The sequence below is a fragment of the Sturnira hondurensis genome, unplaced genomic scaffold (assembly GCF_014824575.4).
Source record: "Sturnira hondurensis isolate 20B ecotype Veracruz unplaced genomic scaffold, ASM1482457v3 Scaffold0004152, whole genome shotgun sequence".
NCBI classification, from domain to species: Eukaryota; Metazoa; Chordata; class Mammalia; order Chiroptera; family Phyllostomidae; genus Sturnira; species Sturnira hondurensis.
Window position 1 is genome coordinate 6,333,164 of NW_028076783.1, and position 69,212 is coordinate 6,402,375.

General features: G+C 53.4%; 2 protein-coding genes across 7 annotated transcripts; one reads left to right on the forward strand and one right to left on the reverse strand.

The window, feature by feature from the left end:
• The first annotated feature begins 2,707 nt into the window (after positions 1-2,707).
• CD74 (CD74 molecule) lies at positions 2,708-11,393 on the forward strand. Of its 4 annotated transcripts, none has more exons than XM_037044902.1 (9): positions 2,708-2,987; positions 6,526-6,698; positions 6,911-6,990; positions 7,522-7,584; positions 8,293-8,388; positions 8,715-8,799; positions 9,795-9,992; positions 10,511-10,573; positions 10,794-11,393. In XM_037044902.1, the coding sequence occupies exons 1-9, from the start codon at positions 2,911-2,913 to the stop codon at positions 10,802-10,804; spliced, it is 846 nt and encodes a 281-aa protein (XP_036900797.1). In that variant the 5' UTR covers positions 2,708-2,910; the 3' UTR covers positions 10,805-11,393. The 4 variants fall into 4 exon arrangements, with proteins under 4 accessions (XP_036900797.1, XP_036900796.1, XP_036900799.1 ...); XM_037044901.1 differs by having other exon boundaries at positions 2,709-2,987; positions 6,523-6,698; XM_037044904.1 differs by lacking the exon at positions 9,795-9,992 and having other exon boundaries at positions 2,716-2,987.
• A 1,453-nt stretch (positions 11,394-12,846) lies between these two features.
• On the reverse strand, positions 12,847-50,637 carry TCOF1 (treacle ribosome biogenesis factor 1). Of its 3 annotated transcripts, none has more exons than XM_037044907.1 (27): positions 50,473-50,637; positions 48,057-48,112; positions 45,255-45,403; positions 44,657-44,706; positions 43,500-43,680; positions 42,904-42,977; positions 40,803-41,033; positions 38,872-39,081; positions 38,411-38,635; positions 38,027-38,233; positions 37,681-37,863; positions 37,301-37,525; positions 37,016-37,210; positions 31,444-31,581; positions 31,119-31,247; positions 30,777-30,980; positions 26,372-26,482; positions 22,024-22,186; positions 20,793-20,926; positions 19,397-19,501; positions 18,860-19,088; positions 18,295-18,377; positions 17,614-17,794; positions 15,403-15,942; positions 14,686-14,783; positions 14,002-14,045; positions 12,847-13,251 (listed from the first exon to the last, which is right to left on the reverse strand). In XM_037044907.1, the coding sequence occupies exons 1-26, from the start codon at positions 50,578-50,580 to the stop codon at positions 14,019-14,021; spliced, it is 4,236 nt and encodes a 1,411-aa protein (XP_036900802.1). In that variant the 5' UTR covers positions 50,581-50,637; the 3' UTR covers positions 12,847-13,251; positions 14,002-14,018. The 3 variants fall into 3 exon arrangements, with proteins under 3 accessions (XP_036900802.1, XP_036900800.1, XP_036900801.1); XM_037044905.1 differs by having other exon boundaries at positions 18,295-18,380; XM_037044906.1 differs by lacking the exons at positions 20,793-20,926; positions 22,024-22,186 and having other exon boundaries at positions 50,473-50,601.
• Between the last annotated feature and the right edge of the window lie 18,575 nt (positions 50,638-69,212).

Here is a 69,212-nt window from a genome sequence, read left to right on the forward strand (position 1 = left end):
TGACGCACACTAGTCAAGGCAAAAACATTTTTTATTGAGATAGTAACTCCTCTTTATGGCTAAATAATATTCTATTGTACAGATATACCACATTCTGTTTACTCACTTATCAGTTGATGGATATTTGATTTGTTTCACTTTGGGGCTATTATGAATATTGGTGTTGTGAATATTTGTGTACAAGTTTTGGGGTGATGTTTTCATTTCTTTGTGTAAATATCTAGGAGTGGAATTATTACTGGGTCATATGTAACTCTGTTCAACTTTATGAAAAATTGCCAAATTGTTTTCTAAAGTGCTGCACCAGCCCTGGCTGGTATAGCTCAGTGGATTGAGCGCAGACCTGTGAACCAAAGGGTCGAGGTTCGATTCCCAGGCACGGCACATATCTGGATTGCAGGCCAGGTACCCAGTACGGGGCACACGAAAGGCAACCATACATAGAATATTAAATAAGTAAATAAGTAAAGTGCTGCACCATTTCATATCCCTCTCAGCAATGTGTGAGGGTTTCAATTTCTTCATATTCTTGTCCACACTTATTTTTATCTGTCTTTTTGATTATAGCCATCATAGTGGGTATGAAGTGGTACCTCATTGTAGCTTTGATTTGTTTCTCTGATGGTTAGTGATATTGAGCATCTTTTCATATGCCTCTTGGCCATCTGTGTGTCTTCTTTAGAGAAATGTCTCTTCATTTTTTTATCAGATTGTCCATTTAAAAAAATTGAGTTGTATGAGTTCCTTATATATTTTGGATATCATTTGTGAATAGATTCTCCCACTCAGTAGGTTGCCCTTTCATTTTGTTGATGGTTTCATTCACTGTGAAGAAGCTTTTTAGTTTGATGAATTCCCATTTGCTTATTTGGTTTGTTTCCCTTGCTTGAGTAAACATATCCAAAAAAGATATTATAAGACTAATGTGAAATAGTTTACTATCTATGTCTTCTTCTAGGAGTTTTATAGTTTCAGGTCTTGCATTTAAGTCTTTAATCCATTTAGAGTTTATTTATTTATTTTTTTTAAAATATTTATTTTATTTAAAAAAATATTTAATTAGTTTTTCAAAAAATATTTATTTAGCTTTTTTAGAGAGGGGAAATGATGGAGAAAGAAAGGGAGAGAAACACCAATGTGTGGTTGCTTCTTTCATGCCCCCTACTGGGGACCTGGCCTAGAACTGAGGCATGTGCCCTGACTGGGAATCGAACCAATGACCCTTTGATTCTCAGGCCAGCGCTCAATCCACTGAGCCACGCCAGCCAGGGCTAGAGTTTATTTTTGTATATGGTGTAAGAGAGTGGCCCAGTTTCACTTTTTGCATGTATCTGTCCAGTTTTCCCGAAATCCCTTGTTGAAGAGAGACTGTCATTTCTCCACTGTGTATTTTTGCCTCCTTTGTTGCAGGTTAACTGACCATATCAGTGAGGATTTACTTCTGGGCTCTGTACTCTGTTTCACTGATTTATATGTCTGTTTTTATGTCAGTACCATGCTGTTTTGATTATTATAAAATCATAGTATTATTTGAAATCATGGTGGAAAAATATCTTAATAGTAAATATTTGAATAATAACAGTTTTTTTCCCTTGAGAATCTCCTATTGTACCAGCCTCTGTGCCAAATGCTTATTTCATCTAACAACTCTGCAAGTTTAGTGTTGATAGTAATGTCCTTACTTTACAAAGGAGAAAAACGGCACACAAAGGTTGGGGGACTGGCCCTAGTCACACAGCTAGGGTGTCTGTGACTTGGGATTTGAACTCAGTCTGGCTGCATCAGAGGCCATGTCTGCTCTTCTCCCTCCCCTGCCACACACACGTGTGTGTGTGTGTGTGTGCTGTCTCCCTGACTCTTCAATTTAAGATTTACTGAATCTTAGAATGACAAAGTCTTTAAATTTAAAAAAATTTAAAAATACACAAAAGAGAAAAGATTAACAAAATGAACATGGCATCTAAGCCATAGAAAATAAGAAATCAAACCTTGCCAACAAAGGTAAATCTCCCTTGGGTACCCTTTCTCCCTCTCTTTTGTTTTCTCCTTCCTCCCCACTCCTGAATTTGAGCCACCCAATCTGAGCATTAGTAGGGAGAAGGGGACAGTGGTTAAAACATGGGCTGCACTAATTCCTGGCTGCGTGATCCTGGGCAAGCACGTAGCCCTTCAAAGCCTCCAGGTCTCTATCTGTAAATGGAGATAATAAAATAGTCCTCAAAGGGTCACTATAAAGATTAAGTGGAACAAAGTGTGTAAACCAGCCAGCACAGGGCCTGGCACAAAGGTGGGTTTAGTGCATGGTGGTGGGTATTAGTACCAGAGCCTTAAAGCTATGGACTCAGGTTCATCAACTGCTTGCGTTAGATGGGAGTGGAGGAAACACTGAGTCCAGCTCTCCTTTCCTGGTTATGGGATGACATTGCGGAGGCCAGGGAGATGGAGAGGGACTTTGCTGAGCTCACAGAGGGTGAGCAGCCCCTTTCTGTACCTGCATATCTATGGGTGAGAAGGGGAGACAAAGGCATTTTCTGCTTCAAAATGATTTCCTGTCTAGAGAGTGATGTTTTTAGAAACATCCAAAGAACCTTATGAATCCAAAGGTCTGCTCAGAAACAAGTGATGAGGGCCCTCAACAGCCAATGGGAGTGCACTGGCCTTTCCACCTACCTGAGGAGCTTCCCCCCCTGATCCTGCCCCAACACAGATCTGCTCAAGTCAGGGTATTTCCAGCTTTGTGGCTTTCACTTCCACTTTGCCAGGTGGGTGGAGTGGCCTCCTGTGGACGAATCAGATCTCTCCTCAGCCCAAACTTCAAGAGGTGAGCCAGGAGTTCAGGGTCTCAGACACACAGGCAGAGCAGCAGCAGCAGAGCAGCAAGAGGCTTGGATTAGACCAGAGGCCAGAACTATGGACGACCAGCGTGACCTCATCTCCAACCACGAGCAGCTGCCCATGTTGAGCCAGCGCCCTGGAGCCCCGGAGAGGTATGTGGGAGCAGCAGAAGAGTCACCCCTGACGCCCCCCCCCCGCCCCCAGGTCGCACAGGCGTGCGGAGGTGCTGGGGAAGGGGCACTAGACCGGAGTCACAGGAGGCACGGAATTAGGCTGTGGCCCTAACAATGTTTGGGTAGTTTTGAGCACATCTCTGGCCTGCCCAGGGCTTCAGTTCTCCCTCCTGTAACATGCGGGAGCTCCTCTAGGGCAGGGGTTTGAACTTTACATCACGAGCTTCCCTTCCAAAAATTGGAAGAGAGCTCCATACTCTTCCCGGAGTTTCCCACAGTATTAGGGGCTTCCTGTGAGGCTGGGACATGAACCCTAGGTTAGAAATCTTGGACTAGATTTTGAGAATGTTACATGTACTAGATGGAGAAACAAAGTTCCTAAAAGAACGATGGGGGCAGTTCATCGCAGGAGTTCCCTCCAAATAACCGTGGGTGGGCACGTGTGTTCGAACCAAGGGGGTTGTATTGCAGGTGTCTGTAGAGCAGACGAGACATCAGCCAGCACAGGAGGGGCTGGAAGATGTTGGAAGGGGGTCAAAAAAGGGTAAGGGGGGCCCTGGCTGGTGTAGCTCAGTGGATTGAGTGTGGGCCTGCAAACTACACGGTTGCCGTTCGATTCCCAGTCAGGGCACATGCCTGGGTTGCAGGCCAGTTCCCAGCAGGGGACGACGCATGAGAAGCAACCATACACTGATATTTCTCTCCTTCTCTCTTCCCTTCCCTTCCTCTCTAAAGATAAATAAATAAAATCTTTTAAAAAAAGGGCAAGGGGGGCTCTAGCTAAATTTCTAGAGAGGTCTGAGGGTTGATGTAGATTGTGTTCGGCCTGTGCCCTCTCCCTTGCTGCAAGGGGCCATTTAGAGGACCCCCATTCCCCTCTCCTAGCCTCAAGATGGCCTCACCAATGTGTTTTTCTGAAGGGGGAGGGGCTAGATTACCCCAGTGTGGTTACCCCAATGTCCCCGCTCTCCCCATCTGCAAAAAGTAATTTGTGAAACATTGGGTCACACAGCTAGTTGTGATGATGTCAGCTGTTGCCAGGCAGAAAGAGGTTTGAGAGAGGCACTCAGAGATGTCATGAGGATCTGCCTTCTGGGACACAGACCATTAGAGCAATGACCTGTGAAAATCCTGGGGAATCCTGTGAGTAGGAGGGCCACCCAGCTCTCTTGTGATGGCTGGATTCTGGTCCAGGTTCTGTACTGTCACATGTGACTTGGATAAATCACTGCTTCTTTCTGGGTCTCAGTAATAATGACAATAGTTATAATAGTTCCTGTTCACCGAGTACTTGCTACCAGTTCTCAGCTACTGTTGGTAATTTCAGACACGACTAAATGCTACACTCAATGCTGATTCTCACAGTAACCCTACGAGTCAAGTGCTTTTATTATCCCATTCTTTACGTGAGAAAATTGAGGCTCAATTTGATATGTGATTTACCTACATTATCACAGCTAGTGAATATTGGAGCCAGAATCAGAACCCAGGACTAGTCTGGTTTCAAATTTTGAACTGACTATCATCTGGCCCGTTTTTAGAGGAACAGTTTGCAGGGAGGGGAGGTGGGACCCTTCTGAGCTCAGGCCACCCAGTGAGTTGCAGACCCAGCATAGGCTCAGTGTACGGAGAGGGTGCCCCCTTGTCAAGTCTATGTCTGGTTTTCCTTTTAGTTCAGCTACTGCTTCTAAAACTGGCTTGGCCCTGTGTGCTCAGGCTACGCTAGACTTGAGCCAGTTTCAGACCCTTTTGTGAACACTTCTGCCTGGCAACATTATTGTCATCATCCCTGCAAGTTCTGGTTGGCTCCTGACTCTGACCAACTTATTACTGAAGGAAGCTGTGGAAGGAGGAAATAAAGAGAGGGGTGGTGAGTTGGCCCTGGTCCAGAACCCAGAGGACAGGCATTGAAGATATCTAAAGAGGAAGGAAGCCAGAAGTTAAAGTTCACTATTAACTCCCTTGAGAATAGCAGTCCGAGTTACCTGTGGAGTACTATCTGTAATAATGGAGGGGAGCGCTCTCCCCCCCCCCCCCGTGATCTTATTCAATATAACAACCTTTTGAGGAGATGTTCTTACCTCGGCTCACTCAGAGAGGCTGACTTACCCTGGGCCCCTGAGCTAATGGAGTGGCAGAGGTTCATCTCCAATACAGCTCTCAGGATCTTAGGCCTTGTGAGAAACTGAGGTTCAGAGAAGGGAAGGGACTTCCTTGCGTCCACACGGGGAGAGGCAGAGCTGGGACTAGCCGACGCGCGGCTGCTGAAGGGCAGGGCAGGGTGATGATGAGCTGGAGATGCTGGACTCCAGCAGGACCCAGGCTTCGGTGGGCCTTTCACCGACTTTGGAGGCTAGGCCACCCCTGTTCTTAGGAAAGGTCGAGAAATGGGACTTGTTTTCGCTTCCTGATGGGTCTCCTCCTTATTCCCACATGGGTGTTTGCTTTCTCTATCAAGAGTAGCAACACCTCAGGTGGGGTTCCGGCCCAGGAAGTGCAGAAGGCCAGAGGGCAGGCAGCCAGTGGGAATGGGTGTGTCTGTGGTGCCATGAAAGGCTGGGCAGAGGAGGGTCCTTGCGATTCCTAGCCCCTCTGGCTGGTTGCGGGAGTGAACAGGGTACAGCTTCGTCCTGACTGTTTCCAGTGGGTTTACTGGGAGTCCCACCCCCAGGGTGAGGTCAGGGACTCTCGTCATGGGGTAGGATCCCTGCTTCCTCTGTGCTGTAACTTGTGCACGTGCCCTACAAATGACATCCAAGACCAGCAGCTGGTAGGCCCCGAGATCTGAGGTCTGGCCAGCCTCCCCTGTGCAACTGGCCAGTGCAGAGAACATGAGGCCCAGGCCCCACATTCCTGCAGAAGTCCCTCCTGGGTGGAGGTCACCACGTGAAATACTTCTGTGCCCATGTGGCAGGCCCAGAGAATGGCAGAGACTTGCTCAAAGACAAGGGGAGTCAGGGCCAGTGGGGGTAAATGTCCAATGCCCCCAGCCTACTCTTAAAATGTGATGGCCTCACTTCTCTTTTCAGGTGGGCCTGCAAGCTCTGCAGTCCAGGTCCCACTTCCTTCCCTTTTCTGATTTCACTGCAGAGGTGGGGCGGGTAGGAGGGCAAAAATCCCCTTCCCCTCCAGGGCAGCCCGGATCCTCAGGAAACCCCCTGGCAGAGGGAACCTGGGGAGACCCTCCTCTTCAACCCCTTACTGCGCAGGTGGAACAGAGGCTGAGAGAGGACCCGGCACTGGTCCCTGGCTCTTCCCCCCTCAGCCTAGGCCCAGGGGCAGCTCCAGCACTTCAGTTTGGGAGGGCTGTACGGCCAGCAATGTTTGGAAGTAAGGGCCAGGGAAATTTCTTCAAGCTGCATGTCCATAGGCACTTGTTTATGCTTAAAGTGTGTGTTTGTCAGGGAGGTGGGTAGCTGGTGGAAATGGGGGGACACCTTCCCCCACTCCCAGCCAGTTCCTGGGGCAGCCACCTTCATGGACTCGGATCTGATGTACCCTCCCTTCCCTACAGCAGCAAGTGCAGCCGTGGAGCCCTGTACACAGGCTTTTCTGTCCTGGTGGCTCTGCTCCTGGCTGGTCAGGCCACCACCGCCTACTTCCTGTACCAGCAGCAGGGCCGGCTGGACAAGCTGACGGTCACCTCGCAGAACCTGCAGCTGGAGAACCTGCGCATGAAGCTTCCCAAGGGTACGTGCCCCACCTCCACCTTGACACCCCCCACCCCCACCACCCCTCACCTCAGACCCCATTCCTGCACCTAGCTGGGCCCACTGTCTTCTCCTTCTGGTCTGGAGTTCTAGTCCCTCCTCAACCAGGTCTGAGGCCTGAGTCCCCATATCTGAGTACTCTCTTCCCTGGGCACTGGGGCCACACTCATGCGGTGCCTCCTGACCCCACAGCTGCCAAGCCTTTGAGCCAGATGCGGGTGGCCACGCCCATGCTGATGCACGCGCTGCCCATGGAAGGAGTGCTCCAGGGGGTGAGGACAATCCCAGGGCAGTGCGGGGGTGGGGGTGGGGGTGGGGCGGGGAAGTGTTATCTAGCCTGGATGGAGGGCAGGTGTCAGGGGATGGGGGAGACCAGCTGACCTGGAAAAAAGCCCAGCTGGGGAGGGTGTCCCGACTGCTGGGGGAGGACAGGGCCCCCCTCGGGGAGAAGAGGAATCCCAGGACAGAGGGAGAGTCTCTTGGGGCAATCCCTGACAGGGGGGCCCTGCCCTCTACAGTTTACAAGGTGTTTCTCCTGTCCCATAGCATCTCACAGTCCCCTCCTATTCTCAAAGGCCTTATATACGGATAAGGTTGCTTCTCACAAACAACCTGCTGCCCACAAAGCCCTGGGTGGGAAAATGTATAGGGACCTGCTTGAGCTCTCACACTTGGAGGCAGCAGAGATGGTCCTGTGGAGCATCTGGGACTCTAGACTCTTACCCAGACCCCAGCTGCTGCCTCCATGCAGGGCCCCTCCTCGGGGGGCCAGTGCTGATAACCCCCACTCCTTCTTCCCACAGCCCATGCAGAATGCCACCAAGTACGGCAACACCACACTGGACCATGTGATGCACCTGCTTCTGGTGAGTGGGACCTGGCCGGGGCCCTGTCTGCCTACACAAGCCCCAGTCAACGCCACTCTCCAAGTCCCGCACCTTGCCTGGCTTGTAGCAGATATTCAGTATGGGCCAGCTGAGTCAGGGAGGGAGCGGCAGGAGCAGCCCTTAATAGTGTGTGTATTCCGGTCCTGCCATGCCCCTGCTTTTTGAGTGGTTGGATGGAGAAACCTAGGCGCCCACTTTTTCCTCCCCAAGTTTTTATTGCATGGCTATTCTGTGCCAAGCACAATGCAAGGCTCTAGACCCACAGTGGGGAGCAGTCAGACCCAAGTCCCAATCCCATGGGGACCCCAGCGTAGCATGGACGATAGGCAAGTGACCAGGAGATGAGGAATGTGCAGGGGCCTTTGTGAGGAAAGTTGTAGGAGACAGAGCCTAGCTGGGGGTAGGTCCACAATCTTTCTGGAGGAGGTGGGACCTGAAAGATGAATGGGCATCTGCAGATAGAAGACTGGGATTCCTGGTATATCGACCTGGAAGCTGGGTCTCCTGCCTTCCAGCCTTGGAGTCTTATAGCTGTGCATTCAGCCTGCCTTTACTGCCTGTCCACCCCCACAGCCCCATCACGGGTTCACCCCTCGGAAGGGAAGACCAGGGGGACATGGGTTGCACATTTCACCTTTCCTTCCAGGAGCTCTTTGTAACCTTCCTTCCTACTCTGCTACCCTGCAGAAAGCTGACCCCCTGAAGGTGTACCCACAGCTGAAGGGGACCTTCCCAGAGAACCTGAAGAAACTTAAGAGAACCATGGAGGGCCTGGACTGGAAGGTCAGCATTTCCTCATGCTCATGCCCCCTCTCCCGATGGCTAGGGCAGGGCTGGGGAGAGGAGAGGTGAAGGGTAGGCCAGGGAGGCCATGCTCAGGAAGCTGGAGGAAGCTTACAAGAATGTAAAAAGCTGCAAACATGGAAAGGTACTTGGAGTCGAGGAAGCAACTTGACCAAGCCCTGTGAGTCTCTAAGGGGGAACCAGGCTGCAGCTGGACCCAGGGGTGCAGGGACCCTGCCTGGCCCTCCCTGCCTCTGCCCCTAGGGGCAGATCCAGGCAGGGCTGGAGAGGGCTATTGAACCTGACCCCTACCTCTGTCCCATTAGGTCTTTGAGAGCTGGATGCATCAGTGGCTGTTGTTTGAAATGAGCAAGAACTCTCTGGAGAAGCTCACTGAAGGTTCACCAAAAGGTATAGGGAGTTGGGAGCCGTGGGTTCTGGGGCCCCTGGTCCTCCCTCAGGGCACTCCCAGAGCTGCAGGTGTTAGAGCCTGGAGTGTCCCTGACCCCGCTGGCCTCCCCGGCCTCTCCACTCTCATTCCTGTCACTCTCGTCTCTCCTGCTCTTCCTTCCGGGCTTGGCTGCCCCCAGCCCCCAGCCCGTCCAAGGGCCCACTGGGCACAGAGGTCCGGAGGTGACCTTGCTGTGGAGGATGGTGCTGGGCGAGTGGGCCCTGTGCAGAATCCACCAGAACATCCTAGGAGTCACTGCAGTGACCTTCCCCAGCGCTCAGAGGGCACCCCCTGAGGTCATGGCGGGTGCCAGACATGAGAGCTTTGGGGGTTTTCCATCTTATGGACAGTGTTTACCAGGATCTTCAGCTCTGAAGCTTTGAAGAAGATTATGTGTTAGCTCTGGTGATCGTCTGCCATGCAAGTTCGGGCATCTCTTCCCTCTGGGCTTGTTTCAGAAGTAGAACATCAGTGGCCCACAGCATGTGGGCTGCAGGTTTCTTCACCATAGACTCACAGAAGGCAGCTTAGATGCCATCTTGACTGCCCCCAAGCTGATGTTTGAATCCTTTCTACGATACCCACAAACCAACCCCCATTTCTGCTTGGATACCCTCAGTAACAGAAGATCACACTTACCAAGGTGACCACTGCTTTCCCCTAGAAATCAGAATCACCAGTGCAATTCCAAACTTGAACAGGCATGGAGTACAGTATTGGAAGAAACCCTCAAATTCTAGGATGAATTAGCCACACAGCCCTCCACTTCCTCTTTGATCTTGGGCCTCGTTGGCCCAGTTCTCGGTTTCCCCATCTCTGCAGTGGGTAGAGCAAGTACAGTCACTTGGGCAGAAGGCATCAGGCCCACAGCAGTGGTGTGTGGATCTCTGGTTCTGCTGAGACCCTGGCTCAGAGTCCACCCACTCACTGTACTTCACCATGCCTGTCGCTTCAGTACTGACCAAGTGCCTGGAAGAGGCCAGCCGCATCCCTGCCGTCCACCCAGGCAGGTTCAAGCCCCAGTGCGACGAGAACGGCAACTATTTGCCGCTCCAGTGCTATGGGAGCATTGGCTACTGTTGGTGTGTCTACCCCAACGGCACCGAGGTCCCCCACACCAGAAGTCGTGGGCACCTGCACCATAACTGCAGTGGTAAGCAGTGACTACTGTGCCAGGGAGTGTCAAAGGAGCAGGAAGGACCAGGAAGGCTGAGGGACAAGAGGTCGCTCCTGGTGCACATGCAGCCAGGACACTCAAGGTGTAAGCTCCCGGGGGGCAGCCACTCAGCCACGCAGCCACCCCTTTGTCCATCTACCTGCCTGCGCATTCTTCATGTTTGTCTCTCACTTCTGTCCTCACATCCACACTCACCTGTTGACTCATTTATCCTTTGGTTCTTTTGCTGTGACTTGCACCCGCCCATACACTCTCCACTCACGCATCCTGAAGTCCTACAGATGCGCCCCTCTCATTTCATCACCGCCTTCCTGGCCCTTCTCTCAGTTCCCAACGACACTCATCACCGCTGTCCAGCATGTGTCCTTCCATGTGGCACCTGCCCTCCCAGGGTGGGCCTGGGGCCAGGTTGGGAAGAAACCATCCCAGGCCCCTCACCAGTGGCTACAGTAGCTGGACTACAACTAACACATGGCCTTACCGCTCCTTTGCAGACCCACTGGACATGGAGGACCTGTCATCTGGGCTGGGCGTGACTAAGCCAGAGCTGGCCCAAGGTAACAGCCCCTCCAAGGGGATCCAGTCCCCAGCTGGGCCAACTCCCAAATCTTTCTCATGGGTGGATGCCCAGCTCGGCACGACCCTGGTCCATCCTCCCTTCCCGAGACGCCCACTTCAGAGATGAAGAACTGGGTTGTGGGTGGCTGTGTTGATAGTCATTACTTGTACCTGAGCCAACAGGTGACTGGAACCTTAACCTGCTGCTTCTTTTTGTAGCTATAGTGTGAGAACAGCAACCAAGGACAACAGCCCCCTGCCAACCCTGCATGGCCACAGCTTCCTTGCCGTCTTCTGCCCCCAGCCCTAGCCCCATACTCCTCCCCTTCCACTCCCACCCTGCACCTCGTCCCATGAGACTCTGGCGCCTGGCTCTCCATCTTCCTCGGGCACAACAGATCACATCGGAACAGCACAGATCAATGACCCAGCAGGGCCCTGCTGCGCACGTGCCACCCAGCAGCAGAGACACATGGCCCAAGGAGGTGGACCGGGAGCTCAGCTGACTCCCATGGGCTCCAACACCTAGACCCATGGATGAGGGCAGGTGCAGGGAGAGGAATGATACTCCCCTAAGCCCCAAGAAAGGACACGCTGCTGTCCCTCCCCGTCTGGCTTTAGCCTTGGCTTTCCAGCCTATGGGACGGGGGGCATGAGCCACCATTCCCGTCTCCAGCAAGTCACCAAGAACCAGCCTTTCCACCACAACCCCTCCTCCCTCTCTGCTGAGCCCCCCTGCTGTCCCCTCTGTGCAGCAAGCTTGTCATCAGCCCTCGGGACCATAGCTCGTGTGAGAATAAAATATAGTCAGTAGACAGACCACTTTCAGCTCCTGGCTGTTCTGTTGGGATCTGATTGATTTACCCTTAAGAGGTGACTGCGGGGCTTGAGTCCAGTGGTCTGGGGGGCGCGGTGCAGCCTGGGGAGCCCAAATGTAGAAGCTGTGGGGCCAGGCAGCGCTGGGCTGCTGTACTTTTTGTACACACTCGGTCTCCTGTTTAACCAGAGGCATGAATACTCTGCTTCCAAAAGGTAGGCTCTTGTCCAAAGTTCTTCGGGCACAAGCTCCTCCTGGTCCAGCTTCCATTTTCCCATCCCCCGATTTTCACTGCTATTACTAAGACCACCGACGGGATGACAAACGGCAACAGCACGAGGACCCCAGTCGGCTGTTGCCAGGAGGGAGTGGAGGCCCCACGTTGCTGAATTTCTTACCTCTTTGAGAGGAGACCAAAATCAAGACATTCGATGTGACATCTTTGTTTCTTTTCTTTAAAAAATATTTTATTTATTTTTTAGAGAGGAAAAAGGAGAAAGAGAGGGAGAGAAACATCAATGTATGGTTGCCTCTCGTGTGCCCCCTTATCCCTCTGGGGACCTGGCCCGCAACACAGGCACATGCCCTGGCTGGGAATCGAACTGGCAACCCTTTGTTTCACAGGCCGACGCTCAACCACAGAGCCACACCAGTCAGGACTATAATGTTTTTATTTCAACGAAGCCCAACAGGAAACCCCTCTGTGGCCCCAGCTGTAGACCAACACCCTACGGGGGGCAAGAAGCTATGAGGGCCTTGCCCACAGGCCTGGGTTAAGGGTACAGCCAGATGCCAAACTCGTCTCCAGGGCCTCCCCTGCTCAGGGCTCCCTTTCCCTGCACAGCCTCTTGCTGTCTCTGGCAGGAGGCCAGAACACCTTTGAGTAAAAGCTCCCCACTGCTCTGGGCCCCGGGAAGTGGGCCTTTGCATCGCTGGCCATCACTGTGTCCCGTTGCTGTCGCTCTGACACATCTCTTGCCTTCATCATTTCAGAAGCTGTTACCTGGCCACAAGGGCAACTCAGTCCTAACTGGTTTCCTGCTCTTCCTGTGCTTGCCATGGCTGTGCTCCCCCAGGTGCCTCAAAAAAGCCTATCCCCAGCTCCACTCCTACCTTCAGACATCAACAGGTGGTTTAGAAGGCACCCCCTTCTATTTCTTGCCTCTGGGTATTTGCCTGGCTCACCCGTGGACCTGGCAACCAACCATGATCCTGCTGGAGCTCTCTACCTTAGCGACGATGCCACCTCCTCCAGGAAGCCTTCCCCACCCCAATCCAGCACCAGACACTTCACTGAGGCAAACTGTCCCACTCAGCACAGCACCCCAGAGCCTAGATATGCAGTTAGGAGCAGACCCGAGTGACGGCTTGCTCCCCTCCAGTGTCAGCCAGGCACCCCCTCCACGAATAAGTGGACTGCAGAACATCTGCCCTGGGTGCACTGGAACTTTCACCTTCCCTTTAGGTCTTTTATTTTATGAGTTCTTACAAAAGCACAAAACAGGAACAAAACTGACAAAAGGACAAATTCTCAGCATCAGCTGGGGCCCAGGGACATGGAAGGAGCAGCAGGCTGGGCTCTGTAGGGGAAAGAGGTGGAAGGTCCCGAGGCCTCTGGGTATGTCGGGTCAGAGGTGGGAGGGGCAGGTCACTTACAAAAATATATATGGATATATGTATATATATATACTGTACACATCTGTACGAAGTGTCCTGTACCAGGACAGAAGTCAGTGCAGGGTCAGTGAGTGGAGGTCATGGAACCCGGTGCACTCCCTCCTCCTCCTCCTCCTCCTCCTCGGACCAGCCTCTGCAGGGCTCAGGGGCTGGGCCAGCACAAACACTGTGGCGGGCGGTCTTCTGGGGAGGAAGGGGAAATTGAAAGTTCAATTCCAACCTGTGGTGGGCAGAGTCACTGGGCACCACTCGGTTAAGAAATTCCTGGGGAAAGGAAACACATCTATCTAGAGGAAAGATTTACCAACTTTGGTCTGCATCAAGGAAAATGAAATCAAATCCACCCTGGCAATGTGGACGCAGGAGACGGGCATTAGCTAACCACAGCGGACCCTGTAGCACTGGTCATGCCCCGGGAGGTGGGCTGAACGCTTGCCTAGCTTCACCTGGTCCTGCCACCAGCCCAGGCAGGCTCTGCATGGCCCCACAGCGCGGAGCACTTCACCCCTCCACCACCTCTGGGGAAGCACGGGTCCACTGAAATGGCTTGTCTTGGGCAAACCATCTTCTTTCCCAGGAGCAAATGCCCTCAAGGGAACGAGCATAAGGAAAAGGAACTAGACAGCAGTGAGGGAGAGACGGAGCTCAGGCTCATCCTCATGCACAAAGGGGTGCCATCCCAGGGCCCCCGCTAAGGCATGTGCAGTGCTGCCCCCAGGGAGTGCCGGCCATCGCCACAGCTGTCCTGTAGCTCCAGCTCCTGGCTTGGCCCCGTTGACCCTGAGGGACAGAACCTCCTTCTCCACCCCCCTTTCCCTTGGGGCCCACCTCCAGGTCCTGCCTGGCTCCCTGGGACCACGGCAGTGCTAGAGCTGCCCGCCCGCCCTCACCAGGGGTCACAGTCAGCGGGGGTCCCTGGGTCGGGAAGCATACCTGCCCCCTTGTGCCCCTCAGAGAGTCTGCTGTGCCGTCTTACTCTGTGAGGAGAGAAGTGGGAGAGGCTGTAGTACCCGAAGCGTCCCCCACCCACACTGCCCCCACCAGGAGGGCACGGGAGGTACCCTCCTGAGGACTCGAGGACCCCTAGAACAGATGTTGAGTGTGCAGAGATCCCCAGGGGCAGGGCGGTGCCGCGAGTGCCCTCCAGGAAGGAACCGGGGCCACGCAGTGGGGATGTTCAGCTTTTCGGAGCAGAGCTGAGGCCCTGTGGGCGGGGAGAGCCTTGTCTCTGCAGGTGCTGAGTGTCCCCCTCCCCCACTGCGCTCCTCTGCAGGTGAGCAGCCTCGATCACCCATGAGGCAGATAACTGTGAGCTTCCTGTAGAGGGGTCCTTGCTGGCTGGGGCACACAGGTCCCAGCCTCCCTGAATCCTGGGGCTCCTCTCCCTCCCCCTGCCCTGGGAACCCCGCAGACAAGGCAGGGCCACTTTCAATTCTTCTGCACACACAGACCTTGTCTCTCTTTGAGGTGGCTCTTTTCTAGTATCATGACTCGCCGCCCCCACCCCCAACTCTGGCTCCCGCCCTCCTGACATGTGCAGGACAGGCTGGTCACAGTCACCGTGGGACTGGGTTGGGTCCCTGTTCTGGCGTGAAACCCCTCAGGAACTCACTTTACCTTTTTCTTCTTTTTCTTCTGTAACTGTGAGTCAGGGTCTTTGGTTGAGGCCTTTTTGGCTTTCTTCTTCTTTTCCTTTTTTTCCTTGTCTTTCTTTTCTGAGGAAAGAAAGTGAACTTCCTAAACAACACATGTTCAGCCTAAGCATTGGGGTCAATGTCGGAAGACATGCAGGGCGGCTCTCCAGGTCTCCCCACACCCCGGGGAGCCATAAAAACAGGCCCATGGACCTGTGACCACCCGCCCTGGCCTCATAATTTCTGCCCCATCCACGGGCCACCTGGAGCATCGCTATTCTTCTTCAACTCACTTTTAAACACTTGTACATGTTGTTTAAGACACTCTCTACCTGTGAAGTGGGAATGAAATATCACTGAGCACACAGGTTAAACGAGGCTCCACTGCACACAGCCTAGCACAGAGGTCAGTGAGGGGCAACTTTACCTGGGGGGGCGGGGGTAGCGCAATGCTGTGTAGGAGTGTGTGCCCTGTGGGGAGCAGGCCAGGCCCTGGAGCCCTGGGGTCTCCCTGGCAGTGCGGGCCCAGGGGCTCTGGGGTCCAGCTCCAGCTTTGCCAATAACTGCCCGCCATGACCCTGGACAAACCATTTCCCAGCCTCCCCCTTCAGTGCCAATCCAGGGCCCGTCCCGCCACGTGGTGACGGACAGCACTGAGTAGGGCCAGGGGAAGTGCTCCGGGCGGCAGTAGGCCACTTACTCTTGTCAGATTTTTTTTTCTCCTTCTTGTTCTTTGGGTTGGCCTGGTCTCCGCCCTCAACCGTCACCATCTCTGGCTCCCCTTCTGCCTTGTTCTTGGCCCTTGGGGAGCCAAGAGCCTCCTTTTCCTTCTGCTCCTTACTGTCACCACTTGCTGTGTGTCTCTTAGCTTTCCCCTTGGTGGTCCTGGGGGCCTTTTCTGAGCAAACAGCGCCCTCCCTGCCTTCCCCGGCCACCAGCAGTTTTTTCTTCTTGCTCTTGGGGGTGCTGGTAGCTGCCTGGTCTCCTGACACCTTTCGCTTGTGGCTCTTCTTGCTGCTCTCCTTGGTGGCATCAGTGGCCTTCTTCCTCTCCTGCTCCAGAAGCTCTGCCAGGACCTTCGCCACCGAGGCCTGGACCTGGGCCTCGCTCAGGGGCAAGGGCTCACTCAGGAGGCGCCGGGTGATGTCGTTTTGCAGTGCTAGCATTGAGGCTCCGAGGCCCCCGGCTCCCTTCCCGGGCTTCTGGGGCTTCAGAGGTGTGGTGCCAGGCTCTCTTCTGCCTGCAGAGAGAGGGCTGTGAAGTGGATGTGGGAGACGGGAACCAGACCTCTCGTGGTACAAGAGCCAAGGGGACCCAAGGACAGGACTGGCTTCCTTGGATAACCGTCACTCTTCCCCACCTGGGTCACCTAGCTCACATCTTTCTACCACCTTTTAACTTAAGTTCTTTGCTCTGTCTCCTCACACTAAAATCTCAAGTTTGGGCTGAGAATGGAATATGACTCTGGAGCGTTAAGGAAAGGACCTGAAATCCATCAACACAATGGAAGGTCAGACAGGAGGGAGACGTATCGTCTAGTTGGGGGTCTAGAGCCAGGAAGCAGGAGGCCTGGGTTCTAGGTCTGCCTTCCACTAACTTGCTCGAGGACCCTGCTCCTCCCACGGCCTGTTTCCCTGCTTGTAAAAATGAGGGGTCAGATGGACAGGGAGGCCTCTATTCTATACAGTAGCCACAGAAACGTGACCGCCATGCAACTCACGTCCGTCCACACACAGCGGGCCCTGGCCCTTGCTGCCCAGGAGTCCAGGCGGCTCGGGGCTGCTGGGTGCAGTGCGCGCACGTGGCCGCTGACTGAGCAGGTTTACTGCCTGCCAGAGTGATTTCTGGTGCAGCCTTTGTTTAGAATCTTCCACGCCTCTGCTCTCTTCTGATAACTGTGCTGACTACATGTGTGAAAACACCCTCCACAGCCGCCTCTAAAATGTCGGCCCGTCGCCGCCACCTCTCACAGAGAGGACGCTGAGGACACGAGCGAGCAAAGGCCCCTCTGTGGATCCGGCACCACCCGAACTCCCCGAGACTGGCAGGCCCCGCTCCCCGCGGGCCTGAGGGCACAGCCCTTGTGTGTGCTGGGCCCTGAGAGGTGCTCGGGGGTCTGGCCCACAGGGCACGGCGAGCAGAGGGTGCCCAGGACAGACAGAGCTCCAATTCACTCCTTCAGTGCTTCCTCGTAAGGGCAGGAGTCAGGGGGCGGGGACACTGAAGCAGGCACGGTGGCTCTGACCACCTTTTTCCCCACAGCCCACGCCTCTGCTTCCTGTTTATAAACACCCACAAGGCCAAGGCTGGGGACCCCTAGAGCAGTCCCAGGTGCGCTCACCTGAGAGGCCTACCCCTTGGCTCTGGCAGTCAGAGTGGTGGACGCCCCAGGCCAATGCCCCAGGCATTCCTACTTCCTGTGTGTGACACTCCCGGACACAGAGGGAACACAGCACCCCTGCCTTGTGTGGTCATGACCCAGAGGCTGCCGGCAGCCGCCAGCAGCCTGTTTGTGTGAGGCTTTAGAGAAAGTCAGCCCACGGCCTGGGGCCTTCGCCACGTGCTAGAGACTTCTCTGGCGTGGCTGCTGTCCGTTGTCTGCACTCCCTGACCCCCCAGCCCCCAGGCCATGAGCCCACGCGTTAGGGAGGCAGGTCAACAGGGTCAGCCAGAGAGAGCCAAGGCCTGTACTCCACAAGTCGAGGTGCACTTCGCTTTGGCGGGGTCTCCCTACAGGGTGCACCAGCGGCCCCTGGGCTCCTGGGTGGCCCCAAACCAGAGGACCCAGGCTTCACCTGGAGAAGCCCTGGTGATAGACATGACATGATCACATTGGTGGGACTGTTTCTGAGGGAGGGAAATAAGGAGGCCACTGCTTTGTCCCCGTGTCCTGCTGAGCCCCCCAACTTACCTGTTTTAGGGGATATGGTGTCTGCTGCTTGTTGCGGCCCCACTTCCTGCTTGCCGTCTGGGGCATCACTGGGGGCCGGAGAAGAGGAAACCGAGGGATTGCAGTCTGGCTTGGGAGGGGCCTTTGCAGCCTGGGAATTGGCTGGGGTCAGTCCAGGGGTCACATTACCTGAGAGGAGAGACTGAAGCAGCCCACTGTGAAAGAGGCTAGGACCCCACCCCACCAGCCTGAGTGCGGCCTGCTGTGAAGCAACCGGCCCCACGACCCGAGCTTGGGGCTGGCCCCGTCGGCCTGGGTTGTGGGGACACTCGCTCTTCGTATGCACCTCCTGTGTTATTTTAATGAGTACAGACTTTAGACGGGCACATTTAAAACGGAAATATTCTTATTACTAATGCAAATGGAAAATCACTGGTGCTGCCATGTGCAGAGGATAACCTTAAAAGAGATCCCATCTGTTAAGGGCTGTTTTTATCTGGGAATCACCTCACGTCAGGGTACAGACTCCTGGAGTCAGCTACTCATGGCTTTATGCTGAAACGGAGCCTTGAGGGAGGAGACAGCCTGGCTCCACACAGACAGGATCCTGCTCGGGGTCCCTGAGAGAAGGGCCCAGACCTCTCACCCAAGGACCCTGGCCCAGGACCCCCAAGGTTGCCAGCCCTCCCCCTTGCAGTTTACCTGGGAGGGCGCCACCACCTCCTCCTCGCTGGACTCCGCTGTGGTCTCCTCCACCAAGGTCTCATTCCTGGGGGGCACCGGACCTACTGGGGGAGCACAGGTGTCCTGTTGGGAGCCGTAGGTGTCCCCTGCCAGCTGGGTCAGGTAGAGCCCTTGGGGTGGCCGGGCCCTGTATGTGCCTTAACCTCCCGTCCATGGTCACAGCATTCCAGGTGAAATACCTGAATGCCACAGCCTTCCGTTCTGTTTGCTGAAGCCCACTTCCCCTTCTCTGCTTTTCTAGGGTAGAGGGTGGGCTGGCCCTGCATTTTGGTGGGGTCCGGTATAGAAGCCTGACTGCAGAGTTGGGAGTGGTCAAACAGAAACACCAGAGGGTCTCTGACCAAGTCTGGACTACCTTCCTCAAGGGGCTGTCACAGACGGGGAAACTACGGCCCGGTGTGGGAAGACTAGGCCGAGGGGGCAGAACTAGTGGAGACGCAGAGCAGAGGCCTGAGCCCAGACCTCCGCCAGGCTACCACTCCCCTCCTAGGCCCACCCAGCCTTTTCCTCCTGAGACCCTCACCCAGCCTGTGGGTCAACAGGGCCACCTGGGGCCCCTCAGCATCCTCCTCGCTCCCTGAAGAGCTACTGTCGCTGTCATCTGAGGTCTCAGAGGCCTTGGCTTTGGGGTGTCCCAAGGGAGGGGCTGCGGCTGGCTGGACGGCAGGAACCTTGGGTTTTCTTAGTTTGCTGGCTTTCGCAGTGGTGCTCTGGGGACCCGCCACAGGGACTGCTGCCAGAACACTGTCAACCTAATTCAGTGAAAGAAGAAAGTGGAAGGAAAAACTACAGAAAATGAGATCTGATGCTTACTGAACACCTCGGTTAAGGGCCAGACACCAGGCGGGCTGGGGCACATACAGGCCTCACTTCACCCTCCCACACCTCTCTCGGACGGCAGCCGCGGCCTGGGGATGCGAGAGCACGCGTGTGCTAAGGTTGCGGGGCAGGTCAGTACTGATGCTGGAACTCGGGCCCCTGCCTGGGACTTCCTTCCACCCTGTGTCTCTGATTCCTGTCCCCCCAGGGTAGGGCCTGGACCCGGGGCTCCTCAGCTTACCCCACTTGAAGATGGGGCTTTGGTTGGGGCCCCACTGGCTTTCTGCGCAAGGACCTTCAGGGCGGCCTGGGTCAGTGGGAGGTTAGCCAAGTTCCTCTTTGTCACCTGTGGAAGGCCAAAGGCAGCCCTGAGACTCCTGGGTTCTCAGGTGTCAGTTCTGCCCCTCCCTGGTCAGAGCTCTCCTTGCTGGGGTGGGAGGGGACCTATATCTGCAAGGAGCCATGGGGCTGGAGTGAGGACTGAGGAGGCAGGAGTCAAAGGGGCCATGCCACCATCTGGGCAGGAAATGGTGCCAGGCTTTGGGTGATGAGCTCATCACACCATTCTCAGAGGCTCCGAGTCTCTAGCCTGGTGGCTGCAGCAGCCTCCCCAAGTCTCCCTCATGCCACTCCTGCTTCCCACACTCACTAGCAATTAGGGAGAGAGGGCTGGGTGTGCCTCAACGTAAAGCTCCTGGCCCCCAACTGCTTTCTCTAGCTCTCCAACCCCCGTACCCTTCTCCAGAGGGCCCCTGCGCCTGGGTTCCCCGCCTGGAGCACTCCCTAGCCTGCTGGCCTGGCTGCTGCTCCTGCTTTCCCATCACCTCCTCGGGGAGGCCTTCCCAGCCCATCTGTTATGCACTCGCTCGCCCTGCATCGCTCTCCAGCTAACACTGCTTCCTTCCAATCTCCCACCAGTTAGTGAGCACTTGGTTTTTGGTTTCCTCCTTTTGTAGCCACCACTGGGCCTCACGTGGGAACTCCACAGGAATGGTGACCTCCCTGTCTTGTTCCTGCCACGTCCCAGTGGCCAGCATGGACAGAGGCTCAGCACCATCTGCTGGCCGAGTGGATACAGTGCCCACAGCCCAGATATCCACTCAGATGTGAGGAGCCCCTGTGAGCTGGGGGTGCCCCCTTCCTGCTTGGCCTCCCCCACACTCTCTTGTTCTCTCCAAGAGACAGGGTGAGGAAACAGGTAAACAGACTGGTACGGCCCAAAGAGAAAGAGAATGGGAACCATCAGCTTTCCCTGCCTGTTTTTAGATTCAGGCAAGGACCAAAGAAAGTGCACTGCAAATGATGAAGGCTGAGAAGTTAAGTCACTACCATGAACAATGACAAAGGACCACTTTTATCCTCGGCATCTCAAGACGGGGAGAAAAAACCCACCATCACCAAACGAAAGTCCAACCATGTTGGAAAGGCTGGTGAGGGACTCACGGGCGGCAGTGGCGCTGCCTGGTGCCATGTCCCCAGACTGCCATTCCTGACCACTCCAAGGTCACCTGGGAGCTTGGTTGGTGCAGCCAGAGGGTGGGAGGGCTCTGGCTTCGAGGAACAGCTACCTCTTCAGTGGCACTGGGTGTGGAAACGTAGGGGGACAAGGTCAGGGCGCCCCCTCACCTGCCACATACCTGAGTGGCAGGTGCCTTCTGTTTCTTGCCTTCTGTCACCTGACCGGACACCTCACTGCTGCCAGCCCCAGAACTGGCTCTGAGGGTTGCCCTTGGGTGGGCCGTAGGCATGGTCACCATGTGGGTTCTACCAGCTGAAATGGAGTGGGATAGGGTGCCCATCAGGACACAGAGCCCATGGCCTCCCAAGCTGGGGCAACACCCAATCTACCAGCCCTCCCGGGGCCCGGTGCGTTGCTCAGGGCTCATGCATGAGAAGCCTGTATGTTGTCCTCCCCAAGACCTCCAAGCAGGAGCTGGCATATCTCCATGTCAGAAGGCCTAGGGAGGTCACATGGCTGCTGGGGCAGTGACCCAGGCTTTCTCCTTATCCCTTCCCCACACTTCAGTTCTCCACACTGACCCCCTTGGCTGGCCTGGCTGCTGAGACTGTCCGCGTAGTTCAAATGGTCTCTCATGAGGATTGCTGTGGCCACCTGCGAAGGCTCAATTACACACTGCTCGCTGTTGCACTACATACAAAAGTGAAAGCATGGCCCGGACAGAACCTTCAGCTCCCTCCGACACGGCCTGGCAGAAACCACGGCACACCCAGGCGAGGACACTTTGTAGCCGGACACAAGGTGTAAGTGTGTAATGCCACAGTGTTGCCAAGTACCGAGTATTGAGCATGTGCAGAGCAGTCTCATTAAAAACATGTAGGTACAACTTAGGTTTTTGTAAAGTTATCAGTTGTAAAATGTTAACAGTAATTATTCCAGTGGGATTATAGGTAATGTTTTTTCTTTTGCACTAGTCTGTATTTCTAAATTAGCCTACCAAAGCTAGATATTAATATCCTCATTAAAGGATGTCATAAATCCCCTTACATGCCACCAGGAATGGGAGGCTTACCACCACCTCACAGCCCTCTCCATGTTCAGGCAGGCAGGCATAACAAAGCTTATCCTTTGACCTGGTCCCTACCACATGTCGCCTCTGGTCTGGGTTCTGCCTGTTGAAGCTGGTACAGAGAAGCCTTGGCAAATATTTCTACTGAGCCAGCCCCTCACTGCATGAACCAACACAGGGCCCAGAGACCCTGTCCTAAGCCCCTCCTGACCAGCTTGCTCAGTGACCCTGCCAGCAACCTCGGCCTTTGGGGTGCAGGCAGCCCCTCCCAGCTGAGCCAGGAGGCTGCAGCAGGGGACTCAGGCCTTGGTGGTGGGCCCATGCACAGCCCCACGCTCACCAGGAGTCAGGCACTGCGTGGCGGGGATCACGTCCTCGTCCTCGCTCTCGGAGGAGGAGCTCCTGGCCATGCTCTCCGAGGCCCGGGCCTTCCTCAGGGCACCTGCAGCCTGGCCAGCTGGACTACGATTAGGGTCGACAAAAATCAGAGGGGTTTTAATCACCTTGAAAAACAAAAACAAAAAACACCCCCGCAGTGATTAAAGGCTGGGCCAGGGGGAGGGGAAGTGGGGCAGAGAAGGGCTTTATAAGGCAGGGGGTCCTGAAAGCTTGGGGTGGCTGAAAACAGGCTGCTCCAGGCTCGCTGCCCCGGAGCCCGTCTGACCCTCACCACACCGCCCCCCTGAGGTGTGCAGGTGGGAAAACCACGTATCTGCTGAGGGAAAGGGCTGCCCGAGGCCACACAGCTGACCTCAGAGACAGATGCCTGCTGCACGGTGATACATGTGCCCCCAGGGAGTTGTCAGGCCTCACTGTCCCACCCCAGATTCTGACACAGCCTACTGAGTTGCGGCCTAGGACGCAGCAACCTGGCCGCGCTGACCCCATGGCTTCGACAGATCGACTGCCCAGGGAAAACTGGTGGGTTAGTGCCGAGAGGCCCCGGTGCAGCGCGCCTGCATCTGAACACACGCACAAAACAAAAAGCATCCGCCACCAGGGAAGTGCGGACAAGTCTGATGGGGTGGTCAACTCTTCAGGTGTGCTACTGCGCTACTGTCCTGCTTTAAAAGGGGGACTGAGTGGAGAGTGTGGGTGGAAGGGCCAGTCCCGAGTTCAGGACTGCCAGGGCGCGTGGGGGTTCTTTGTCTGTCTGCGGGCGCGCTTGATACATTTTCCAGTAGGACAGCCAAAGCGGGGAGGCAGTAGCTGCTCCCTGGCATTCTGCAGACCAGCCTGGGGACCACACCCCAGAGTGCAACCACGGCCTGTGCTGCACACACAGCCACGAGCCCGGGTGGGAGCCTGCCTTCCGTTCCCCAAAGGTCAGGCCTGGGCCGAGTTCTGCCACCCAGGTCTCCTCCAAGACACTAGCCTGCCCCGCTCCCGGAGCCTGACTCCACACCTTGCCCCCAGGGTGCTAGGGAGAGAAGTGAAAAGTAAAACAGAGAAGTGCTGCCCGAGGGTGGAAGCTCTGCTGGGCTCAGACCCTTCCTACCCCTGCCAAACAGCCTCCCCCACGGCTGCTCAGATCTGCCGCTTCCAGAGCCTTCCTGCCCACGTGATGAAACAGAGAAGGCTGGAAAGTGGGAGAAGGCTTACAGCTGAGGGAGGGGGAATCTATATATATGCAAGAAGACAGAGGAACAGATTGCCGGGGATGAGGAGAGGCAACGAACCCACCAAGGCAAACAATAGCGTCTGGGATGTTAAAAGCAGCTCAGCAGCAAAAACTGCCTCCTCTTCATCCCACCGGCCCATGCCGCCCACGCGGCCTCCAGGCTCCATGGGGCAGGCAGGGGGTGTGCAGCAGCACAGGGGACCCCGCCTCTGCCAGGACCTCACTGTGCACTGTGTGGTCAAGCCCCGGCACTTTGTGCCTCAGCTTCCCACCTGTTAGTAGCATCAGCCTGCACTCACTCCCCAGAGGGGCTCAGATGCTTTAGAAACTGCAAAGCACGGTGCACCTGTGGGGGGGTGGGGGTGGTGATGAGGGCCCTCCTGCCGGGGTGGTTGAAAGGCTCATGGGAAGGCGAGGCAGCCTGAACACTGAGCTGTGCTTTGTGTGGGCAGCTGGGCAGTGAGGAACCAGAGGGAGCCAGGGACTTTCTTCCTGCTGCGGGTCTGATGGCTGCAGCACCAAACCGAGGGGTGGGGGGTGGGGGGCAGTGCTCACCTCCTTGGGTCAGGCCGAGCCCCTCAAAGCCGTGCCCTCACTCGGGTCTGCGGCAGAGTGGGGGTAGTGAGTTGAGGAGCCTGGGCTGCTAACCCCAGGTGGGGGACACAGCCATGAAGGCACCTGGTGGGGAGGGCAGAGCTGTGGAGGGCGGCCCTTCTCCGAAAGGCTCTCTTGAAGCCATCTGGGGGCTGGCTCATAGGCCTGGGCCAGCCCACCCCAGGGCACTGGGAAACCCCACTCACTGGGACTCTCACCTCCGGAGGCAAGGGCACTGAGGCTCAGACAGGGTGGGTGGCCTGCCCCAGGGTGACCTAGGAACTGGTGCCAGAGTCAGGACTGGAAGTCAGCTCTGCGGGTACCAGACAAGAGCTCCTTCCAGGGCCAACCATGCTAAGCCTCCGATTGAATACCCTAATCTGGCTTCTTTCAGGCCTTTCTTCTTTTTTCTTTTAAAAAGATTTTTCATTTATTTTTAGAGAGAGGAGGAGGGAGGAAAAAAGAGAGGAATCTGAGAAACACTTATCGGTTGCTTCTGGCATGTCCCCAACTGGGGACCTGGCCTGCATTTGACACGTGCCCTGAACGCTCAGCCCACTGAGCCACGTGGGTCAGGCAAGGTTTTCCTTTTCTCTGCACTCGATCTAAAGCTTTGAGGGCAGGGCCAATGCCAGCACCATGGGCTGAGCCACAGACCACCCCCCTGAAGTCTCTCTCAAAGTAAGAGGGTGGGTTCCACCCCCTACAGGTGGGGAGACTGAGGCACAGTGAGGAGGCCTGGGAATGAAGCCAGAATCTCCTATCCGCCTCTCAGCCGGGGGCTCTGCCCACCACGCTAGCATCGATCTCTCTGCCCCACCAATAGGCTAATAATAAAAACAGAGCAAAACGTGTCCATAGAAAAGTGCTTGATAGAAGCACAATAACGATAATAATCATAATTAGTAAGCAGGGCATTAAGGACATACAAACCCCCAGTTCAGGGGAGGCAGCAGGTTCCCCAGGCTGTGCCTGTCCCTGAATCCTCTGGGGGAACGCACAAACTGCGGGCTTTTTCGTTCTTTTTAAATAGGGACTCCAGAATCTTCGGGACCAACGTACCAATTAAATGTTTCAGTTTAAGCATGATGTTCATTTTAATTGTGTTAGTCCGCCCCTGCAGAGAAGGGGAAGTGGCCCTCTCCCTCCCAGCTGTTCAGCTCCTGGAGAAGGAAGGAGGCAGCCTCTGCTGGGGGCAGTGCCCCTGCCCCCTCAGCTCCTTCCCCGGAGAGTTGAGTGCTGCTGTAGGGCCAGGGAGGGGTTGGAGTGCGGTGGCCTGGGTTCCAACCCTAGGCGTGTCCACTTGTTAGCGCCATGTCACACTGGGGAGCTCACTTGCCCTCCCTGAGCCTCATTCCTTCCTCCTTAAAGTGGGAATAATGGAAGGAGCTATCCTCCTCAATGGCTTGTGGTGGGGACTAAACAGTAATGCGAGTTGGGGCCTTAGCACAAAGCCTGGCACACAGGAAGTGGTTGGTAATGTTACTTGGTTTGGCTCATGGTCATTTTTGCAACCTGTGCTGTTAAGAGCAAGGCCATGAGCAGCCCACCACTGGGTGCGCGAGCAGCACCTGACCTCGCTGATGTGTGGTTAGCACGTGGTGTGACCTGAGGGGAGAGGGAGAGAGACCCGACTGTCTGGCAATTGCAGGACTCCAGCATCCCTGAGGGATTGGGCAGAAGCTTCCAGGAGCTTGGGGTTAGAGGGCAAAGGGCAGAGCTCTCTGTCCCAAAGCCATGGAAGCCTGGACACCAGCCCAAGGGACACGGGCCTATGATCTGGGGAGACAGGTGGGCTGGGTCCCTCCCTCGAAGCACAATCTGGGGAGGATGACTGGAGCAGCAGAGCATGTGAGGACAGACCACAGGTGCCCGAGTGGCTCAGGCCAGGCCCACGGATAACAATGAGCCCTGCAGAGAGGACTCTGAGTCCCAAACAGAAAGTAGGGACACATGGGGATAGGGCGGCCTGAGGACCAGTGTTTGCCCCTTCCCTAGCTTCTTGTGGGACATGAGGGTTCCAGGAAATCCCTTTACTTTGGAGGACCTTGATTCCTGATGGCAAACAGGCAATGCCAGGCACCCCCGCAGGCGTGGGCTCCTGCTTTCCGGCGGTGCACTGTGGGCCTGCGCCAGTGCATGAACTCAGGTGTGAGGGCTGGTGACAGTTCACAGCCGAGCCCCCCTGGCCTCAGCATGGTTAGACCCTGTGCCCAGGGTCACAGGGCTGGTGGCAGGAGAGCCTACCACCAGCTCTGACCCTACGTCGACTGGCTCTGAAGCCTGGGTGTTCAGTGGCACTCTGCTGCCCGCCCCAACGGGTTATTGTGATGCCCGATGTGGCAGAACAGGGGGAAGAGCTCTGCAGACTGTGCAGTGCTGTTTAAACGAGAACACCCTGCCCTTGACCCTCACCGGCTGCCAGTGCCCAGCTCTCAGCCCGCGGTGCTGTTAGAGAGAAGGTTCGGCCCACCTGGCTCACCGGCAGCTCCTCATCACTGCTCTCCGAGGGCCCCCCTGGGCTCTCCTCTGGGGGTGCTGGGGCCAGCGCCTTGCTTCTGGCAGTTTTGGAGTTACTCTCCTTCTGAGGGGACAAGTACACGGTGGGGGAGAGGGAGTCAGCCGAGGCAGAGCATAACCAGGGACAGGCACCCGGTGAGCAGAGACCCAGGGAAGGCAGTGTGGCTCCTTCCTACAGGCACATGGCTAGTGGGGGGTGGGGGAAGGACACGGGGTCAATGAATGGACACGAAGACTACTGGACCAGTGTGGCCCACAGCCACTGGACACACAGGCCTTCACTTGCTCATCTTCCTGCCAGAACTGACTCTGAACTTGAAAGGGATGTATAAGTAAGACAAAACCTGGGGACTAAGTGCTGTTGGCTGGACATCTGCACGAGGTGACAGCCACTGGGAGGGGCTGGGGAGAGGTTGCAGGGATGAGCCAGTGACCACAGCACAGCTCACACCTAGCTGTAATGCCCTCAGGTAAAAGCGGGAGCTAGAGCTGGCTAAGGCTGCTGCCTCTGCCTGCTGGGCTGGCACAAGTGTGTGGGGCAGGTGAGGTGGACTCTGTGGTCAGGGGCCAGAGAGGGAGGGTGAGGTCAGCTCCACGCTTTTTAAACACCACTGAGGCCCCAGCATTCACTACTCAGCCCAGCCAGCAAAGTGGGGCCTAGGAGGCCAGTTTCTCAAGAGGAGCTACAAGAGCCTGATTTCTATGTGTCACTTCCCAAGTTTAAAATGGGTCAACTGAAACGCACACGGCAACCACCGTGCTGGTGTCTTCCCTGCTAACAGAACCGCAGCTCTGTTCTGGTGGTTTCCACCCCAGAGCAGCCTGATCTCCCAGCCAATCCTGGGAACCGCAGGCCCTTCATCAGTGATAGGTGAGTGGCTTTGGGAGGGAGGAGGGTGAAGCGAACTCGTGCCTTAGATCAAGGAGACAAGGAGAGGGGAAGTGGGCTGGGAGCTTTCCTAGCTCTTTAGGAGGCACTGCAGCCCTGCTGTGACATTGAGGCAGATGAAGCAGAGCCAGAGGAAATCTGGGTCACCAGCGATGCTGTGGTGAAGGAGCCACATGTGCAGCAGCCTCACCCTGGGACACCAGGAGATAACCGATGCCCTGACCGCCCAAGCTCTTGTGAACTAGGTTTGCTTCTACAGATTAGGACATCCTGGCAGATACAGCAACTCATTTAAAACTTTAAAAAGAGGACTTCCGGCCAAGATGGAGGTGGAGAAGACACACTGTGCCTTCTCGCACAACCAAAAGAAGGACAATAACAATTTAAAAACAAAAACCAACCAGTACTGACAGAAAATTGAGCTGTATGGAAGTTCGACAACCAAGGAGTTAAGGAGGACACATTCACCCAGACCAGTAGGAGGGGTGGAGACAGGCAGCCTGGTGGAGAAGACTTTTGGCAAGGTAGCAGCTGGTGGACCCTGTGAGGCGACTAGTGGACTGGGTGGTCCCACATTCGCATGCAGATAAACTGGGGAAAGAGACTGCGTAGCCCAGGGCTCCAGCGTGGGAAAATAAAGCCTCAAACCACCAATTGACAACATCTGTGGGGTTGAGGAGCCAGGAGAAACGCCCAGCCTCACAGGAGATTTCGTCGGAGAGACCCACAGGGTCCTAGAACATACACAAGCCCATCCACATGGGGACCAGCACCAGAGGGTCCAATCTGCTTGTGGGTAGAGGGGAAAGTGACTGAAAAGTGGCTGAGAATGGAGCAAGTGCATTGTTCCCTCTCAAACCCTTCCCCCACATACAGCTGTAACCCCTCCCAGGTGAGCAGCTAAGGCTCTGCCCCTCATACATAACAGGCGTGCCAAGACAAAAAAAAAGGCCCAAATGAAAAAACAGATCAAAGCTTCAGAAAAAAATACAACTAAGCGACAAAGAAATAGCCAACCTACCAGATGCACAGTTCAAAACACTGATGATCAGGATGCTCACAGAATTGGTTGAATTTGGTTGCAAATTAGATGAAAAAATGAAGGCTACGCTAAGTGAAAGGAAGGAAAATGTACAGGGAACCAATAGTGATGGAAAAGAACTGGAACTCAAATCAACGATGTGGACAAGAAGGAAGAAAGAAACATCCAACCAGAAAAGAATGAAGAAAGAAGAATTTAAAAAAATGAGGAGAGACTTAGGAACTTCCAGGACATCTTTAAACATTCCAACATCTGAATTATAGGGGTACCAGAAGGGGAAGAGGAACAGCAACAAATGGAAAACTTATTTGAACAAATAATGAAAGAGAACTTCCCCAATCTGGCAAAGGAAATAGACTTCCAGGAAATCCAGGAAGCTTAGAGAGTCCCGAAGAAGTTGGACCCAATGAGGAAGACACCAAAACACATCGTAATTATATTACTCCAGATTAAAAATAAGGAAAGAATCTTAGAAGCAGCAAGAGAAAAGGAGACAGTCACCTACAAAGGAGTTCCCATCAGACTGTTAGTTGATTTCTCAAGAGAGACCTTACAGGCAAGAAGGGGCTGGAAAGAAGTATTCCGAGTCATGAAAGGCAAAGACCTACATCCAAGATTGCTCTATCCAGCAAAGCTTTCATTTAGAATGGAAGGGCAGATAAAGTACTTCTCAGATAAGGTCAAGTTAAAGGAGTTCATCAAAAGAAGATAAAAAACATGTACAGTAAAAAGAAAGTAAACTCACAATTATTAACCTCACTGAAAAGAAACACAAACACAAAAACAAACTAAGGAAACAACTAGAACAGGACCAGAACCACAGAAATGAAGATTATATGGAGGGTTAGCAACAGGGGAGAGGGAGGGAGGGGGAGGGGGGGAGAAGGTGCAGAGAATAAGTAGCATAGATGGTAGGTAGAAAATAGACAGGAAGAGGGTAAGAATAGTATGGGAAATGTAGAAGCCAAAGAACGTATATGGACAACACATGGACATGAACTAAAGGTGGGGGGGATGTGGGTAGGGGTGTGTGTGCAGGGTGGAGAGGAATAAAGGGGGAAAAATGGGATAACTGTAATAGCATAATCAATAGAATATATTTAAAAAGTAAAATAAGTCAAAAAAAAGAAGTTAAAAAGGAAGCTGCACAAGCCAAAATATGGCCAGGGCAACGAGGCCTCTAGAACGGCACTGGGAATAAGCCACTGGCAGTTCCTGCTGCCCGACAGCGGCCTTTGCTGACCCCAACTGACCTCGCGCACCGCCCCACCCCCGGCACACACTCGCACCCTTCGCCCCCGCCTGGCAACTGGAGTGCCTGTCTTCACTCTTGGGTCTGGTGGGCTCCAGGTCTCCCTTCCAGCTCCGCACTATCATTTCCTCTTCCAGCCTCTGAGACCTGTTCTCCCAGGTTCATTAGACAGACCCTACCAGAACATTCTCCGGAAATCCAGTCACCTTGCCCTACAGACTGTAAGCTCCTTGGGGTCAGGGCCACCATCTTTGGTCCTTCTATCTCTATCAGCAAGAGAGAGGGCTCAACAGTTGGCCGATGCACGGCCTCGGAGAGTAGTGCTAAGAACACTTCCTAGCTCCTTGGTGCCTGTTTTGCTCATAGAGAACGAATCTACAGGGGGTGGAGCTTGGCCTGGCATACGGACGTCCAGCTTTCCTCCGGGAATGGAAGATCCAGCTGCACAGAGGGCACATTTCTACAAGGTCACAAGTGGCTGGAGTGGACAGCGACTGCCTCTTGAATGGGGAAGGGCTCTCCAGTTTGCCCTGGCTGCCACCACTCCCTCCTGTCTCTCCTGACACCATGGCTCAAGGCCCATTGCCACCTGTCCCCTCTACCAGGCCTGTGCCAGTCATTCCCATTACACACCTGAGCCCGGTGAGTCCTGGAGTTTGTTACTGTGAACTCCAGCAGGACATGGGCCCCCTGCTGCCTTCTGCAGGCAGGCAGGGAGAATCACCCCGATAAAAGCCACGTCTTCATTCCCTCTCCCTGAACCCCAGGCTTCACACTAAGCTAGACAAGCTCTCCCTGGGGAGATGCACAAGCTGATGTGAGGTCCCAGGCCCAGAAAAGGGAGGTAACTTCCTCCAGCTCCCCAGGGTCTTGTGGCGCCTGCACCACCATCCAAGCCTCCCCACGACCCTCTGACTGTGACATCTTTGCATTCTTGGCTTCATGTGCCTTGGTAGGAGTTTCTGGCTGAGCCTTCCTTGGGGCTGGTGTCCACTCAAACGGTGGAGGCCTTGGTTTAGAGAAGTCTGACAGCAGGTTTCACTGAAGGGAGACACTGAAGCCTTCCTGGAGTCAGAGCCTTACTCTGGCCTTCCTTACCCAGGTGGCCCTGGGCCCAAGTTCTGACTGAGGTGGCAGTGGCTCGGCACTGCAGCTGCTTCCTCATCAAGTCTCACCTGAGCCGGTGTCACAGCTGCCAGCGCCTCCCTGTCGCTGTCAGACCCCTCGCTGCTGCTGCTGCTGCTCTCCTCTTCCTTCCTGGCCTGGGCAGCTGTGGGTCCTGTCTTCCCAGGGGGTATTGGGTCAGCCCCTTTCCTGGGGGACTGCTTGGTGGGGGTTAAGGTGGTCCTGACCTGGGTGGTCTTCCCTGAGGGCTTTGCCTGGGGTGACAGAAACAGAATCAGGGAAGGGAACGCAAAGGGACACAGCAGATGGATGGAGCTTGTGGGGTTGTGCTGTGTGGGGCTCCAGATACAGAGGGGAGGTACAGGGGTGCTTTCCACCCTCCCGAGCCTCACCTGAGTGGGCGCCAGCCCCTCGCTGTCTGTCTCTTCCTCACTGCTCGCTGAGTCATCTTCCACCGGCCCCAGGGCCTGGCCCCGTGCCAAGATGGCACTGCTCTGGGGTGTTCTCGCCGGCAGCTTTACCTGCATTCCGAGGAGGTAACAGTATTGGGGAAAGATGTGGAGAGCAAAGTTCTTTTCTGGTTAAGCCCCACCCACGATGCGATGGTGGTGACGCTGCGCCCACCTATGCAGGGCCCTTGTCCAGGCTGGGGCCACAGCTTGGCCCTTCTTTCCACCCCAACCCCTGGCACTTTCTGTGGCTTCTGGTCCCACTTGCCTTGGCTGGGGACCCCTGTGTGGCTTGAGCAGCCTCAGTGACTGCCTTCCCGGAAGTTGATGCTGCCCCTTTGGCTGAAGCCACTCTGGCGGAAGTTGGGCTGGCTTTGGTCTGAGAGGCTTTCACGGAGGCCTCCACCTGGAAGGAAAGGGAATAATTATGGAAGGTGGAAGGTGAGATGCAGTGGGACAGTTAGCCCTGGACCCTGATTTTGGAGCCAGATGCCCGAGTCTGGGTTCCAGTGCCACCATACGACCACTGCATGAGCCTGGGCAGACCATCTGATGTCATGGGTCTCAGTTCCTACTCCGTAAAGCAGGGATAATAATAAGGCCCACCCGCAGGGTTGTTGTGAGGGTTAAGTGAGAGTTTCGAAGGATTTCACAGTTCAGGTATGTGCTAAGCACTGAAACTCATTACTGTGAGCACTTTTCTTAGTGTTAATCACAAGACTACTCAGAGCAAAGGTTTGCTAGGCTCCCTTTTGCTAGGTGGCCATGTGACTAAGTTCTAGCTAATGGAATATAAGTTGAGCACACATTTGACTTTCTTACACATGTAGAAAACATGTGTCTTCTTCCTTCTGGCTGGCTGGGATAGTGAGGTAGTAGCTGGAGCATAAGCAGCCAACTTAGTCTGTGAAGTGAGAGCCAGGGACTGAGGATGGCAGAACACGACACCAAAATGCTGTTGTGAGTTTTTCTTCAGCTTCACTTGGTGCTCACTGAGTCTAGGGAATCCCCAAATGCCTGCAGGGTCCCCAGCAAGTACAGACCCTGAGATGAGAGCAATAAAGAGCAAACTCCTTGACAGGCATGGGAAGCAAGCCCTGCTGATGTGAAGCAGAATGAGCAAACTGGCAGTGCTACAAGGCCCTGCCTCCATCAGAGATGTCATTGGATCGGGCACAGAAGTCCTGCATACCGCCCTGGCTGGTGTAGCTCAGTGGATTGAGTGCGGGCCTGCGAACCACATGATCGCGGTACGATTCCCAGTCAGGGCACATGCCTGGGTTGCAGGCCACTTCCCAGCAGGGGACTCATGAGAGACAACCATACATTGATATTTCTCTCCTTCCCTTCCTCTCTAAAGATAAATAAATAAAATCTTAAAAAAAAAAAAAAAGAAGTCCTGCATACCCCAGACGCCCTCACCCACCTGGGAGTAAATGAAGTGAAAAGTCAGAACTTAAAGAAAGACAAGCCCCTAAAGCACAGTCTGCGTGTGACTCAAGGCCAAGGTGCCCATCAGCACAGCTCTCAAGCCATCCGCAGGCGAGCAGTGTCTTTTATGAAGACAGAACAAAGACTACCCTGACCTCACAGATCTTAATGAACTTACAGAGACTGAAATCATACAAGACACTTCATACAATCCTGTGCTTCAGCTACCACAGGATTAAATTGGAAATGAGCGACATAAAGAAATCTGTATAATCCCAGATATTTGAAAATTACCCGATTTTGAAAACCACGACTCAAAGAATAAAAATAAAAACGAAATCACTTTAAAATCCATGGGATAGAGGACTTCTGCCAAGATGGAGGCGTAGGTGGAAACACTGTGATTCCTCTCACAAACAAGTTTAAAGTCAACAAAGTTTCAGTAACAAAAACGTAGCCAAAACACAGAAAATTGAACTATGCAGAAGTACTACAACAACAAACTATTCTACTGGACCAGTAAGAGGGGCGGAGCCAGCAGCAGAGCAGGGTCGGGCAGGAAAGAACCTCCGACCCAGGTGTGCAGGCAGCTGTGGGCGGATCCCAGGTGTGGGGTAGCAACAGGTGGACCCAGTAAGGGCTCAAGGTGCTGGGCTGACCGCAGTCACACATTTGCATGCAGATAAAACAGCGAAGGAGTGAGCAGTGAGACAGACCGCACAGGCCCCAGCAGCGGAAAGCAGCAGAGAGGACCACCATTGCCCCTCTCTGACCCCACTCCCACATACAACGTCACAACCCAGCAACTGAGTTGCCCTGCCCTGGTGAACACCTAGGGCTCTGCTCCTCATACAGAACAGGTGGGAAGAGACCAAAACATTATGGCTCGAGAAGAACTCAAAGCTCTGGAGCCGATAACTGTAAGCGACCAAGAAATAGCCAACCTATCAGATGCACAGTTCAAAACACTGGTGATCACGATGCTCACAGAACTGGTTGATTTTAGTCACAAATTAGAGGAACAAATGAAGGCTAAACTAATTGAAATGAAGGGAAATGCACAGGAAACCAACAGTGATGGAAAGGAAACTGGGACTCAAATCAAGGGAGTGGATCAGAAGGAAGAAAAAAATGACCAAAGAGAAAAATATGAAGAAACAAGAATTCCAAAAAAATGAGGAGAGGCTTAGGAACCTCCAGGACATCTTTAAATGTTCCAACATCTGAATTATAAGGGTACCAGAAGGGGAAGAGGAAGAGCAACAAGTGGAAAACTTATTTGAACAAATAATAAAGGAGAACTTCCCAGTCTGGCAAAGGAACTAGACTTCCAGGAAATCCAGGAAGCTCAGAGTCCTAAAGAAGTTGGACCCAAGGAAGAACACATCAAGGCACATCATAATTACATTAGCCAAGATTCAAATGAAGGAGAGAATTCTAGAAGCAGCAAGAGATAAGGAGACAGTCACCTATAAAGGAGTTCCCATCAGACTGTCAGTGGATTTCTCAAAAGAGACCTTCCAGGCAAGAAGGGGCTGGAAAGAAGTATTCCAAGTCATGAAATCCAAAGACCTACATCCAAGACTGCTTTATCCAGCAAAGCTTTCATTTAGAATGGAAGGACAGATAAAGTGCTTCTCGGGTAAGGTCAAATTCAAGGAGTTCATCATCAGCAAGCCCTTATTCTATGAAATGTTAAAGGGACTTATCTAAGAAAAATAAGATAAAAAATATGAGCAGTGAAAGGACAGCAAACTCACAGTTATTAACAACCACACCTAAAACAAAAGCAAACTAAGAGGACAGCTAGATCAGGAGTGGAACCATAGGAATAAAGATCACATGGAGGGTTAGCAACAGGGGAGTGGGAGGAGGAGAAGGGGGGAGAGGGTACAGAAAATAGCATAGACAGTAGGTAGAAAATAGACAGGGGGAGGGCAAGAATAGTAGGGGAAATATAGAATCTAAAGAACTTGAGACAATGGACATAAACTAAAGGTGGGGGAATGGTGGGGGAGGGGTGTGCAGGGTGGAGGGGAATGAAGGGGGGAATTAGAACAACTGTAATGGCACAATCAATAAAATATATATAATATATATATATTAAAGATTTTATTTATTTATCTTTAGAGGAGAAGGGAAGGAAAGAGGGAGAGAAATATCAATGTATGGTTGCTTCTGCCGATACACACAATGTATAGTGTGTCCCCTGCCAGGAACTGGCCTGCAACCCAAGCATGTGCCCTGACTGGGAATCGAACTGCGATCCTCTGGTTCACAATCCACCCGCGCTCAATCCACTGAGCTACACCAGCCACTGCTAATAAAATATATTTTTAAAAAATCCATGGGAAAAGCTAACATAGTCCTTAGAGGGAAATTTGTGGCTTTACGTACTTACATCAGAAAGAACTAAAACAAAAAATTTAAAGCCCTGGCTGGTGTAGCTCAGTGGATTGAGCACAGGCCTGCAAACCAGAGGATCGTAGTTCAATTCCCAGTCAGGGCACATGCCTGGGTTGCAGGCTGGTTCCGCAGGTCAGTTCCCAGCAGGGGACACATGAAAGGCAACTATACATTGATGTTTCTCTCCCTCTCTCCTCCCCCTTTAAAAGATAAATAAATAAAATCTTAAAAAATAAAAAAATAAAAATTTAAATGCCACCTTAAGAAGCTTAGAAAAAGAACAAATCAAAACCAAAGCAACCCCAGCCAGTGTGGCTCAGTGGATTGGAGTGTTGTCCTATAAACAGAACGGTTGTGAGTTCGATTCCCTGTCAGGGTATATGCCTAGGCTGCAGGTTCGATCCCTGGTCGGGGCATGTATAAGAGGCAACCAATTGATGTTTATCTCTCACGATCATTTCTGTGGCCAGAAAAGTTTTAGCCAAGATGTGGCAGAAGAGCGCTGGCTGGTGTGGCTCAGTGGGCTAAGTGCCTGCCTGCGATCCAAAGGGTCGCTGGTTTGATTCCCAGTCAGGGCACATGCCTGGGTTATGGGCCAGGTCCCCAGTAGGGGGTGCATGAGAGGCAACCACACACTGATATTTCTCTCCCTCTCTTTTTCCCTCCCTTCTCCTCTCTCTAAAAATAAATAATAAATAAAATCTTTAAAAAAAGATGTGGCTGAAGAAAGTGAGAAAGGCAAAAGGCTTCTGAGACAGGCACTGTGGGGCTGAGGCTCAGCTCTGACCCTCCCTGGGTGGCTCAGCTGGAGCATATTACCAAACAATCCCTTCAAACTCCAATTTCTGTCTCAGGAAACCAATGCAAATGAACACCTATCTCACAGTAGAGGGGGAGGCTCAGACAGGAAGAGACGGCACACTGAACCTTGCTCTACACTGTGTCTGCAGCTTGGAGAAAGGAGATAGGAAGGAGCCTGTTGGGCTGAGCCTCTGGGAGGGCGCATGCGCAGATTAAAACCTCGGTAGAGAGATCATAAGAACTTGGGTTCCACAAGGGAATAGTAAAGGGGAACCAAAAAAGTCCATAGAAACATGTGCTCTGGTACAGGGAAAAAAGAAACGACTCATTTCTGAGTGGTTATTGGGGGAAAGAACAGCAGCAATTAAAAATAATGAATGGTGGGTGGGTGAGCACAGGGAGGGAACGGTCTTTACCTTGCCCAGTTCTCCCAGGCTGGGAGTCACCTGGATTCTGGGGCACGGCAGCCTGGTTGCCCTCACGGGGATGAGCCCTTGCTGGGTGTGGCAGGAGAGACCTTGCTAAATTCTCAACCCTGCGAGGGTTCAACTCACAGAAGAGAAAACAGAGGCTCTGATGGATTACATTGCTTTGCAGGGCCTTAAACCCAAGCACCAATCTCCGCTGTTTGCTGCTGCCACACTGTCTGCATGGTGATCCCACCAGAACACTGTGCCTGGGGCAACCCACTCAAACCAGGCGCTCTCCCACCCTGGGCCCTTCACAGGCTGGGGTTGCTCTGAATATCCATGTCACGGGGCCAACTCAGACCACAGTTTAAATGCCACTTCCTCCAAGTGGCCTCACCTCCTAAAAAGCCTCTAGATGCAGTCCCTGGGTTCTGAGACCCCAGGCAGGTGTCCTCTCTCTCACCCTGTCACACCATGCTGGGATAATCTGTGTCCATGCCCACCCCACCCTTCTAGCCTGGGAACTCTGAGGGCTGGGCCACAGGTGCCCCGGGCAGGAGAGCACCTGGCAGATGGGGTTCCCAACAGAGCCTATGAAATGCACAAGGAACCACCTCAGGGGGCGCTCGAAGGCCACACAGGAGACAGAGTGAAAAACAGGGAACAGGGCTGCACTGAGGCTGCAGGAGACTTCTGCACACTGGGGACAAGAGCAGAGCCCAGACCAGCCCTTCCTCCCGCTGTCCCAGGCACTGACGTGGGTGGGGTGGGCTGGCTTCTCCTAGGTCTCACCTGTGCTGGAGCCAAGGAAGCCTCCTCACTGTCTGATTCCTCACTGCTCTCCGAGTCCTCATGCATCTTGGCATTGACCTGGGCCACTGTAGATCCTGTCTTCCCAGGGAGTATCTGGGCAGTCCCTGTCCCTGAGGGCCCTTTGGTGGACACTGAGACAGCTTTCGCCGGGAGGCTTTTCCCCACAGGCTTGGCCTAGCACAGCAGGGAAAAGAGCCATGACATGGGGACCCTGAGGACCATGAGCGGGCTGGCCCCGAGTCAGCCAAGCACACTTGGTCTCACCTGTCCCTCAGCTGTGACAGGTGCTGTCTCTTCCTCATTCTCTGATTCCTCACTGCTTGAAGAGTCCTCCTCTGGCCTCTGGGTGCCCCTGGCCACAGCTGCGGACGGTGTGACGGCTGGTGAAGTCACTGTTCCTGCTTTCTGGGGGGTGCTGGCCACTGCAGGGGTAACAGGTGTTCCCTTCCTTGGGGGAGCCTTGGTGTGAGTTTTCATAGCTGGTTTTGCCTGAGGGGGACATAGAAGTTAGAAGCCAGAGAAGGATCCTGGATTTCGAGCCTCCACCTGTCCAAAGGTGAAGCTCACTGCCATCCTTTCCCCACAGCTCCCTGTGGAACCAGCCAGTGGGGGCCACTCAGGGTCCAGCTAGGTTGTGGCCTCACCTGGGCCGGAGTCATGGCTGCAGACACCTCCTCCTCACTGTCTGATTCTTCCTTGATGCTCTTCAAGTCTTCCTTGGCCTTTTTGACCTTGACCTGAGTGGCTTCAGGCCCTGCTTTCTGAGGAGGCCCCTTGGTGGGACCTGAGGCAGGTATGACCTGGAGAAGTTTCCCAGATGATTTTGCCTGGAATGAGACATACGGGATCAGGGGAGGGAGCCCAAAGCATGCCTGCGTGCAGATGCAAGAGACTGAGAGGGCAAACCATAACAGTGTGTACAGGACAGGGTGGGGATGGCTCCGGCACTGGGAGCCGCAGAGTGAGGAGCCTTATAGGCAGGGGCCTCACCTGGGCCGAGGCCACAGCTGCTGGGGCCTCCCCGTCGCTGTCCGACTCCTCCTCACTGCTGCTCTCTGAGTCTGGCTCCCGCTTCCAGGCCTGGGCCGAGGTGGCTGCAGGCCCTGCCTTCCCAGGGGCAACTGGGGCAGCACCTTTTCCGGGGGGTCCCATGGCTGAGGTGGCTTTGCCCTGTGCGTTTTTCCCTGGGTGCTTTGCCTGTGAGTGACAGAGGACAGGATTATGGCAGGAGGCCCACAGAGGCAATGTGTGTTAATTGGACACAGGTGAGAAGGGCAAATTAGGGTCCAAGGCTCCAGGTGCAGGGGGGAGGAGAAGCCCATGGGTGGCTCTGCAGGCAGGGTACCAACCATGCAGAGTGTCCTCCAGCCTCACCTGAGCCAGGTTTGAGGTTATAGGCACCGCCACTGCTGGTGCCTCCCCCTCGCTGTCTGACTCCTCACTGCTGCTCTCCGAGTCCTCCTCTGGTCTCCCTGCCTTGGCCTGCGCAGCTGCAGGCCTTGCCTTCTCGGGGGGTGCAGGGGCAGCCACCTTCCTGGGGGAGTCCTTGGTGGGGGCTGAGGCAGCTCTGATCTGGGGTGTTTTCCCTGAGGGCTTAGCCTGGAGCCAGAGAAGCAGAATCAGGGGAGGTAGTGCAAAGGGTGGAGGTGAGGAGAGACAGGAGGCCACGCAGGCCAGTGATCCCCCATCACATCCTTCTGTGTGACAGGCAGGTTGGGGCAGGGCTTGGGGCAGGGCTGAGCAGGCCTGGGGCTCTTTCGGGGTGGGAGACCAAGTCCTCAGAAGGCCTTCTGGGGGTGGGCACAGGCTGTGGGCCCTCCTTTCCTGGGCCTCACCTGAAGAGGAGTCTTGGCAGCTGGCGCCTCCCCCTCGCTGCCTGACTCCTCACTGCTGCTCTCTGAGTCCTCCTCTGGCCTCCCTGCCTTGGCCTGTGCAGCTGCAGGCCCTGCCTTCTCAGGGGGTGCTGGGGTGGCCCCTTTCCCAAGGGTCCCCTTGGCAGGAGCTAAGGCAGCTCTGACCTGGACAATTTTTTCCGAGGCCTTCACCTAGTAAAAGAGAAAGAACAATTGGTTCCTTTCCTCCTGAAAACCCTCTGATAACACCTTCAGGATAAAGCAGAGGGCTTTGTGGGGCTCTTGGGACCCCCTGCTTCTCTCCTCACTCTCTACCTCGGCTCATGCTGTGACTTAGCCTATCAGCTCCACACTCTTTAATCCCTGAGGCCCATTTCACCAGGTCACCTCAGCCTCATCCTCTGGGGCTAGACAGACACCAATTCCTTATGGCGCTTGTCCCTGATGCTCCTGTACCACCCCACGGTTGTCCTGCACACCGGGTGGTCCCGTCAATGGGAAGGCTCTGTGGGCACAGGAACTTTGCCCGGCTGACCAAGTGAGGCCCGCCCTGAGCCTTCTGCACACGGACAGCAGGCAGACCCTGGGCAAGGCTGTCCTAGCTTCGTGGGGCAGGGCACCCAGGGTCTGGGCCTCCTCCCCACTGACCCGCTGACTGACTCCTTGCTGGTCTGAGGCTCTGCTCGTGGTGTCAGGGTTCTGGCAGGATGGCTGCAAGCCCTGTCTATTTTAAAAAGGTCACAGCTGCTCAGCCCTGAGCCGATCACCCCAGAAAATCAGTGGCTCTGATCACCCCCTTCTAAAAACCTTCCTGAGCAGAGGGTGCAGGCTACTCCAGACAGGGTGTGTTCGGCTTGCACCTTGTCAGGTATCTGAAGCAATATGGAGAAAGCAGATAATAGGTAAATGTTCACATTCGGGTTCCTTCTGAAAAACAGGTGCCAGGCAACATGGGGTGGCCATGGGCACAGCAAAACTGGCCTAGGCTAAGGAGCAGCGGCCCCTGTAGACAGCGTCTGCACACGCTAACCTGTCAGTTCTCTCTTCTACTCCCACTTCAGGGCCTTGCACCTGCTCTGCTCCCCACCCGGAATGAGCCCTCACATGGCATGCGGTCCCCTCCCTTTCTTCCTCCAGGTTTTCAAGCCTTTACACAGGGCTCCCCTGGGCAGCCTCCCCTGAGTGTTCCAGTTTAAATGGCCACCCTGATGCCCCTCCCCGCCTCACTTTCCTCCCTAACATTCACGAAAGTCTAGCATAGGCAATCTTATTTATCACACTCTTCCACTCACCACCCTGTGGGGGGTGGGACCTCCGCCCCTGGCCCTCTGCTGGGGGCACTCAGGGCTGCCGGGCCTTTTACCATGCTGTCCGACCCTCGTCCCGCTCTCCTCTCAGATCCCAACAGCTCCCCAGCCCTTATGGGCTTCCCTTGGGATGTACCCAGAGCCTCAAGGGCTGTACCCCTGACCACCCACAAGGGAGAGGGGGTCCTAGCAGGTGGAAGACAACCAAATTCCTCTTAGCTATCAAGCCATGATTTGGCCTAAGAGGCCAGAGGGCCGAGCAATGAAAACTCCCCAAGTCCCTTCACAGAAGACGAGCTGGGATGAGGACAGCAATCTATCTACCAGGCAGGGAAACTGAGGTACAGCGGAGTTGCTGATAGAGTGGGGTCCAGCACCCTCTGGGAAGCAGCCGTTCTAGGCTGCCCTATAGGTGAAAGGGCAATTTCCACAGGCAGCTGCAGCAGATCCAGCTGCTGTTGCCCCAAGTTTCACACCTCTGCCCCCCCAATTCCAAGGGGAGTCTTCTCTGGAAGAGGAGGCGCCCTCACCTAGCTGGGGCCCGGGGAGAGGCCCAGGCTGCTGGGACCAGGGGACCCCAAGGGGCAGTCCTCTCCTGGGCCTCACCTGGCTGGGTGTCCCCACAGGGGCCTCCTCCTCACTCTCAGATTCCTCCTCCCTGCTCTCCGAGTCCTCCTTGGGCTTTTCGGCCCTGCTGGCTGGGGCCGGGGCACCTCTCCTCACTTGGGGTGTCGAATTCCCTGCCTTCCCAGGGGTGGTGGCTGCTTTTTTCCCAAAAGACGCCTTGGCAGGGGCTGGCGAGGCTTTCACCTGTGGTGGGTTTACTGAGGGTTTCACCTGGAACGAGAGGGCGGCATCAGGTAAGGCATGACATTCCCCCCCCAGGAGGACACACGATGCTTCACGGCTCCTAAAGCCCCCTGAACAACCCCCTGAGACGGACACTGTCGGTACACCATTTTCTGGAAAAGGATGAGCGGCTCTGGGAGGTCAACTCACTCAAGACCAACGCCAAGGGCAGAGCCACGACTGGAACCATGTCTGTGCAGCTTTGGGGGCAGACCTTTCGAGCACTGAGCTGCTCTGCCACCTGGCACACAAGGTCCAGCATGGGGTGCCGCCTCTCTCCATCAGGAAAGCCCACCTTCACCTGCCTCTTCAGCTGCAGTACCGAATCACAACGGCCATCACAAGAGCTGAGGGCCAGCATCTGAATACCAAGCTTGCCACAGGCTTGCTGAAGTATCCTGGGCACATTCCGTCCCTCTCTGGGCTTTTAGCCTTCCTAAAAGGATGGCATTTGCAAGGCAGGAAGAGCCCTATCACCATCTCTGCCAGCAGCGAGCCCTCACTTGACCCTGGGTTTCGGGGCAGCCGCCTCCTCCATCCCGAACTCTTCCTTACCTCTGCCATGGCCCTGCACTGGCCTCTGGCCCATGGAGGCCACGTGGCTAACTGCTGGTTTCCCAGGGCATCCTAGGACTGGCTGTAGCTAGGGCCCTGAGGGTGGGGATGGAAAGTGGGAAGTACCTACAGCCAGGGCTGTGGTAGACGGGGGTGAGGTCTCCAGCTTGATGGGTTACTGGGTGAGGCTGGAGGAGAGGTGGGAAGTACTATGGGCAGCAGCCCCATCCATCCCTGAACCCTGCTGGCCCACCCCCAACAGCTGCCCATGGGGCCCGCAGCGCCCGCTGCCAGCATCTCTCTAACAGCCCCTCTATGGGCGCACTCCTTTCATTCTGTCCTCCAGTCCAGGCCACAGCCAGCAAACTCTTTGAAACACAAACCAGGTCATCTTACCTCTGAGCCTGAAACCCCGCAAAGGCTTCTCACAGCCCGAGCATAACCCAACTCCTCCTGGTGGTCCTCATGGTCAGGCAGTGACTGGCCCGACCCCCAAGCTGTCTCACATCACTTCCTCTCGCACCCACAACAGTGCACATCAGCATTCTTGAAGAGCACCGAGCTCTCTGTCTTCGTCGCTGCCCATGCTATCCTTCCGTCCACATCACTGCCCCTCACAGCTCTCTACCTTTTCCTTTTATAGTTACCACCACCACTGCAGTGAAATTTCTGAGGGACCCTCACCTCCCCAGGCAGCAGGAACCCTGCCCATCTTGCCCACGACAGCACCCTGGGCCTGGCACTTGGCAGGTGCAGAGTGGGAAGCTGACATCCTGTCACAGCTGAGAGAAGAGACACGGCCCAGACTAAGACCTGCCCACCTCTGGCCAGGTGCTTAGGCCTGGCGTTCACCAGCAGGCTCAGAAGCCCCTTGGCAACCTCGCCTTACTCACCCCGACTGCACCACAGGATGGCACTTCGCAGCCGTCCCTGGGACTTTGCTTGTGCAGCCCTTCCTGCTCCAATACCCCTTCCCCTACATCCCCCTCCTGGATGTCCCTGTGCACCAAGGCCCTGCTCCAGTGCCACCTCTCCCAGGAAGCCTTCCTTTGTCTCAAAGGCAAGACAGTGTCTCTCTCCTATCACCCTAGACCTTCCTCGGACCCAGGGAGCAATGGGCAGCACCTCTCCCACCCCCTGCACCCCAGGCCTCAGCCTTTCTAGCTCCCAGTCACTTGCTGAAACACTTGCTGAACTGATCTGGCCCCAGTGGCCTGTGAAGCTTCACAGTGAAGCCAGTGGCCCTGGGGAGGGAAGGTTGGGTGTCTACGCTGGGCAGCTCCCAAGGACAGGCTGCAATTACCTCCAAGTCTGTCTCATCGCTGGAGCTGGAGGTGTCCTCGCTGGAGCTGGCGGCCTGGCCTGAGGATGCCATTCCTGAGGGATGAACAGGGAGGGCACTGACGCCACCCTCCCCAGACCCACCTGCACTCTGCCACACCAGCTAATCAGAGCCAGGTAGTGGGCAAGCGAGCGTTTGGGCTTCGCTTCAGCTCCACCGTCTCTGGAAGCTCCGGAGCTTAGGAGCATTCTGCTCGTGTCCCTGTTTCACATACCTGAGGCCCTGTTCTCAGGGTAATGGGTTTTAATACACGCCGCAGCTTAGAAAACTCTACCTCCACTATCACACGGAGGCAGGCAGGGCAAAGTCCTTTAACACAAGAAACAGAGGCAAACCCAGGCCTCTGAATTTAGTCCCTAAACCCCACCCAGGCTGCTCATCTCCCTCAGCAAATCCTGGTGCATCCCTGTGGTTGGCTCTCCCTCATCAAGAGAATGGGAAAATGGTCTGGTGGGGGGTCCTCGTTGTCATGGAGACAGGCTCTGAATGTCCTGGAGCTTGACAAAGGAGTACCCAGGCCTGCCTGCCTCCTAGCCCACACTCTGGGTGCTTCTCACCAGGCTTGGCGGTGGTTCTGAGGGCTGAGACACTGCTCAACGACTTGATTTCTGAGACCAGGACGGTATTTGCTGAGGGCCCTGATGACATTTTCGGTGACTTCCCAGAGAGGAGGTGGGCCTGCCCAGGGGCAGGGTGTGGTGTGGAGTTCACTGTCCTGTTGGCTGTCTTGGCCGTTGCCTACAGAGAACAAGAGACAGACACACTCGGGGATGGTTTGGTGACCTAAGAACACAGACCACATCTGAACCCAGTTCTACCACTTCCTAGCTGAGTTTGGACAAGTCACCTCCCTAGGTCTCTGTTTCTTCACCTTTAAAGTGGGGCTTTAAAAGAGCTCTGGTTGGTGTGGCTCAGTGGGTTGGGCATTGTCCCATAAACCAAAAGGTTGCTGGCTCGATTTTAGGTCGGGCACATGCTTGGGATACAGGCCATGGTCCAGGTCGGGAGTGTGTGAGAAGCAGCCCAGAGTGTGGGCTGTCTCACACTGGTGTTTCTCTTCCTCTCCTTCCCCACTCTAAGAATAAATAAAAGCTTTACTTTCTAAAAAATCCTCACCCAAGGACAATTTTGTTTTCATTGCTGTTAGAGAGGAAGGGAGAGAGAGAAACATCGATGTGAGACAGCAGAATCAACTGGTGGCCTCTGGTACACGCGCAGACCCGGGGTTGCACACATCTGGACCGGAGGGGAGGTGGCTGCACAGGCCTGCGTCTGGACTGGGAACTGAACCCGCGACCTTTCATTTACGGGATGACACTCCAACCCATTGAGCCACGCCGGCCAGGGCAATAAATAAAATCCCTAAACATAAATAAATGAATGACTGGGGTTAAAAGTGGCGCCTCCCCTCACAGAGGTGAGAGGGAACTAGGTGACCACTCGAGGAACACAGCTGTTCACCTGCAAAGTTGTAAGTTGCAGTTTGTTGTGGTTATTATCATTATTTCCTAAGTATTTATATAGTTTTACAGAAAAGGAAACTGAGGCCCAGAAAGGTGAAGGGACTCACCAAGGTCACACGGCTGGTACCTTAGGTTGAGACGTGAACCCAGGCCAGGCAATTACCCACAACCCTCCCTGACACAGGAGACTGTCCCCTACAGGGCATTTTAACTCTTAAACAGGTAACAACTGGGAATGTGGTCCCACTCACCTTGGCCTTTTCTTTCACGTGTGAGGGCAACACCGCTCCCACGACTGGGGCTGCAAGACACAAACACCTGCTGCATGAGCGGGAGAGCTTTTCCTCACCGAAAAGCAGCAAATGGGTTTCAGCCCCCTAGGAATTGCTGTGGCTGCCTGGTGCTGGGTATGGTTCTGAGGCTCAGCTCAGACTTGTGGGAAAGGGCTGTGCACACACTAACCACACCCACCAGGGCGAGGGAGAGAAGAGGCAAAGTGAAAGCTCCAAGTCTGCATCCCTGTGGAGTCCCAGTTCCCCGGTGACAAGTCACTGGGGCCCTGGAGGAGAAGGACTGGCTCATATCCTGCCAAGCAAGAAGGTGCCGGGAACAAAGGGTTTGGCACAGAGGGAGGGTTCAAATCAATCCTGAAACAGACAGGTAGGCCCTTCTGATCTTCCCCCTAAAAGGTCCTGGTCCTCCAGGGCTCACTGAAGGAGGAGCTGGCGGTGGGCCCCTGCTGGAACAATCCAACAGGCAACAGCCTGTTCCCAACAGGCGCCGGGCCCTGGGCTAACCCCAACAGGCACCAGTGTTCACCCTGATGCACCAAGTATGCAGGGCTCTTACCGGCTTTGGCGGTTTCAGCTTCTGCCTCCACCTCCTCTCCCGAGCTCTCTGAGCTCTCGGAACTGCTAATGGGGTCTGACACACGGGCCTTCTTGGCCTGCAACGCTGCATCTTCCTCTGCCTTCCGCTTCCGGCCAACCTCCGAGGTTCTGCAGGACAAGGATGACTGGCTATACCAACTGGTGACAAGGACAACTCCAGGAGATTTGAAAAGAGAAAGACCTTCCCACATCCTTCCACCACTCCAAAGGAAACACACAGAGTTTAAACAGCAAAGAAGACGTAGTGTAGGTAAAATTCTGCATTTTCACTCATTTCATAGAGTGTTTTTACAGTCGTCTAGTCTTCAAGATCATTAGCAATGGTCAGTAACAGCAGCTAACAAGTGTCGAGTGACAGTCACAGCACCTGCAGGCACTTCACAGAGCCATCTGGGCTCCTCCCTCCTGCAGAACTTTGGGCACTTGCAGCACCCTCTTCCTGGAAGACTCCGCCCAGGTCCTCCCTGGCCCAGCAGTCTTCTCAGAGAGGCCCTCTCTAATCACCCCGAAGGTATTCTCTGTCCTGACAGCCTGCTTCGTTTTCTTCATAGCACTTTTCTCCCTCCTGTTACTGCGCTTACTTCCTGCCTGATGCCCCCACCACACAGTGAGGACCAGGAAGAGGGAGGGGCCTTTCAGGAGCTTTTCCAGCTCACTGAAGTAGTCTTTGTGCCCCACACGTCTCAAAACAAATGAGTGACGTGCCCAGGGCATTGGTAGGATAAGCACGCAGATGGCTGAGTCCCTGGAACTTTCGAGTATCATCTCTTTGACCCCACGCTGCCACCCCAAGGAGTCACTGTCCGTGCCCACGTTCTCCAGCTACAACTGCTCTGCCACAGTGTGGGACATGCTCTTGGGTCCCTGGTTCCCAGGAAGGTCACTTGCTAAAAATAGGTTTCGTTTATGGCAAGTATCACTGAAGAAGCTGCTCTCTGGTCTGCTCCGAGTTATGTAAAGGACAGTCCTGCTCACAGGCAGGCGCTATGTAAATTGGGGTGGTGGGGAGGGAGCGCCTTCAACAGCCAGGTTTAGCACTTTATTTACTATCTGTCACTTTACAGACGGAGACAGACTCGGGAAACCGTTTGCCCTGGTCCTACAGATCGTTGCTGGGTTCAAATTTGTCAGGGAGCACTAGGCCAGGCTTCCTCTGGTGGGTAGGAGGTTCCGGCTTCACGCAGTACCCCTTATCCACAGAGGCCAGGGGGCAGGGAAGGGCTTGTGGGGCAGCTCGCTGAAGCGGTTCTCTGGGGAAGGAAGTGCTGAGAATAACACCCACAACACCTGGGCAAGTCGGAGACGGCGAGCGAGAGGAAGTGTGGGGTGAGTCCTGGGCTCGCTTTAGCAGCAGAGAAGAGCTAAGAACTGAGGGCTGAGCAGGCTTTTTAGGGCCTTAGCTCTCCACTGGAAGCTGGGATCCCTTCCATATCATTCCTGCCTTTGCTTACATCCCTGTGATAACAGGGAGCTCACCAATCCCACTGTAGCCTCTCTAATTTTGGGGTGGCTCTGATGACCAAGCACTTGTGTTCAGAAACTGAGACCTCTTCCTAAAGCAGGCACACACAGATCCCATTTCAGCCTCCCAGGGCCCCGGAGAACATGCCACTCCCTTTATCCTCAGGGACGTGCAGAGTGGTCCCTCACCTGCCCCTCTGCCATTTCTTCTCCATCCTGGACAATTCAATATTCTCTGTGGGATACGATCACAGGTCCTTCACTTGCTTGGTTGGCTGTGGCCAGACCAGGACATGGGGAGAGTACAACTATCCCCTCCTTCACTCTCAAACCACTGCTCTGTTGATATACCCTTGGATTATTTCCCCATCCTTGAAAAGTACTTAAGTTTTACACATTTCACACTCACACGTCCTTGAAAGTTCCCCTCCAAATCAGGCTCCCTCCCAGCTCCACGTGCGAGTTAGACATCTGGGATTCGACTAGCCTGCCTCTCCGGCTCACCCACAGGTCCTGGCTCCATCCCCGGATGTTCCTGGAATCCACTTCCTACCTCCTGTCACACCAGCGCTTGCCTGGATGATGATGCCCACTAGCCTTGCCAGGCTCCAGAGCGACCTTACCATTCGGAGTCACTGTTGCATGGCTCCCCCTGCTCTCAGGGTAAAGACAACTCCTCCGCCCTGCCGACTGCCCAGCCTCACCTGCACTGGGCCCAAGGCCACACACCTCAGCATCAGCAGTTCCCTCTGCTAGGTACCCTCCACCTGCTTCTCCATACTTACTCCCCGATTTTGTCAGAAAAGTTCTCAAATCAAAGGTCCCCACAGGGAAGCTTCCCCTAGAAACCCCAATGAGGTTTATGAGGTTTTGGCATTAGTTACCTCTTTTTCGTAATCCCTACTGCCTTTGTAACCTAACATTCACGTGTTTTGTTCTTTGATGCACACCTACCTCCCTGGCTCCAATGTCAACTCCAGGAAGGAAGGAGGCATGTCTGACATCTCACACTTAGAACAGGGCTTGGCATTCAGTAAGTGCTCAGTAAATGTTTGTTGACTGAATGAATAACAAATTGCTAAGAAGCTTCTGTCCTTACTGTTATTCAATACTGATCACAGCTCTCAATGTCCCCTGCCCCTACTGGACACCCACACCTGTGACCTGGCTTCCTGGAGGTGATAATGGTGTCTACAGTGGACCACACAGACAGATCTGAGACCAGATTAGTACCCTAGCTTATTCCAAGTTGACAACTTGGGGTATCCCTACTTCACACCTTCAGAACCATCATACTTACTGTTGCCAGTGCGTATAGATGTCCAGGAGGGTTACAGGCTGAGTCGGGAAACTTCTCTGCAGAGAAGGAAAGAGAGAGCAGCAATTAAAACCCCAGCACAGTACGGGTCCTTCTTGGGCCCAACTCTCTACAGGCTCACAACTTGCACAGACAGGGGGTTGAAAAGTGTGTTCTTTTTGCTTTCGGAAGTATGTCTGCTTGGCCCCACCAGTGCCACCCAAACCTTTCTGGGGTTAAAACCTTGTAAGTCAACATGTTGGCAAGAGGTGCCTTTGAGAGACTGGAGTTGAAATGTTCCAGGCTAGAGCATCTATCCAGCCCCCAGCCTCCTGGGCACTTTCTATGCTTAGAGGCCCCGAGACAGGGCTTTTCCCAAAAGTGACCTTTTAAAAGGCTCTTAAAGGTTAGGCTGACCAATCTCCCCAGGGCAGGGTGAACCACAGCCCAGATACCCGAAGCATCCAGGTGGCATAATCACAGTCCACTTAACCACTGGGAAAGTAATGGAACCAAACAGTGCCAGTCCCTTTGTGGAAGCAGAGGGAACCAGGTGACATCCAGGCCTTTGATACCAAGGCCACAGGGCCCACTGCCTCTGCAAATAACAGGAACCTGGGATGTCAGGTACGAGGGACATTGGGTACCCGGGTACAATGAGCAACACTCGGTGAAGGCAGAGGGTGTCAGGATCCTGGACACAGGGACAAAGAGGGTGTACCCGGAGTCACGCAGAACTTCTCTGTGAAGTAGAACTCCTCTGTGAAGTAGCTGGGCTAATCTCTCCACCTTTTCCAACTTCAGGTTCCTTCTTTGGGACACGGGGAAAACAGCAGTACCCACCTAGCAGGTTGCTATCAGGCCTGATGAGGTCATCTGGTCAGCGCCCTGCACAGTGACCCAAGAACACTGAGACTTCGAGTGTCAGTTTCACTCTGCTCCACTGTCCCCTGAATGTGTCCGGCCACCCTGCCCCCATCAAGATTTGTTCTTCTTTTTGTCTGGAATGCTCTCCACTCCTAAGTTCACACTTCACCCCTCCCTTCCTTCTCTGTCCAAATGTTACTTTCTCAGGGGAGATTCCTGACCACCCTATTTATAATTGGAGATTCCTACCCTACTTGCTTGTCTAATTTTTATAGCTAGCACCGGCCATCTATATCACTAATTTTTTTATAGCCAGCACCTGGCACACTATATCACTAACTTTTTAAATATTTGTCACCCATCTGCTCCTGCTAGAGTGTATGCTCCACACACAGGGCGCTTTTACTTAGGCAAATGCCCTAATGAAGACCGGTACTGTCTTTTGCCCTCCTTAGCTGTTAAATGCTATAAGCAGAGTAAAACGGGCAACTGAGATCTAGAGACAGTTGGAAAAAACATAGATGATCTTAGGGCCCATCACCCTTTAGTCTCTCTAGGAGATTCCTGAGAGCAACAAGCATCAGGACCAGAGCTCCCACTGTAGCCAAAGGGATATCAACTAATCATTTTACCAGCTTAAATCCTTCCAGGGGCTTAGCACTGCTCCTCAGAATAAGATCAAACTGCCTGCTATAGGGCTCCAACCAGCATCTTCCCCCCAAGGGACCTCTATTACCCTGTACTCCACATTTCAGTCACAATGGACTTTTCCAACGCCAACAGTCAGCAACAAGTTCCCTCCCACCACAGGGCATTTGCATCTCTGTCTGGAAGATCCACTTCCCTTCTCTTAAATCTCAAATCAACTTCCACTTTCTCCGGAAAACACTCCTGGATTCCCCAGACCAGAGCAATCCACTAGCCCCGCCTCAGTACTCTATGCCTCTCATTCCTGGCGCTTAATGTAGCGCTCATCATTTTATCACCGGCACCCCGAGCGCCAGATTAACAGTTGTGAGAATGAATGAAGAAATGAATACACCTTCGAATCCTAAAGCTGTATGACTCCGTACAGAAGGGCTACTAAGAGCCTAGGGGCCTGAGCCTTAGCTCAGTTATGGGGGCCATAGGCTCCTTATCTCCGCGCCCTCCTTACACGGTCCCTACCCTCGGGGCTGATGGCAATCTTCCCCTCAAACTTGCAGCTACTTTCTTGCCCTAAGGGGCCGCGCCGAACCACGTGGCCCGGCACCTAGGAAACTTTAAGTCCACGCTACTAGGACGAGGGTGAAGGTAGGGGACGCGGGACTTACACAGAGCCCTGCTCGTAGATCCCACGTCCGGGCAAGCCCACTGCATGCGATAGAAAAACTGAGGCCCAGAGAGTCTAGGGGCCGCAGCAGAGGACAGAGGCTGTGGCTCCTCCCGCACGCTGGGTCGCGTGCCCGAGCACCACGGGACCCGGCTCTGGGCACCCACCAGAGGAATGGGCGCGGGGTGCCGCTCTCCAGAACTTGCACGCGGCCCTCACACATGGCCCGCGCACGCTTACCTGGCCGCTCTGCTCCTTCACTTCTCGCGCCGCGCGCACGTAGCCGGCCTTCAACAGATGCTGGTAGATCAGGGGAAGCAACTCCCGCCGCTTCCTGGCCTCAGCCATGCCTGCGACCTGCGGCCGGCTGGCTCACCTGCACGCCCCCCGACAGTTCCCGCCCGCCACTTCCCTTGTACCCTTCGACCTCGCACATCCCACTTCCGGCTCCTCCCTGGCCCGGTCCCCGCGGCATGCCGGGAAACGTAGTCTTTCCTCCCGGAGTGGCCGGCTTGGCCCCTGCTAGTGAAAGAGGCGAAGGTTCGAAGGACAATGAGACTTCCTACTGGCGGGGTGGGGGCTTGGACCTGAACCCGTACTCCGGGCAGGCCACGATAGATATGACTCCCTCGTAAATCCTTCAGCCATTCCCCTTAAAGGAGGGAGTTTGCCTTCCACGATAGCTCTCCGCTGTCATTCGGTGTTACTCATCTCTGAACATCCTAATCTGCATGTCTTTCTAGACCCGAACTCCCAGTTGTCAATTCTGTTCATTCCACACTCTTTAGGACCCGTGAACTAGAAACTTCTGCATGAAAAGGGGGCCAATGTGAAACCTGACAAACTTACCGGGAGGTCTGCGTGGTGGCTTTACCAACTCAGAGACCTAAAGTAACTACATAGGCCAGTCTGAAAATAAAACCTAACTAGAAGTGAGTCATGGAGGAGAGTCATGTCTTAGGCCGATATCTTCCTTGACAAGAGTCAATTTTTACCTTCATGGAGCTGTCTATTGTCTTTCTGTGTCTGAGATAACATACCCTTGGAATGTCAGGGTCAATTCCTTTTCTCCAGGCCTGTCAGTGCACGATCACTGCACCAGAGCAGGAGACCACAGAACCCCTCATTTTTGTTATCATGTTAGTTGTTAACTATTAGCTAGCCTATACCCACCAATGTGTCTGTTCATTTTACTCTATCCAATCGCAGAGATCCCCCTACCCCATTCTGCTTTCTCCCATCTCCCTAATTTATCACCAGTGGATTTCATGTAACCCCTTTATACCTCCTCTTTGGATTGTAGTTTTGCATAAGGTGCAAAACTGCCATTCTCTGGAGCATTTTCTCAGTCCATTGAGATTTTGCTTCCTGGCAATTGTCAGTTTGGTTCAAATAAACTCGTAAAATTTCTTACAGGTTTGGAAATTTCTTATGTTGACAAACTATTTTTCATCACCATTCATTCATTGAACAAATCATTATTGAGCACTGTGCTTGGAACTACCATGGGCCAGTAGGATGGGGGGATAAAAAGACAAATGAGGAGACATGGTGGCTGCCCTCAAAACTCACAGGGAGAGAGACACAGAAACTAAGCAACCATGATTCAACCTTGTGTGCATTGCTGGGATAGGCAGAGACACAGAGAGCAGGGACAAGTGGGTCTCAACCCAAAGAGACATCTAAACTGAAGCTTAACGATAGAGTAGGGATTTCTAGGTGCAGAGGAAAGGGCTGGCATCCCAGGCAGAGGGCACTGCCTGAGTGTGGACAGGAGAAACTATGGGCTGGTACGGGTTGGTAAATCCAAACACAGAACCCAGCCTGTGCTGCTGGGCTGTAGAACTGGGGGTGGGGGGTTTGGAAGAGGGCACACATTGAAGAAATGTTAGTGAGGGCACATGAGGATGAGGAAGTAGACAGCGCCTATAGCACCCCCTTACCCACCAGCAGAGTCTGCACTCTGCTTTAAAAGTGATAGGTAGTTTCTGACTGGTGTTATACAGGAGGGTGCTCTGCGTTTGCATTTTTAAAAGATTGCTATGACCCAAGTGTGGAGGATGGATTTGCAGAGGAAAAAACTGAGGCTGCTGTAGTCGTTGAGAGGAGGTTGGCAGGGACAGCATGAGCTAGGCTGGGGACTATTTGAGAGCTGTTCTATAACTTCATGGACCTGTTAAGACTCTCAAGACAGCATGAATCACCTACCACTTCCTCTAGAAAACTCTGAGTGTGTAGAGACACTTAACACTTTCCATCAAATATCAAAACATACATGAGCACATACCTGAACCTCCTAGGGCTAGCAATGATTCAGGAAGAAACAGGGACAGGACCATGTGGCTGACGCAGTGCAGTGAGTGAAGAGGGAGGAGACTACTCTGAGTGCAGCTGTCCAGCAACTCCTCACTTAACACCCACTGTCGGGGATGAAACAGTCTCTATCCCAATAGAGCTTCTAATGGGGGAGGCACGTATTAACAAGTAGTCATATCAATACATTGTCACAGTAAGTGCAGAAAGGAAAAGGCTAGTGTCGCCTATCCTGGGGTCACACAGGCTGGGTTCAAATTCTGGTTTTGTCTCTTGTTAATGGTGTGACCTTGGGTCAGTTACATAACCTCTTTGTGCCTCAGTTTCTTCATCTGTAAAACAGAGATCATTATAATTTCTGTCTCACAAGGTTGTCATGAGGAATGAATGCGTCCTAAGTGGAAATGCTAGGAGGAGCTGCTAACAGTAACACTGTGTGTATGTGTCAGCCATTATTGTGAAAACATCAACAGGAGGAGGGATCTATCTTTTCCTGGGTATCAGGGAGGGATTCTCTGAGGGAGTGGTATTTGTGAGGGCAGGTGGGGGGAAGAATCCCAGACAGAGGGAGGAGCCTATGCAAAGGGGCTGAGGCAGAAGATGCAGCTGAGAGAAGAGGCAGGTCAAGTCATTTGTAGCAGGACCCAGAGGGAGAAATAGAAAACCACAGAAGGTTGGTGGAGGGTAGATTCCACATTAAGGATATTTCTTGTCATTCTAAGAGTGATAGGAAGCCACTGACAGTACAGCCCGAGAGGGACAGAATGACACTTGAATTTTAATGTGACCTATGTGAATGCCCGGTGGAGTAGTGTGTATATGAGTAGACGCAGGAAGACAAGTTAGAGTTAGAAGCACAGGCAGGCATCCAGGGAGAATAGGGGGGTGAAGTGCTGGCGAGAGTGGTGCTAGAGAGCTGTGGAAGCTTCCAGAGTTATCAGGAAGTAAAATCATCATAGGGATGTATTGAAATGGAGAGTAAGGGACAGGGAGTATTAGAATGGACTCAGAGGACTCTGTGTAAACAGGAAGGCAGTGACTTCCACAGAGATAGGGAAAACTGGACAGGACTGGGATGAGGGCATGAGCGAGGAGGAAGGATGGAGAGGAGGACACCAAAAGGGCAAGTTCCACTGTAAACGTGTTGAGATTGAAATGCCTTTGAGACTCCAAGTGCAGATGCTGAGTAGGCACACGGAAGCCTTCCTGGGTTTGGACTCACATGGAGATGGGAAGCTGTCCTTGGAGAGATGCTAACTGAGATGGGTGCCGAGGGCAGGAGGGCCCAGGATGGAGCTCCAGGACACACCCACAACTTAGGGCTGCACAGAGAGGGTTATGCTGGCAAAGGCTGAGAAGGAGTGGATGGGCAGGGAGGAGAAGCCCTGGGGAGTGGCTGCAGGGAGGGAAGGCAAGGGAGGATTTTCTGGAAACTGGGGAGAGCCCGTGGGTAATGGACTGAGAGGTGGGGCAGGATGAGAATGAAGCCACTGGGTTTGGTTTCATGGCAGTCGTGGGGATTGTCGGTGGCTTTAGGGAGCACTACTTCTGTGGAATAATGGGAAAGGTCAGATGACAGAGGTCAATGTGTGAAGGGGAGGAGATAGCTTCTGGGACAGGGTCCAAGTGTGCTGGGGTTGGTGCGTTAGGAGGTGAGAGAGATATGAGTTTGTTTAAAGGCTGATGGGAGATCAGAGGGAGAGAGATTAATGGGGACTGAGGGAAACAGGACCGGCAAGCAGGGAGTGCTGTTCACAAAGCACATTCGAGGGGCTGGGATCAGGCGTGTAGGTGGAGGGGTTGGCCTGGGGGAGGAGGCGGGATGACTTCTCTAGAACCAAAAGAAGGAACAAAGGCAGGACGGGTGCAGATGTCGATGTAGGTTTGCAGTGGGATGTTACGGGAGATTTCATCCTGAGCTTCTATTTTTTCTGCCAAGTGGGAGGCAAGGTCTTCTGCTGAGAGTGAGGAGAGGTGGGGAGGAGTTTAAAGGAAGGAGGACAAGGAGCATTCAGAGAGTTGAAAAGCAAACTTGTCCACAGAATCCCTAATTGCCTGAGAGTGTTGTCAACCTGGCTGAGGGTGGTGGCCATTAATTTGTGTGTGTCCTGTCCTGTTCTGCTGAGTGACTCCCCTTTCGTGTCTCACCTACCCAGACACAGGCAGGGGGAAATGCTTAGTGGGATTTATCCAGGCCGAGGGCATTGCCAGATAGGTGGGGGGAAGGAGCACAGGGGTCTAACTGCTGGCAGAAGAGATGCCCAACCCCTGGGCTCTGGCATCTGGGCAGGGAGGGAAGGTGAAGAGAGAGAGGGTCGATTTCCAGGGAGAGAGAAGAAGCCTTTGCAGACTGGGCCTCCACAAGGCTGGTAATAAGGAGCCAGAGTTCTGAGAGAGTGGGCAACTTGGATCGATGGTGATGCCCAGGGTACTCACTGGGTGGCGAGATGGGCAGCTACTCATTGGGTCAGTGAACAGGGCAATGAGCACAGAAAACATTGGAAGATCAAAGATTTTTCTTTTTACCCTTCCAGGAACCAATTTTCACCCACTTGGGGCATTTTCACCCCAGTGGAATGCATCCCTTAGTAGAATGTGAATTCTCTAGAAGCAGTCTTGGGGTTGTCTTGCTGGCTGCATCCCAGCCAATAAATATTGGCAAATGCAAGGGTGGTCGCAGCCTGTCTCCCGAAAAAGAGAAATGGACAGAGTAGGCTGGTGCACACTGTGCATAGAGACTTGGATCCAGAAATGTGCAAGGCTTCTAGAAGGCAATGGAGAAAGAACCAGAGGCTGAGTCCTTGACTGACCTTGGAAGACATGGAGAACTGGTATTAAATTAAAAAACCAAAACCAAGACCAAAGCAGGATGGTCTAATACCTTCTGTCTGGCAATGGTTTGTTTTTGTTTTGTTCCTAATAAAATTTATTTAAGGCACTCGGGCTTTGTCCTGGTCTCCTGGAAAGCTGCCTCTTTTGTGGACTATTTCTTTATTTCCTGATTTTCCAAATCATACCCTTCACTGAATTGCCTCGGGGCCCAAGCACAAAATTAAAACATTAAACTGATAAAATATAACATGGCAACAATTAAGACAGTGGCAAACAAAACAGAGCATTAAAAAAAAAATCAGCCTCAGAGCATTTTTCTACCCGTTAGGAGAAGATGTCTTTGTTAGCAGTAGAAACCAGAAGCTTCTAAACCACTCAACTGTGAGCGCCTCTTGGGAGGCAACCTGCCTTAGTCATCTTGAATTCCAGAGCAGGGAACGGTGCGGTGCGGGCACTGAGAAAATGAGCAAAGGATGGACGCTCAGCAGATGAGAAGGAAGTTAAGCAGGTGTGGCATTACACCCTCCTTTTTCTAATGGGAGTGGCTCCTACACAGGGAGGGAGGGAGTATGACACAGGGAGGCTGCTGGCCAGGATTGAGAAAACGACCCTTTTGGCCTAGCTCTGCTGTGTGACCTTGGCCTCTCTCTTGCCTTCTCTGATCCTCAACCTTTTTGTTTGTTTGTTTTTTTGGCTAGAGAGGTTGGAAAAAGGCCCTTCCAATATTGGAACTCTCAAGAGAGGGGTTCATCTGGGAAGGCTGCCCTTGAACCCGGCACCCAGAGGTAGTCTCTTCTTCCACTGTAACAGTGGGTTTTCCCTGAACCAAGTCACTTGGGCCAGTAAATTGCCCATAGCCTCCTTTCCTCTTGCGGGACAGTATTTTCTCTCTTTCTTTTTTCTTTAATCTCCTTGGAGATGTTGAAGATTTTTAAAATGCTGTAAAGTTATTGCTGAAGTAACAAATCAAACACTTTGTAGATGGACAGAAATGAAGTTAATCTGCCTTCCCTCTTGTCCACTTCCAGCCCACGGCCACATTCCAGGCCCTCCCCTCATCAGCCAGACTCAGGGTTCAGGGAGCTGGTGTCAGATCTCTTCACAGCCCACCCCCGCCCCGCCCCTGCAGGGGCAGACAGGGACCTCTTTTTCTTTTTCATTTTCTCTTTTACAAAAGGGGTCACACTAAACACACACCTCTGCGACTGGCCTTTTTCACTTAACATATCAGAGTCGCTCCTCCAGATATTTGGGTCTTCCGTAGCTGTCTGGGTGGAAGTGACAGCTCGCATCCACAGAGCGGTTCCCTGAGCCAGTGCTGCACGGGGAGCGGTGTGAGTGCTAGCCGGTTTGAGCCCCGGAGCACCCTGGGGTGAGGGCATGGACTGGGTCCCGGCCGTGTTCATAGATGAGGAAACTGAGGCTCTGAGAGATCAAGGCCTGGGCCATACAGCCAGTAAGAGACGTGCTCCAGCTGCCTGGGCACCCAGTCCTCGGGCGACATGAGTGACAGACAGAGGTGGAGGCTGCATGACATAGCCCATTCACTTCTAGTTTTGTGGTTCACACAGTGGTGCTGCTCTAAACACCCTAGGAAGCACATCTTTGTAGCCCCAAGCCTTTATGATGGTAGGATGGAATCGACAGTGGGCCAGAGGGGCCACCTGGGCTTGTTTCAATAGCCAAAAGCCAGATTAACTACCAAAAGGGTTGTAGCGATTTACAGTCCCTTCTGCATAATTTCTTATTTATGAGGTTTTATTTCTCAGAGCTGGAAGGGTCCTTGGAGAGCATCAAGCCCAGCTGTCTCCTCTTACTGATAAGGAAGCAGGCCCAGAGGTAGGAATCGACTGGGCGAGGAGAACAGGCCCTGTCTTCTTTACCCGGACCACTGCCGCATTGCTTCTCCCTCTGTGTTGCCTCTGCTTCCACTATCTGCTCCCCTTTGTTCTCTGCACATACTTGGCATTGCATCACTCCCTGGGTGAACCACTGAGCATGGGATCAAGTCACAGCTTCTTCTTCCTTTTTACTTTTAACGTTAAAAAAAAACCTCATCAAAGGATCCTTTTTTTAATTGTTTTTAGAGAGGGGATAGGGGAGAGAAAAGGAAAGAGAGAAACATCAATGAGAAAGAGACGCATCAATTGGTTGCCTCCTTCCTATATGTGCCCAGACTGGAGATCCTATACGTCCACACTGGGGATTGGACCCACAGCCTAAGTATGGGCCCTGATGGGGACTCAAACCCACAACATTTTGGTTATGGGACAATGCTCTAACCGCAGAGTCACAGAGGCCAGGGCAAATCACAGCTTCTTAACAGGCACTCAAGACCTTTCAAGTCTGTTCATCCTTCAAAGCCAAGTGCAAATGACACATTAAGGCTACCTTCCCTGAATACCTCAGCTTCTCACCTCCAGCATGATCATCTCTCTTCCACAATGAGGTCCCTCTTCTGATCACTCTTTCCAGGAAGAGGAATATTGCAGAAGGACCTGCCAGGAGGGGGCAGTGCACAACCAAAGAAAGGTCTCCCAAAGGTCAGGGTCATCAGGGTGCTTCAAGCCCATGGCAGACCATTAGGTGCGCACACCTTAGTCTCCGGTGTGTTCTACCCGAGTGGCATGACGTTTGGCAAGCCCCACCTCTCTGCCTCCTTCCCACCACTGTAAAACTAGAGGGTTGGGCCGGCTCAGTGCTCTGGAAGTGTGGTGACGCACGAAGCAACATCAGGAGATAAATAGGTGGACCTTTAAAAATGGAAGTCATTATGTGTTTATTTCAATGTGTATTAACAGAAAAATAACTAGCACATGAAACCTGTTATTTCACCAATATTATTGCTTAGAATGGGGCTGAAGTAGGCATTCAAGTAACAAGACAGTGAGTCAATATAAAAGAAAGTGCCAATTAAATAATAGTACAAGTGGTAAAATGGTGGTGAATGGCTGCAATTGAGGAAACATTGGTCTGTCTTTGGTGTTCTAGAATTCTGGGATTTGCTAGGGGTGGAGGCAGGGAGGAAGGGCCGCTGGGTCTTGGGGCAGAAGAGCAGGAATTCAACAGAGGGTCCTGTCCCTGCCACCTGACAATCCGCCACCTGTGGAAGGGTGAGAGCTCGCCCCCCTCCTCCCTTCTCAGTTTTTCTGTAGTTACTAAGGAGTGGGCGGCTGAAAGGGGCCGCGTTCTGGAAACTCATCTGCTCCCTCATTTTCACCCAGCACCCTGCTTGGCATAAACTCCTCAGGGGGATGATTAACAAGGATGCATAGAGGCACTGCGGGTGAGGAGAGAGAAAGACAGGCGGCGTGGACCAAGTTTTCTCACATACATGAATGCCCAACCTGGAATGACTGTCTCATGGTTCCCAAACCCTGCCACGCATAGGAATTACCTAGTGATTCCATAGAAATGCAACTCCAGGGCCCACCTTAGGCAATTCTGATTAAGGGGCCCCCAAATTTATGTTTTTAAAAGCTCCCCTATTGATTCTGATGCTTCTAGGTTTGCAACTGCTACATTAGATTGTATATCCTCTCAGTGTGCCTGAGGAGACACCGAGGATCAGAGAGGTTGTGTCGCTTCCTCAGAGTCAGCCAGCAAATCAACCGATGTTTTGACTCCCAAGCTCACTCCTCCCCACCGCATTCCTTGTTGAGCTTTGTCTGTGGTTAGCAGAGGAGTCCACTGACAAATAGGTGGGGTTTCTGGAAGCCCCCTTTGTCTCTGGGTTGGTTAGGGATTTCCTACACAGCAGAACCTGCTGTGGGAGTGGCCAGCAGGCTGCTGAGAAGGCTGAAGAGGTCGGGGGAGCAGGGGGACGGTGGAGGGGGTGCTGGGAGACGCAGCCTCCACCCTGCAGTTGCCAGCCTGCATGTGAGCCTGCTGAGGGCAGGAGCCTATTCCAATGTAGGCCACCAGTAGCTGGGGTTTCAAGTGGGGACCTTAAGGAACAGAATTAGGGGCAAGAACTGGGAGGAAAACTCCAGCTGGCATTTTGTAACAGTGATCAGTGACCTGGGAGACAAACGGGCTTTAGAGCAGTTGTCTGGCTTCCTGCTTTTTAAAATGATGAAATATTTAACACGTGAAAAATATGGGTGTGGGAGCGACTTCACTTGCGAGGCCCCCTGGGTGCCACGGATGAGAATGAATCATGACCGAGACATGACGTGATCTGCTTGGGGAGGAGAAGTGAGCTGTGGCCAGTTTCTCAGGGGAGACAAAGGCCCCTAGCCCCCTCCTCCATAGCCTTTTATTGGGTTGTAATACACAGGAATACAGGGCGGCAAGGATCCAATAGTAGATAACATTTCAAAGAAATCTGAGGGCTTAGTCTGAGTCAGTGTCTGTCAGGAAGAGAGTTGCAGAAACTTTGGGAGACATACTCATTTCCTCTCGGACCCTTATCATATTAGTGAAAGCAGTCTTAGCAGAGCAGATTTCACAGGTTTATCAGCAAGTCTTTGTGATGCCAGATTTTTCCCCAGGACATGCTCTAGTAAGGCAAGGAGCTGCACCCTTCCCCAACAGGTATTCAGGCTTAAGGGAATTAGAGCCAGGAAGCACTTCTCCCAGAGGACATGGGGACTCGGGATATGGCAAAACCAGAGGTGGGGGCGAGAGTCCATTGCTCTTTGTTGCAGCCCCCCCCCCCAAGTCCTTCCACGAAGGCCTCCCATGTGATTGAGTCTGGCTTGGATAGCCCCCCGCTGTGAGGGGTCTTACCCATCATTGACTTCCCACCAAGCTTTGGGGGCAGGGAGAGGAAACTGAGGCAGCGTTTGCTACCAGAGTCAAGCTTTGTCTCCTGCAGCTGGCATTCCAAAGGTCCTCCCTCACCCTCAGCCATGAGGGATCGAGATACAATTCCTAGAACCAGGCAGAGCGGTCCACAACATATGGGCACAATCACACACAGCCACCGTGTTCCCAGCACCTGGATCGTGTGACAAGTCATCGCGAATAGACAGATGCTTCTTGGCCGCTCCCTTCCCTCCTGCCCAAGAGCATCAACCACCCCATTTCCTGAGGCTGGAGTGATCCATTCCTATACAGTTTTTCACATTTATGCTCCATATGCATACCTTCATAAAACATATAAAGCATTCCTCTGCAGATTTTGAACGTTTTTGTAAATGATGTAATAATGTAATAGCATCCTACATTGCAACTTGCTTGTTTTTGTTAAGCATTTGGTTTGAAATTTATCCGTGTTGATGGGCAGAGCTCTGCCTATATGTTGCCCCTCTCCTGCTCCATGTCATTTAGGTAAATCCCACCATTTATCAATGCATTTTCCTGTGGATGGGCATCTGAGTCATTTCTAGTTTTCTCCCACACAAACGACACTGCCGCGAACACCCTTGCGCGCATCACTGTGGATGCCTGGGGAGGGGTTGCCGGGGCACCTGCCATTGCCCAGCCCCGTTTGGAGGGCTGGCCAGTTTCTATAGTTGCACATTCAGACTCTCGCTGGCAATTGGCAGACTTTGGAACTGACGCTGCTCTCGTGGGGGCTGCAGAATGTCTCTTTTTCTGTGTTTTTAATTCGTGTGTCTCTGATCGGTGAAGTTGAAACTGCCTTTGCATCACCAGCCGCATTTCCTTGAGGTTCTTATTGTGTGGTCCTTATAGATCTGTGGGAGCTCTAACTCTAGGCCTGTGGCTGCTCTCCTGCCAGTCGGAGGCCTGTCTTTTCACCTCATTCATGGAGTCTCTTGAGGCACAAGGACTTCACATTTGGTATCACCAGTGGCATCAATCTCTTCCTCTGTGGTCAGGTCTGCAGCATGGTGGGGCCATTCCGTGGGTGTGAGACCCTTCTTGGGAGGCCTTTTGGCAGACTGAGAGGAGGGACTCTTGGTCCCAGGCAACTTGAGCTCTGGCTGAGAGACTGACAGGCTAGGTGAACTTGACAGTCAGTTATTATACTCTGGGCTCTGGCTTCATTGCTTATAAAATAGAGGTGAGGACGGTCGCTAGCTCTCGAGGGTGCTGGGAGAAGGAAGGCAGCAGCAGCAGTACTGAGACCCCAAGGGGAGAGAAGCTTGTCATTGAGAAAACCTCCAGAGAAGCTGTCATCTGAACGTCTCCATCCTGCCCGGCCCAAAGGGATCAACCCAGTCTCTGCCGATCTAACATCTCAAAGTGGGGCTGGGTCTCTGGAGGAACTGGGACAAGTGGAACCCCAGTCTGTGACCCCCGCCCTTCCACCATGGCCCTGGGTCCTGAGCCCATGTCCGGGGACTCCAGAGGCAGGGGCGCATGTGGAGGGGCACTCCTGATGGGGTGGGGGGGAGTTGTGCACCACAGCCACGGAAAGCTGCCCACTCACTGGTGGCAGCAGGCTTGGGAGAGCGCCTGAGGGCTCCAAGGGTAATATTTGTCTGGGGAGAGAAAAGGGCACCTGAGCCCAGTCACTTTTACTCCTATGTGACGTGTGACCACATGCCAGCCCACACAAACAGGTCTCTTGAGGCCACACCAGTGGAGGATTTTACCCCTATTATCCTCAGGTAATTCTTCCTGGGCCCAGCACCCTGTTGGGTCGGGATCAAGCGGGGTCCAACCCTCTGGGGTCAGCAGCCTTTTGGGCAAGGCCACAGAGCTCCTGGTCGGCAGCACCAAAAGATGCCTCCTTACTCACCCCATTTACTGACCCCAAATCCCTGCAGCAGCACTACCACAGAGGGGTCGGGCTGCTTGAGTGGCCAGAGCCCTGGCTGGCAGTCAGGAGCACTGTTTACACTGAAAACTCATTTCTGAAATAGGTGATAGACATTCATGATGCAAATCCTAATGGGCAAATAGGATGTGGACAGAAGTGAGTCCCCCACCTTCCTGGGAGGAAGCAACGTTCTTGGAGAGTAAATACATGTATGCATTTATATAACAGTGATAGTAGCACATTCTGCCAACACAAACTTGTTTTTTTCCACTCTATTTCAAGACCCATCCCTGCCCTCGGGATGGTCCCTCTCACTTCAGCACGTCGCTGCAGGTGGGTACATTCAGGCCTTCTCGACCCTGGCCCAGAGCCATATCAGGGAACTAAGTGAACCCGGCAGCTGAACAGCTTAATTGTCATTTCCACCAGCAGATGGTTACCAGGGAAACTCAAAGAATGTTAGGACTGGGAGGGGTTTTCGGGCAATGTGGAGGCAGTCTGACTGAATCTCAGATGGGGACAGGGATTTGTTCCACAAGTTCTCTCAGGCTTTAATTCTTTGATGTTCATCCCAATGATCCCAACAATGCAAAATTACATTTTTGGAGCATCGGGATGTCTGTCTGAGAACCCTGAGTGGTGAGGTGACCATGCCCAGGCTGCTGTGTGTATTTCCCGTCACAGCGGCCCTGGGATCATCCATGACTCCACAGCCCCCTGAATTCGCCAACAATTTCATGTAGGTCGAACTGAGCAGCTTCCTACAGTTTGTGTCTGCAGGCCCCTCAGATCCCTGGGTGGATTCTTAGGATCAGTGAGAATTTTCTAGAGGCCTCTGTATGTTACTCAAGTGTGAGAAATCTTGGCGAGGACATAGGGCACCAGGTCAGGGTTGGGAACCTGGACTCAGGTCTCGTCTCTACCTCTTACTGACTCAGACACCTGAACTCTTCTGTTTCTTCAGCTTTAGTTTCCCCATCAATGAAATAAAGATCGAAGTGCCATCCCACAGGATTTTATGAAGGTGACATGAGATAGTGAATGTGAAAGTAGTGTCTTTATAAGTGTGTTCCACCCTCTCATTTTGTAAGGCGGGGAAACAAGCCTTGAAGGGTGTTCCCCCTTCTCAACATCAGTTATTGGCAAAGCCGGGCTGCTAGTCAAGCTCCTAACCCCACCTGGCACTTCCTCCGCTGCCCAGGTCACCTAGGCCATTAACAGGAGTGGTGTGATTCTAATTATGGAAAGTGTAATAATAACATCTCAGGTGGGGCCTGTCACTGTGTGGGCAAACATATTGTACCGTTTTTATTTTTATTTGTTAAAGAGATTAAATTAAAGAAACCAAACAAATAAATGAACACATTGAGCTCCCCACAGCTATACCCCTCTTCCTGGAGCAAAAAGTAAATCCTTCCTCAGGCAGAAGGCTGGACAAGAGGCATATGAGGACAGGACACCCAACCAAGGACTGTGGGGCCAGACACTTTGATTTACCGCTGTGCCAGGTGAAGGGCCATCGAGCCTGGTGCATGGAATTCACATCAGCACCTGCTGCTCTGGAGGACATGGTTTGGGGCTCTGGGCCGCAGGGCAGCTGTGAGTTCTGGAGAGCAGGGGCTGTACCTGGTCACTGCTGTTTGCCCCACGCTCAGCTCAGGGTCTTGCACTTAGGAGACGTTCGATCAGAATTTAGGGAATGCGGGAGTGAGTGACTAGAGTCACGTTCTTTGTGCTTAAAGATTTGGAGGGGCATCTCGGAGAAGATGTCTCACAAGTCCGGGTTCAAAATCAGGAGGCCAGGAAGCAGGGGACTCAGGGCAGAAGTGGCCTCCTGGACTGCATTTCAGGGACCAGGCAGGAGATAAGCAGGGAGGGAGGCCTGGTCAGAGGCTGCAGAGGCACGCCAGCTCCATCGATTCCTTGTGTCAAGTCTGGGGCCAAGCATCTGTCTTACATGAGGCTCTGGGCTAGAAGCTAAGATCCTGAGTGGAGAAAGTCCTATGCCCCAGGGCCCTCCATTCTGTGGGGATGAGCTCACAGTGGTGAAGAAGAGTTTGGGCTTTGGAATCAGACAGACGTGAGCTCAAATCCCAGCTCCACAATATGCGACCTTTGGCAAGCCACTCGCCATCTCTACCTTTCTGTTTCCTTTCATGGAAAATGGGATGAAAAATAATGACTGCCTCTTTGACTGGCAAATGAGATACGACTCTAATACATTGAGCACCTGGCCCAGACTGAGTGCTTAGTACCCGCCATGCAGCACAACCACCTGCCTGGGCCTGGGCCCTGCTAGATAATAGGCCAACCTCCCCATCTGCCCTGAGCCCTGAAAGCTTCTCTGATCCAACAGGGTGGGCAACTTCCATCCACACACATCAAGTTGTTTATAGTTTATTTGTTATTGTGGTTGTTGGGTGGTTGTTGTTTCTACTATGAACATTAGCGCTGTGAGCACACTTGTGCATGCCCCCTGGTGCATGTGAGCAAGGGTTTCTCTAGTGTGAACATAATAAATGAACGGCTGGAAAGGGAAGGGTACTGAGCGGTCAGAGTGAACACTATGGAGCTGGAGCCTGGGGGTCATGGATAACGTAGGGAAGGTCCCCAGGGGAGGCCAGAGCACAGGGGGTCACATGGCAAAGGGGTAGTGGGGACAGACCCAGAGTAGTAGCTATTTATCAACTGTCATGGAATTATTTCACAATTTTAAGAACCATCCTGGTCAAAATGGCAAGCACCAGTGTGTGTGTGCCCAGGAGTGGAATTGCTAGGTTGCAGAGAAAATGAATGACCAGCTTTATGAAACGACACCAGCTTGTTTCCCATAGATGCTCCCTCCAGCTGTAAGTTAGCATCCAGTTGATCCACATCCTTGTCAACACTCGGTATTGATTGCCAGGCTCCTTTTCCCCCAATCTAGTAGGTGTACAATATCCCATTATGGCCTTAATTTCTATTTTTCTGAATCCTAATGAGGCTGAACTTCTTTTCATATGTTTATGGCTGAGACCTATTTGCTTAAGGGATGTGGTCTGACGCCACAGAGAACGTTCCACCACCTGCCTCCAACAACAGCCAGGATGAGCGGTAAGGGAGCTGGGAGACCTGGGCCCCAGCATGGTGGGTTAAAGGAATATTAAAAATCCTCCCTGTTTGTGCCCGAGCCCTGACCTTTATTATAAAAATGAAATATAGGTATGCTGTCTCCAAGGGAGAATTAGCCCTTCTCCATGGACAATTAAGTCCACTGGGCCAGGTATTTGACAAGCATTACCTTACTGACTTCTTACAACAACCTTCTGAGGCAAGTAATATGCCTGGCTCCATTTTGCAGGTGAGAAAACTAAGACTGTGTAAGGGCAAGTGACTGGTATCTGGCAGAGCCATGACTCAGACCCAGGCAGCCTTCTCTAGATCTCTTGTTCTTAACCAGGTTGAATTAGCAGGATGTGGTGACCGATCAGATTATGGGGGAGTGGGGAAAGGGAAAGAAGAATTTGTATGCTCTTTCTTTGATTCGGCTCAATGTCAGACAGTGTTCTGGTGGCTAGTGGAGAAATACAATGGAAAGAAAAAACCCATCCAGTTTTTTCATCTGGGATGAAAAACCCTCATCCTAGAACTTCAGGTAAGGAGGCAAATTCAGCAGAGTGTGAGAGCACACAGAGGTGGGTGTGGGGAGACAGGCCCTCGTTTAAACCGAGACAGCAGGGTCCATTAAACCTGGGAAGAGGGCAGGGAAAGGGAGTCCCAGGAAGAGGCAATAGCACATGCAAAGGCCGGGAGCGAAGGGAGGGCATTCAGAGTCACAAGCACAGTGGGTTGAAGGGGCAGGGGGCAGGGGGCAGGGGCCGTAGGAGATAAGGCCAGCACCTCAGCAGGGGGCAGTCGCTCAAGGGCTTGACTTTGAGGCTTCCAGATTGGAGCTGGTACAAAGAGGGCGGTGAGAGTGTTGAAGAAATATGGGGGCGGGAGGGAGGGGAGTGGGCTGTTGCTAAAGCTGGGAATGTGGCAGGAGGAGTGAGGGACAGGACAGAGGGGGTGGTGATAACGCAGTTGGATTTGGCCTCTCCAGTGTTGAGTGGGTGTCACTGCTAAGGTTCCTTCCACTGCTGACCTTCTCAACTTCCCTGGAAGGAAGGAAGGTACATCTCCCTGCGGCCCCTCCTCCTCCAAATATTCTGGGCAGGAAGGAGCAGGATCTGTTTTGTCAACGCAGCTTGCAATAAAGAGTCTCATTCAGGGAGGCAAACAGCTGCTTGACTATTAATAGGCAGGGGCCTCAGCCACAGCCTGCTGGGAGGGCCTCGGCATGCAGTTCTGGAAAGGTGAATCGGTTCCTTCGGCCTGTCTGGATTTTGCACTCTGTGGTAGGACAATTGTCCGGGTGCTTATTTCTCAGAAGGTCAATCACCCCGAGCTTTTGTTGGGGCAGCTTGGGAGGTATGTGGCGTGGCCCTGCTGGCTAGCCCTCCCATTTCACTGGGACTCAGCCAGAGGGAGAGGGAGACCAGAGGACCCAGAGTTGGCCAGAGAAGCAGACGTCCATTTGACTGGAGATGCCTGGTTGGGATCTCCACAGCTACTGTCATGGAAGATAGATAGGCACCCGCCCTTTAAGGGGTCACAGAGAGATCTGAGTTGGTGAGGGGGTGGGAGTTAGTCTAGAAACAGGACTGATAAAAATACTGGGGGACAGAGGGCAGAGGTTGAGCATGGGGTCATGGAGATCCCATACATGGGACATTCCTGCTTATGAGCTAGACCAGGGCTGAGGGGAGCCTGGAGGTCCAGACCTGAGAGGGTGAGGCCTGGGGAAGGTCACAGGCTCCACCTGGCTGCCACCATCGTGACGTATGACCTCATTTGTGGCCAGCCAGCTCTCACATCTGAACGAACCTGTGGAGAGGGTGGCTGGGAACAAGCTAATGGAAACCCGACGGGCGCCCTGGGCACACTGAGGCCAATTCGTGGTGTGCTGGAAGCCCCATGGCGCCTGCCCAAGTGGGCGCGGGGCTCACAGGCTGGCTTTGTTCTCTGCCCTCTCAGGTGGCTGCTTCAGGTGGTGGCCACTTCAAAGACGCCCCATTTAAAGCAGGGCTTCGCCTCAAGTTTCCTAAGGGCCCTGTCCGTGCTAATGAGATCATTAAGAGCCCCCTTGTTAAATGGATGTAAATAGAGTTTGCCAGTACAGCCTCTGGCTGAGCCCTGCGCCCTGGCGCAGTTTCTTTTTAAAAAAAATTTAACATATGCTATGTTCGTACCTGTGTACATACATGCTTGAGAGTGTAGGCTCTGGCCTCAGACTATTAGGATTGAACCCTGACTCCGTCTCCCAGTTTCTGGTAGTGTGATCTCATAACAGTTACTCACCCTTCCTCAGTGCCTCAGTTTCCCTACTGTAAAAGGGGGCTATTTATTGCACTGCTGAATTGTACTGTAAAACCCTCCCTTGTGAGTGTCCAAGTTAATTAGCATGGTTGGCCTTCTGGGGCCTGCCCTTGGCCCAGTTCCTTGCCTGGCCCATTTCTCATCCTTGTCACTTTGACCATATGAACAAGCCGTGTCCATTCAGCCTTCACCTGTGCTGCTTATGTATCTTGGAACGCTTTCTCCCTGCCTGGCCTCCTCTTCTTCAGGTTTCCCCTGAAGTGCTGCTTCCTGGGAGGCTTTGCCCATCGCTCTGGCCGGCCCCGTGTGTCCCCTGTGATGGCGCCCACCACGTTGTACTGAAATGTCCTGCTGACTTGTCCGCTTACTGTGCTAGACTGGGAGATCCGTGAGGGCAAGGGCTTGTCCGGCTCCTCACAGTGTCCCCGGGCCCAGCACTGCACAGGAGAGTTGGTTAATAAGCCTCTGTCATTTACCTGCATTTGAAGGTTAAGGCCACCTGAGGGACTCCAGTCATTGGCTGCTCCTTGAAGTTGCCCCTGCTTCTTCTCACTGGCCTTGACTCAGAAACCTGCTGCAACGGAGTCTGGACCAGGAAGGAAGCACAGAGAGGCCCAGTCCCAGGTGCCCGAGCTAAGCCCAAGCTGTCATTACATCCGGGAACTCTAACCTCTTGATTAGGCCTATCCTGGCTCTGCTGGGCCTTTGCCTGAGGACAGCATGCAGATGTGCAGAGCATCGTAAGTCTTTGTGATCCCCCCAGAGCCCACAATGTTGGTGTCTACTCAGTGTCTACGCAGGTCTACAAGCCCTGTGGCTGGCAGGAGTGAGGTCAGGATCTCTGGAGATGGGGGACAGCATCTTTCAAGGTGAGTGGTGAGGAAAGGACGGGTCAGCAGGAGGCAGAGTAAGAGAACTAGAGCTGGGGGTGCGACAAGCAGGAGGGAACCCAGGTCAGAACCCAGGAGTGAGTGGAGGCTGGTTGTCAGGACCAGGCACGTGAACAGGGCAAACCTGTGTCTGACTCGTGATGTCGGTGATAGCGGGGTGGCCCCCAAGGGCCACTTAGGCTAAATACACATCTCCCCATGGAACCAGGAACTCCTGGAGGAGAGTGATTGTGTACTTTTCATATCTGTGTCCCCTGGATTACAGCATGAGTCCCAAATCCTTTCACGCAGTCAGCATTTAACCAGAATTGTCTCCCCTGGGCCCTTGAAATTGATGATATTCTTCCTTCTTATAAAAATAGATATCATTTGTTGAGCTTTTACCACGTACCAGGCACCATGCTGAATACTTCCTATCCATCATCCCAAAGATGTCAGATCCATGGGAGCAGGAACAGGGCCTATTTTGACTCACCATTGCATCCCCAGGGCCCAGCAAACAGCCTGTCACAGAGATGGTGCTAACTACATATTTGTTGAATGAATAAATAATCCTGCTGAGCTAAGAAGCTGAGCCTCCAACAGGCTAAGTAACTAAGGTTACTTAACTAGTGGGATGGGGAAGGCAGGATCCGAACCCAGGTCTGTCTGACTCCCTGCTCTGCTGTCATGGCCATCATCTCTGAGCTTGCTCTCAGCCTGTGGCCTGAGAACCAGTGTTATCAGCATCACCTGGGAGCTTGTTGAAAATGAAGAATCTGAGCTGCATCCCAGACCTACTGAATCGGAATCTGCATTGTAATAAGATGCCTGTGTGATTCAGATATGGCGCATGAAGATGTGAGAAGCCGGCTTTCAACGGCATGCACTTCCTC

Coding starts and splice junctions, on each gene's coding strand:
- CD74 (XM_037044901.1), top strand. CDS start 2,911: ATGGACGACCAGCGTGACCTCATCTCCAACCACGAGCAGCTGCCCATG. Junction 8,389..8,714: donor TGGAGGGCCTGGACTGGAAG/GTCAGCATTTCC, acceptor CTGTCCCATTAG/GTCTTTGAGAGCTGGATGCA. Junction 9,993..10,510: donor CCTGCACCATAACTGCAGTG/GTAAGCAGTGAC, acceptor GCTCCTTTGCAG/ACCCACTGGACATGGAGGAC.
- TCOF1 (XM_037044905.1), bottom strand. CDS start 50,580: ATGGCTGAGGCCAGGAAGCGGCGGGAGTTGCTTCCCCTGATCTACCAG. Junction 39,082..40,802: donor CTGTGGGGACACCCAGCCAG/GTGAGGCCCAGG, acceptor CTCTTTTACTAG/GTGAAGGCCTCGGAAAAAAT. Junction 19,089..19,396: donor AAGCCCCATCTTCAAGTGGG/GTAAGCTGAGGA, acceptor TCACTGAATTAG/GTTGACAGTGTTCTGGCAGC.